General features: G+C 39.9%; 1 protein-coding gene and 1 long non-coding RNA gene across 4 annotated transcripts in view; both read right to left on the reverse strand.

The window, feature by feature from the left end:
- Nucleotides 1-19231: 19231 nt before the first annotated feature.
- On the reverse strand, nt 19232-53101 carry Klrf1 (killer cell lectin like receptor F1). 3 transcript variants are annotated; one of them, XM_037204091.1, is made up of 8 exons: nt 53026-53101; nt 28232-28333; nt 27518-27609; nt 26452-26550; nt 25391-25522; nt 22522-22664; nt 21508-21620; nt 19232-19836 (listed from the first exon to the last, which is right to left on the reverse strand). In XM_037204091.1, exons 2-8 carry the CDS (start codon nt 28261-28263, stop codon nt 19707-19709), a joined length of 741 nt encoding a protein of 246 aa, XP_037059986.1. In that variant the 5' UTR covers nt 28264-28333; nt 53026-53101; the 3' UTR covers nt 19232-19706. The 3 variants fall into 3 exon arrangements, with proteins under 3 accessions (XP_037059986.1, XP_037059987.1, XP_037059988.1); XM_037204092.1 differs by lacking the exon at nt 28232-28333 and having other exon boundaries at nt 53026-53091; XM_037204093.1 differs by lacking the exon at nt 21508-21620 and having other exon boundaries at nt 19741-19836.
- Nucleotides 53102-69957: 16856 nt separating this feature from the next.
- The window catches only part of LOC119087660, a 17992-nt gene continuing 15860 nt past the window's right edge, over nt 69958-72089 (reverse strand). The window contains exon 3 of the long non-coding RNA XR_005091169.1: nt 69958-70485. This is a non-coding gene — a long non-coding RNA (uncharacterized LOC119087660). The remainder of the gene's footprint in view (nt 70486-72089) is intronic.

Genomic DNA, 72089 nt, shown 5'->3' on the forward strand with positions numbered 1-72089 from the left:
TATATTATGTAATCTATATAAATAGAGAGAGACGGGGAAGGAACATCATTGTATAAATGAAGCACAAGGCTAGATGCTAAAAATAAGCAAGAAATTATAGTTTATAATCTTCACGGTACTTATACACTAGGGGAAAAATTTGTGAGCCAAATAATAGGCAATGACTTCTGTGACTAGGTCATGAGGTGATGATGTCCATTCAAGTAACTAAATTTACCAAAGAGGCTTCAATATTTTTAGAAAAAGTAGTTAGCTACAAAAACATACTTCCTGTGGGATGCTACAAAAGTTGTAATTTTACATACAACTGGAAAGGATACACAGTTCTGAACAGAGTAATAAAGATAGTTCATATATATGTACATATATATTTATATATCATGCCATGTTTTGCAGTATCTTTTCATATACAAGATATTATTTGTAGTTTTGAGTTACACGGTGAAGTGGGAATAGTGTTGTCCTTTTTTCTTGTAAGAAACAGACATAATAATATTGCAATCTGTAGCAGCAGCTTCTGACTTATTCTCTTTATGGCATCGATAATGTTGCATCTTCTGAATAAGTTCATTGTCTTTGTTTTATATGGATGACATGTGTTATCCCATTCTTGGAAAAAGCTTTGCCCAGGCCTGCTACTAAGTGAAGACCATTCATCCTCACAATGTGCTCCTAATACCCCCTCAGTGGAATTCCCACTGACCTCCTGCTGATTCCATGGTTAGAGCTATATCCAAAGACTCTCTTACAACCTGATCCCAAAAGTGTGGATAATTTGTATTAACCAACAGCAGGACCATAATTCCATCTCCAATTTGCTTAATTAACTTGTTGATCAGTTGTCATCTCAGATTCCCCATCAGTAGATAACCTGATTTGACAAGGTAATTTTCACTGTCACTTATTGCACTAAATGTTCCTGGTACTCTAAACTTGTTCAGCAGAAGTAAAGAAGTAAGGAATACTTGATGCAATTCAGTAGGAGAAAAATAAACATCGCAAACTCATAGCCAGACTAGATAACTGACTTTGTGCTTTAGGATAAATAGTTTTCCTATTCAATAGATGTTGATACCTGGGTTAAAATGTATATGTCTAAGGTCTTTCTGTAACAAAAATAAAACTTATTTCTGCACTTAGGTATATTTGGGAAGGGTAGGTACATGGCAGTTATGTATCGTGAGGTGAAATAATTCTCTTATAGATATGCTGCTTTATAACAAGGATAAAGCCTAATGTAAGAATAGTTAGATGATTTCACAAATACAAAAACATCATTGACTGTATTTATAGGAACCTAGAGGCAACAGGTCAGTCATCACTGTAGGATCTTGATGCAATCACGAATAAAGTAAACACAAAATACAATCTTAGGAGAGTGCTGTTATACATGCAGTCTGCTATTGACAGAATGGTGAGTGCGTGCGTGCGTGCGTGTGTGTGTGTGTGTGTGTGTGTGTGTGTGTGTTGTATAAAGAGATGTACACACACATACATACACTACTTACATACATTGTTATATGTTGCCAACAGTTAAGGAATAATCATCAACATTAAGACAGAAAATAAGGATGTAAAAAGTATCATTACAAATATAATATATTACAAATATAATATATTAAACTCAATGCTTTATTAAAAGCAAAGGACATAAATACAATTATTGGTCAGTTCTTCTGGGCTAGGAGAAAGGAAGTTACTAGGTAAGGCCATGCTTTAACAAAATAGATCATTGCAATATAAGGGCATACTTTACAGCTAGATGGAAATGTTTTAGATTTGTTCATGGTGTGAGGACCTAACATTGTAGACCATTTATTGTTACAAACAAAGGCCCAGACATTATATATTGTATTATCTTATGGCCTGTGCATGAACTACATGAGCTTTGGTATAAAGGAAATTATATGACAGACATGAAGCATCTCCAGAGAGAATAAAGCATCCAACATAATTACAGATCAAATCCTAATACACTGTTATTTTTTTAAAGTTTTTTTAAAAAAGTATTGTAAACCTAGCAAAAGAAAATACACTCCTGGTTCAGGTGTATTTCACTTGATTGTCTTGAGACCTTCAAATTAAACACATTTTCCCCAAATGTATTTTTTAACTGTATTTTTAAGAGGCAATATACATTCAGCATAATAAATATGGCATTGTTTACCTCTAATTTTGAGACAGTTCTTCACTTGGAGGTTAGAAACAGCATGCACATAGGCAACACTTAGCTTTAGCCCATCTTCTTGCCCCAACTCTCTGTTCTTCCTTTCTCTAGAAAAAGGGGCAGTTATTCCAGGCTCTTTATTTAATCGTTGTCTCTGTTGATAACACATTTCTCCATTCTTCATCTAGTATGTTCAATGCAGATTTAAAAGTACACTCTCGAATGGTGACCCCAGAGGGCCTGTCTTTGAGCCTGACTATCCTGGGTCCTTGGGCATACAGTGAGTGATGTATTAGCCCTCCTGCTTTAAATCCCTACAGTAGTCTCAGTATCAGCAACTCAAACAAGCCATTATGTGTCTAGTACATTAAGAAATAAGTGAGAAAAAAGTGTACACCCAATCCTCACCTCTGAAATAGAACTCTCCTCACATACAGAAGTTCTGTTAGTGACATTTCTTTTAGAAAGATTTCTTCTGGATCTTTTCTTGAATTTATAGTGATTTGTTCACTAGTTCAGCACAACAATGGAGACACCATGTCTCCAATAGGCAAATACCGTAGTGCTTAGCAAAATGTGCACACTCGCAGCTTCAGGGTTATTGAAGAATGGTTTCCATTGGATGACTTTAGACAGCAGATCTCTGATAGGAGGTCAGGGTTGGAGATAGCAATTCAGTAGTTAACAATTTACTAGTGGAAGTTAATGTCACGCAAACAAGCTCAGACAACTAGGCAGAGCCTCAGTGAGCAATATCATCACCTACTTGAGTGGCCTCTATCAAGGATTTCTTTCAATGTCATAAGGAAGTACAACAATTTGATGAAAAAAAATTACAGTAATAATGCCATCCCCAAACCTTCCAGATTAAAGACCCAAAACTAGTCTCCAAAATTGTATTAATCTGGAGGGGGAAAATGTTTAAAATTACATTGTACTATGCCTTGGAAAAAGCAATTCAACCTTCAAATCTTTCCATACTTAACATTCTTTTAAATCATTTTTAGTTGAAAAACAGAAACTTCAAACTGATCCTACATCATGCCTGGATGACTGGATTGGTTACCAACAAAATTGCTTCCATTTTTCTGAAAATACAACAACATGGGGAAAGAGCCAGAGCTTCTGTGCCTCTCACAAAGCAACTCTCGCAGTATTCAACATCACAAAAGAACTGGTAAGACAAGAGCAGTCATTTTTGGAGGTTACACCTGATCTCTAGAAGACACAATTACAATGGAAACTATAGCATCAAATTGTGTAATGATGCTCCATTACGCAGCACAGGGGAGACCACTTTTTAAAACCATTTTTTAAAAATCACTTATTTGTAGCTTGAGTTTTCCTGCCTTGCCCACAGTCAGGACAAATCTTTGTCACCCGCCAGTCCCACAGCTGCTCAGACCCAACCAAGTAAACACAGAGACTTACATTGCTTACAAACTGTATGGCTGTGGCAGACTTCTTGCTAACTGTTCTTATATCTTAAAATTAATCCATTTCCATAAATCTATACCTTGCCACATGGCTCGTAGCTTACCAGCATCTTCCCATGCGGCTTGTCATGGTGGCGGCTGGCAGTGTCTCCTTCTGCCTTCCTGTTCTTTCTTTTCTCCTCTCTGTTAGTCCCGCCTATACTTCCTGCCTAGCCACTAGCCAATCAGTATTTTATTTATTGACCAATCAGAGCAACACATTTGCCATACAGAACATCCCACAGTACTTATTTATTTTTATTTTTTTTTTTTTTTGTGTATGTTGGTGTTTTGCCTGCATGTATGTCTATGTGAGGATGTCAGATCCCTTGGAACTGAACTCACAGACAATTGTGAGCTGCCACATGGGTGCTGGGAACCAAACCTGGGTCCTCTGGAAGGGCACCCTCTTAACCCCAAAGCCATCACTTTCAAGACCAGTTTTTACATGAGCTAAATAGACTATAGAAACAGCACCTCTTGGGGTCACAGCACAGGTAGGTCAGGCCGCACCAACTCTCAAGATAAAACTATTCATAAATATTGAAATAACATTCCTCATTGACTTCAGCTGGGAGTGGGGATGCTTAGAAATAAGGTGCCTTAAGCATTATACCACATCCTATATAAAGCAGCTTATGTTTTACTACACATCAGAAAGACTAAGCTACTCATCAAAGAAATCCAGCCACACTATTAGCTAGTTTTGAAACAGAACAACAAAATTCAAGGAAGATCCAAAAGCCCTTTCCAGAGTTCAAACCGCAGAAACCATAATAAAGCTCAGGTGGCTCACAAGTGCCTATAACTCCAGTCCCACATTAAAAAATAAAACACATCTGAAACATGAAATTTGAATGAACCAGTATGCATTCAAGCATTTTACCACTAACCAAATTTCTCCCATAGTCAAAGGAACCAAAGCTACCAAACACACCAAGCTCACACAGAACACATTATTTCTGCCTTAAAAGTCTTCTAGCTGGGAAAATTGTTGTATAATAGACATATGATCCAGGTGAAAGCAATGTGATCCCTAAGGTCTTTCCCAAACAAATGTGTCTATACTTCTATAAAAAGTACAGTGAAGGAATTGAATGACATTCTGAGATGACAAAGCATTTGATGCATGTTCTGTAAATACCCCTTACTGAAGGACTTCCTGAAGAGATATGCAGGCCATTCTCAGTACTGGATTGGACTGAGTCGAGAAAAGGGGGCAGAATGGCAGTGGGCAGATGGAACCATGTACAACAGTAGGTAAGTTCCAGTTTACGTACCAAAGCCTTGGTGTGAATCCTTCCCTGGTACAGAGAATGCCATTCTCTTGGAAGCTTTCTTTGTGGGGAAGTCTAAGCAGACATCAAGGGGGAAAGTAGTCATCATTAACACAGTAATTTAATACTTTTAATATAGCAAGCACATTGATTCTTAGTCAGTATACATTTTGACTTGGACAGACATACCAAGAGTGAGTATGTTCAAGTCCATTTTGCAGGTGAAACCACTGACCTCCATAGATCTTGAATACAGAATATTCTATAACACAAAATATTTGACAATTAGTCCCACCCTTCCCACAATATTTAGGCTGTAGGATTTTGTTATGGTTGGATGACAATGAGGACATGACCACTCCAAGGTATGGTTGAGCAGAAGGATTTTATTGTAGTATGAGGGAGAGAACAGCCAGAGGCATCAGGAAGAGCACAGACTGAACATGGCCAACAGAATATATTGGGCAGCGAGAGAAAGAGGGGGGTGGAGAGCAAGAGAGGAAAAGGAGAAAGAGAAAAGAAAGAGTAAGGAGGCCAAGAGCAAGCCTACCAGGAGCCAAGAGGACACATAGTCAAAATGGCTGCATTATCTAAGAACCAGAAGCTGGAGGAAGGGAAAGGAAGCCCAGCCCCTGGGTTGGAGAGGTTTAGGGTAGGGGGCAGGATGAGAAGTACTGACATGAGCCACAGGTACTGACTGAGATATGTCCCAGGTTTTGGGGGGAGCTGAAAATGGTGGTGTTTTCGTGTACAAAAAGTGATATTTCAGGTCAGAAAAATAATGAATTCAGTTTGATTGGTAGCTAATGATTATTGTATTAATAGGTAATGAATATTTTTCTCTGACACTTCCAATTAGTGTTTATTAATTCTGTGGCCTTTTCTCTCTGTATTTTGTTCCAGGCCTAAAATCACTGGAAATGGACAGTATGCCTATCTACACAAAAATGGCATTAGCAGCTCGAGCAGCCATTTGCTTAAAAAGTGGATTTGTAGTAAACAAGTTGCCTATACCCCAAGAAATTAAGACCTTATAGATCTAAGACATTCTACATCAAATGTAGCTTTAATTCTCTCTGAAAAATTATATTAATATGATTGTGCATGAAGTTCATGCTTAGAATTTGTCATTCTTGTCTCATATCGGATTTCATTTCTAAATCCTCTTTTTATAAATCTCTCCAATTCTTGACATTTGAAATGATTTTATTGTATCCTATTTAAAAGTTACTTGGCCTGGGGACAGTTCAGTGGTAGAGCATATACTTGCTTAGTATATGCAAAGCCCTGAATCCTACCTCAGGATTAGACATATACACATTACAAATCTCATTATCAAATGAAAATTTTCTTATTTAATATATTAAATATGAATGAAATTTTTATCATATTTTAATATATTCAATGAGTATATTAATTCTTTGAATTGATTTGAATTTGAATAGATTTGAATTGAAACTAATCTCATGAATAATTACTTCCAGGAGCTCTCTAACTTGCCTTGATTTGGAGGGTTTTCTTCTTATTTTTATGACCAACATAAGCAGTTAGCTATCTACTTTTGCAATATTTGCAAATTTTATGAATTCCCAAGTATGTAGTGTAATTGATACACAAGAACTTCACAGAAAACAAAATCCTTGCACTGAGGTTACCTCATGAGAGGCCTGCTAGTCTGTGAGTAAACAGTCTGAATTAGTACCACCCTCTACCTGTGAATGCCCAGGGTCTGTTGCCTGATGGGCACTCTGAGTGGTAAAGCTCTGGCAAAGGTCATTAAGGGTGTGATCTGAATTTGGCTGTTCAAACTTCTCCAGTGTCTGAGGTTCGATGTCAAATGTCAGCCTCTGGAGAGGATAGCAGTTCCATGTGCACTATGCATCCTATGGGCACTAAGTGTATGCTCTTTGACTGGAATTTAAATTGTGATGGGATGTAACACAGAATAGGGCTTAGCACCTTTGCCTTCCTGCAGATCATCTCAGCCTCTGTCTCTCTACTCTCTTCACCTCCATTCTTACTTTCTTTTTGTTTCTGTGCTTGCGACATCCCTACTGCTATAAATATTCTTTTGATCATTCCATCTCAAAATGAATAGAGAAAATTACTGTTCACAGTTAAGTATGTCAAGTCAGTAAGAAACTAAAGTAATGAAATGTCCTTCCTAGCCAGAACCCACCATGGCACATGCAGTAAAAGTCAAGATTTTGTTCCTCGGATCTTTATACAATCCAATTATATTACATTATTACTCCACCATTTTCCTGAGTCAAGATAAACTAATAGTCTACAAACGGTAGTGGTGGAATCTTAGAACTAAACTTACAATTACTTCAGAAAATCAGAGACTACATAAGTGTGCAACTCAGTATTTGATTACCAAATACTACAAGACACACACAAATGTGTCAGGCATATGAAGAGGTTAGTGGCAGAGCAGAATGAAATAGCCAATGAAATTATCACGAGAAAAATATTTTCAGATGGATAAGTAAAGAAAGGAAGGAATTTTTAGGCAGACATGGCAGCTCGGGTCTATAATTCAACACTAGGGAGGTAAAGGCAGGAGGATCTCAGGTTCACAGTCAGTCTGCGCTATTAGAAAATATCCAGGGCAGGGAGGCAAAACAAAACAAAAAAGGACAAATATATTTCTACCAGAAAATTCTCACCAGAAGTGTGCCAACAGAGCGAAAGGCTCGTATGAGGTTTTACACCATCTGAAAGTTATGATAGTCTAGAAACCTTAGAACAAAGGAGAAAAATAGAGTTCAAGGTGGGAGCAGACACTATGGACAAAGTGACCACCAGAGTCAGACTTAGAGAATTATAATCCAGGCTGGGTGGGTCAGCCTTGAAGGTGTAGGACAATAGGAAGTTACTAAATAACTAGCATGGATTAGTGACCTCTTCAAATACTCTAATGACTGCTCTTGGTTTTCTGAATTTTGGCAGAGCAAGGAATTTTACATAGGCTTTTGTTGTTGTTGTTGTTATATAGAGGAAAGCATGACAAGGGCAGTAGCAGGCATGGCGGCAGGGAAAGTGGAGAGAAGTTGATGGTTTCAGGGAATCTTAGACATGAATGCAATCAGCACAGGGTAAGAGAGACAAGGAAACATTGGCAATAAGATCAAATCCCAAGTTTGTGTCTAGTTTACCAAATGCACACCAGTATTGTCCACTGATACAAAAAGGAGGGGTCATAAGACGAGCTGAGCTTCAGAGGGGTGCAGATATTCCTGGTAGAAACTCAGCCAGAAGCAAGAGGTGCAGCCATGGAAATAAGGAAGCAGTGTGGGATAGATACACGAGACAGCCATCAGGAGAGCTGCAGGGATGTGAAGAGCGAGCCTATGGGATGAGAGGAGAGGTGGGGCAGGACAATGAGCAAGCAATCATCACAATCATTTCCTCGGTGTGGGAAAAAAATTGAAAAAAACTTTCTTCTCACACATGAACTTACTCCTTTGTTTCCTTCTATTCTTTGTTCATTTCTCTAACATTATAGGTGGGGGTGGGAGTGCTTTTATTTTCTAAGCTAAATTTGTGCCTAGACTTACATGAGTTAACAATCTTATGGCTTCAGATAGAAGAGTCTGTCCTCACACATCTGGAAGTTGTAACTAACAGTGCTGCACAGTTAGGAGAGTGCTCTAACACACTATTGGATCTGGGATAATCCTCATGTTGAGTAATGTCTGAACACAGTAAGAAGGTGTGTAAGTGGCTTTTTTCTTTCCTTGGGTTATAGCTTGTAATTCATAAGACCATTTTGTTAGTGGCTTTGATGATGAAGCAATCATGTCAAGAATCCCTCTGTACAATTTATGGTTTTATCAGCACCTCACACTGTTTTACACTTATTGACACAGACTTTAAAATGTTGACTCCTGCTTGCTAATGAATACTAAAATAAAAACTTAAAAGAACAAATTGAGACTTTTGTTCATTTTTAAAATAAAATCACAAATACCCCACATAACTATTGAAGGAAATGGTGGAAATTTTTACCTGTGAATACTTATCGCTGAGAATCTGGGAAGGTGCATCTAAGGGTCATGCCTATTGATACTTTTGGGATGATGTTGTCAGGGTTGCAGAAATGGTTTCTTTTCCTTTGCTAATTTAAAAAAAAAAAATGAAAAGACAGGAAAAGCAAGGTCTCAGAAGCCAGCCAAGTTTTATTGAAAGGATAAGTGCATACATACACACACATGCATACACACAGGTACACCCAGCACATGCACACACACACCTACATGTGCCATGCATGCTCATACAAACAAATGGGAAAAAATAGAAAGTCCAAAAATCTGTGTATACTAGACTATTGATTTTGAAGTAATGTATCACAAACGTACTATGTAGAAAAGACACTCTCTTCAATGCTATTGGAAAAAACTGGATTAAACATTCAGAAAAAAAAATGGAACTAGACCTTTATCTCATGCCAAATATAAAAAGAACTAATGAATTAAGAGCTGAAACTGTAAAACCACTGGAAGAAAGCAGGAAAGCCTCCATCCCAGTGGCCTGAATAATGATTGTTTCTAGTATTGATTACAAAGGACAGTCACTGTCACAGCTTTTGTTGTTGTTTTGGTGTTGCTTTACTTTTTATTTTTTTGTCTCTCGTTTCTTCACTGTCATCGCCTTGAACATCACACTCCGTTTCCTCAGCCATTGAATGTGGATTTGCAACAATCACACTCCAAGGAACTCACAGACTTTCAGCCTCAGAATGGGTCTCCGTTAGTGGCCCCTCTTGCTTAGGAGCAACTGGGTTTTGAACTAGTAGCTACGGGCTGGCCCATCTCTCTTTCCTGTAGGTGGTTCAGTGTGGGAATATGTATGTAACCCCTAATCATGTGAGCCAGTCTCATAAATTCTCACTCAGAATTATGTATGTTTTCTTGTTACTTTTTCTTATAACAGACTTGAATAATACAAGTAGATAAGGGAAAAGTAACACAATATGCAATATGAATATTATTCATTGAAAAAAGAAGAGGAAGCTGAGGAAGGAAAGGAGGAACAGGAAAAGGAAGAATCTTGAATTTACAATAATATGGACAAATCTGGAGGCCACTGCATTAAGTGAAATAAGACAGGCATAAAATCAAATACATGATCATTCTTATAAGTGATAAATAAAATATCAGATTCACAAAAGCAGAAAGTAGGATGGTGGGTTCCAAGGACTGGAAGGAAATATTTGGAAATATCAAATGATATAAAATTTCTATTAGATAAGAGGAATATCTTTGAGGTAACTAGTGTTTAATATGGTGACTATAATTACTAACAATGTATTGCAGCTTAGAATCTCACTAAGAAAGTAGGAACATGTTCTTACCACAAAAATAATATGTTAACTAGCTCCAGCCATTCCACAATATATATATATATATGTGCATCTATTTCAATGCATCATGATCTGCATATCAAATACATAAAAGTTTTGTTTGTTTACTAAATTTAAATAAATAAAACGAGCCATGAAGTGCATGCCTATAATCCAGCACAAGGGAGGCTAAGGCAAGAAAATGATGAGTTTGAACCTAGCCTGGGCTACAAAGCAAGACCCTGCTTCAAAAATACTAAACATCCAACTAAATAGTGGGAAAAGCAAAACCATGTCAGAAAGGAGCCCACAGAATTCTAAGTATGGAGATTTACTGTCCCTCAGCAAGGGTGTTCACACACATGTTCATCTTGCTGAACTTGCTTATTGGCCTGTCCACAAATCAATTCTGAGCAAAGTAGCATTCAATCAGGTGTACCCATTCATGTTAGCACAACATCAGAGAAAACTGCCTGGAGTGGTCAGCATGCATCTCATTCATGTCTTCTCTTCATATCTACCCAATCTAATGTTGAGTGTTTTTTGTTGTTAAGGTATCAGATGCTATAAGAATACTTGATGTAGCAAAAAAAAAAAAGTACTATTTTACATTAGGTAAAATACTTAATGTAAGTAAAACTTAATGAAGTTAAAACAATTTTCAAAGAAGAGAGGGAAGTGCTACAAGCAACAGGAACAGAAAATATCACAACCATGGTTTCAGGGAGGGATCTAGGCCACTTTTTCTTTGTGAGGAGACACAGATTCAACTCCACCTACAAGGAGACTGTGAACAGGAAGTCATCAATGATGCTGTATACCCAAACCCTTATCTAGAGAAGGAACAATCTTTGATGATTACAACTATATACCAAACACACATTCCAAAACTCTAAAGCTTTGGGAGAAGGACTTCTTAACACTGTAAACTTCAATTGTCTCATTTACTCAGGAAGGTCCCCACTATGAGTCTTCTGGATTCACAGGACTCAGTAGAGGTCTATCCCAACAACCAGGATCACTACATACTTAAGAGTATTAATTTAGAAAACTGGGTGACCTAAAAATGTGTTTGTGTGTGTGTGTATGTGTGTGATTCATGTTATGTGGGCCATCAAAATACACAGATAAATAAAATAGAAAAAGCACTTGGGTTTTTATTAGGATTTTCAGATTGATTAAGTTCACAGTCCTTAGTGTCGAAGAGACAGCTCCAGGCTTAAGAGTATTTGCTGCTCTTATAGGGGACCAGAGTCCTGTTCCAGCACTAAGATCAGGTAGCTCACAATCACCTCTAACTTCAGCTCCAGTGACTCCCTTTTCTTGCAGGGGCACCTGCACTCATGTGTACATTTATACACACACACACACACACATAAAATAATGTTTTTTATTTTGAAAAACTTGTTTCTTAAAACCTCCTCATCAGACATTTAATACTATTTTATGGACAACACTAAATTTAATACAGAAGGTAGTTTAAGAATAGCCCTTAAAAAGACATTCAAGGAAATGCAGCCAAACTGTTTTATGTATTTATTTATTTTAATATTTAGTTACTTCAGTGATTAAATGCTTACCTCAAAACCAGTGTTTGAAAGACTTGACAACGAGGCTTCAATATAAGTCTTCTGTTATTCTCTTCTCTCATTATAATTTTTTTTCTGTCATCTCTTCCCACATTTCTCAAGTATCCATCTTAATAAATGGTGCATAGTTTCTCACACTGCTTGTTGGAATTAAGTGCGGCTTTATGGAATTTTTTGTATTTAATTGTAAGTGTGTGTGTGTGTGTGTGTGTGTGTGTGTGTGTGTGTATTTGCATTATATATGTACAGGAGCCTACAAAATGTAAGTGCTAAATAAAGCTAACTCTGAGTCCCGCTTGCCCAAGGGCAGATAACTCCTGGAATTCTGGGGCCTGTGTTTCTTGTGAGATAACAAATCATGTGTTTTCACCTCAATAAACAAGGTTGGTTGCCCCAACTGCACAGGGTTTTGGGATCACATGTAGGTGTGAGATACATAGACAGAAAGTATGTTAGGATATATGTTTACTCCTGATTGGGCGAAGGTGGGAAGTACCATAGCTTTGTGGGAGTTTGGTTTTATGAGCACCTGACTGTCTTAAATTCAGGGCCATGTCTGAGAATCCTGCGTATGGACCTAGCCAGAGTCCATTTTCGTGGCAAGTACTAAATAGAGTTTGCTTTAATTGGATAACTGTAGAACTGTTCTTTCTCCTCAAAATGCTCACGTTTAGCATTTGGAATTCCCTAGCGAGGTCAGACCATTCACCCAAATTCTGAAACTGGCCCCGGGCTCCTAGACCAGCCATCTAGGAGGCATGCTCCTTGGAATCCAAGGCTCCAGGACTGCGTATCAAAAAGGAAATAGCAACCAAGTTTTTCTTTTTCACGGATGCCCCCTTCTGGTAAGTCATAGGAACTTCTTAACTTTTTCTGTGACATCTGGTTTCTGGTTCTGTGGGTTTCCAACATGGGGACATGGGGGTGATAAGATCCAAATATTTCCCTGTCCAGAGCAAAGTGAGACATCACGTGGCCCTCTGGTTTTTTTTTTTTTTTTCTGGTTAGTTGGGAGTCCGGCCAGGGCCTCTGGTGTTCGTTTCCTGACCTGCCTTGAGATCCTGGCAATGCCCTGGCGAAGACCGGGGGCTGAGAATAACTTGGCAGGGCCAAGTAACTGGGCATCCACTGGCTGGGTTTCAATGCTGAGGCTGTACAACAGAGCTGAGGAGCCATAAGGACATTTCACAAGCCAAGGGTTTGGAGAGGCCCAGCTCAGGGCGTGAGAGATTCCGGGAGCCCAGAAGAACTCAGAAAAGTCAGGCCACTGGTTGGTTCCCAGTGTCTAGATTGTGTGGGGATGCTACTGAGGAAAAAGGGGGCTTCCTGTTTGTTAAGAAATTTCTTTGGTCAAACTGATGAATCTCTGAATGATTCCAATTGTTGATATCATTGTGTTGTGTTTTCTGCTGTCGTTTTTTGCTCTGCGTCTTGTATTTTACTGTCTTTATGTGTTCCAACAGCAGGGAAAGATTTGTCTGTCTGTTTTGTAAGTGTGGATGTGTCTGTGCTTTCTGATATGTCTATAAGTTTTGTATTGGAAGCACGTAGCTGAGTAGGAAATGGGTCAGGCTCAGCTGAATGTATGAGTTATAGTAGGTTTTGTTCCTGACTGGTCTCCTTTGAGTGAATGAGCTTCCACCCCTCCCACGACTTCTTCCATGGCTGGGGCTCAGAATTTATCTCTGAGCTTTCTGGTCACTGGGTTTAGTTCAGTAGGGGTTCAAATGGCTTTTGGATATGGATAATGTTAAAAATGTTTTATGTTGTTCTCACTTTATTGAAACCCTATAGGCTGAGTTTTCCTGTCCCACCAGCCAGCTCCCAAATAACCTCAGAGACTTATTATTAGTTATAAATGCTAGTCTGGTAGCTTAGGTTTGTTACTAATTGGCTCTCAAAACTTAAATTAACCCATATTTCTTACCTATGCTCTATCATATGGCAGTACCTTTTTTCAGTGCAGCATGTTCATCTCCTGCTTCCTCTGAATCTGGCTGGCAACTAACTCCTTGTGACTCTGTCCTTCTTGCCAGTGTCCTCCCAGTCTGGGTCTCCCATCTAACCTATTCCTTCCCAGCTATTGGCCAGTTGGATCTTTATTAAACCAATGAGAGTAATGCATATTCACAGTGTGCAAAAAGATTATTCCCAGCAAAAATCTGGCTCTGGAATTGGGTTGTGGTTCTTCCCTTTTCAGACTCAGGCATGCTTTAAAAGTCTCTGTGTCCAGGATCAGAGGATCCCTCTGATACTCTAGAGGACAGGGAGAAGAGCACAAAGCAGAATAACTAAAAAAGATGATTGGTTTCATTTAATTGCCTAAGACTTTTGCTAAGATGTAACCCTTATCTCAAGATTGGTAAGTTTACTGAGTATAGTTAAAAATCTGTAATATCTGTAACAAAAAAGTTAACTTGGTAATACAGCATTGATAGTTTAAAAAAAACTATGTGTAAGAAATCTTAAAGGAATCATAGGGCACGATGCCATTTGGGGACATAAGCAACTTGTGACTTCACCATCATCTTTAGGTAGCAACATGGCTGGCAACCATCTTTGCTAGGGCTGGAGAAGATGAATGTCATGTGATTTCACCACTATCTTGATTAGAGATGATCACATGATGTGAGCCAACCAAGGAAGCAACAATAGTTTCCAAGATATTTCATATTAGGATGGATTTTTGTATGACAATTCTTGTCTTGAAAACAAGGTTTATGAAAGATAGGACTTAAAAACAAAGCTTGTTTAATAAGGTATTAGAGCCAAGAATGCACCTCATGCTAACAGCCAAACTTTATAATGTAAGAATCACCCAAGTGGTACTGGTTTTAAAGATATGAAGGAATCATGCAGAGCAGCTGAGAGTTGGCACAGTGTGGCGGGGCTGGAATTCCTAAAGACATCCCAGTTGCTATGGGGACCAGGAAAGTAAAGTTGCCAGTCTCCCTATGGGCTGCATTCATGATTTAAAATTTAATTTTGATACTAAAAGGAACTTCAATTCAGAAACTGCCCCCCCCACTGAAGGCTCAAACTTAAGACAGATAAAGCTGCAAGTTCTAGTCTTATAAAAGCTGCTAACACACTGTAAATGGTTAAACATAATTAAGACATGCAAGTCAATGATCAGTTGCCTAATAAAGGATCAAATTCTTTAGTATGTTCATAACTATACTTGTAGTCATGCTAAGTATTAATGTAATTAATTACAGAAATAAGCCTTATTTAGCCTCTTGCCTATGTTTTCAAGATTAAACCTAAAGCAAGTAACTAAAAACAAGCAAATATTGCTTAGCTCAGATATACTTAATAGAAAATGATCCTCAAACTTGTCAGAGATCTGCTGAATATGACATTTTAAATGTTTAATGGAAAAAAAAAAAAACCTTACTATTGTAGTTGGAAGTTTTCCTGTGTCCTACCTGGTCCCATGGCCACTCAGACCCAAGTAAACACACAGAGGCTTATATTAGTTACAAACTGTATGGCCTAATGGCTCAGGATTTTCACTAGCTAGCTAGATCTTACAACTTAACTCAGCCTATTTCCATTAATCTATGCATTGCCATGTGGCTTCATGGCTTACAGGTACTTTCACATCTTTCTTCTCCTGGCAGCCGCTTGCAGCATCTCCCCACTCTCCTTTCTACTTCTCTCTCTCCAGTTTGAATGTACCACCTAACCTTATTCTGCCTCATCATTGGCCAAACAGTTTTATTTATCAGCCAATCAGAGCAACACATATTCACATACAAAAAGATATCCACAGCATACTATGACAGACAGACCTCAGGTCCTAGTGGTGACCATAAGGTCTCCAAAGAAGATGATGGTGCACCATGACTCCACCTGGATTGTGGTCACACTAACCACTGGAAAAAGATGCCCCAATTTCTAGATCACCACTAGGACCCTGCCCAAATTGTGAATAAAGATACTAGAGAGTTGATTGCCCTGCTTTGCCTAGACAAAGCAAGTCCTCCTAGTTCCTCCTCCACAGGAATGTCACCCAGATCTTCTAAACTTGGCAGCTGAAGACTGATCCTTCCCTGGGATCTCTGCCCCCCAAGAAAGCCATCAACAACACAAGAGCCTAGGGTGACCATCTAGATGATGGATAAGTCTCTGTCCTTTTAGTTGATACATAGGCCATTTAGGTTATACTTCCTGCTATAATTTATCCTACTCCAATCTATGATGGTACTGACAGCTAGGCTAACTGTAACTTTGTGAGTTCAACAGTAGTAGGCAACCAGCTCCTTTCCTAAGGCTGTAGCCACCTTATAAGTTCATTTCATATGTAAAAATTAGATGCTTTTTCTAGAGCTACTAGGTCTCCTGATGAGAAAGGCAAATAGGTTTGACTTGCGAACAGGCTTCATATTAAAGTATAATTGGGTTTCAGATGTTAATTTCACTGTTTCTTTTTTTTCTAATGGAACTTGCTTTGCAGTGACTGTTCTCAGTAATAACTACTCGTATCTCTGACAAATGATTAGGTGGGGGAAAAAAGGCTTGACATCTATGCAAGGGTATTAGAAAATAATTTAAGGTATGTAAATAATAGAAAATGTTTGAAATTTCTTTCCCTCATCTAAGCTATTGTTATACTGAGATTTCTCACAGCTATCTGATACCTGCTTTTTCTATAGTGTGGATTTTAGTACAGAGTGCAAACAATGGTAATAGTAATATATCTAAAACTTTTATCTCTTTTTTCAAACCAAAAATTTCATATAATCTTCAGGGAACTGGGTAAATCATAAGACTTTTATCCACCTCTCACAGGTCAAATGGACTCCAGGTAAGGACAGCCTAAATTTCTTCACCGAGAGGGGGGGGTGCTCTCTCTTTCTCTCTCTCCCTTGGTTTTGGGTTCCTCCCCTCCCTCAACTATCGGGATAATGGCCCTGTGTGGTGGTATTGTGCTCCCCAAGATATTGTGCACTCTAATAAACTTATCTGGGGTCAGAAACAGAACAGCCACAATATTAAACATAGAGGATAGGCAGTGGTAGCATTCCAGAGGCAGAAATCCATCTGTTCAAGGATACAGCTAAGCATGGTGACTCATGCCTTTAATCCCAGAAAGCAAGCCTTTAATCCCAGGGAGTGATGGTAGAAAGGAAAGATATATAAGGCGTGAAGACCAGAAACTAGCAGCTTTTGCCTGGTTAAGATTTTAGGCTTTGAGCAGCACAGTTCAGCTGAGATTCATTCTGGATGAGGACTCAGAGGCTTCCAGTCTGAGGAAACAGGATCAGCTGAGGAACTGGCGAGGTGAGGTGGCTGTGGCCTATTCTGTCCCTCTGATCATCCAGCGTTCAGCCCAATAACTGGCCTCAGGCTTGATTTTTATTAATAAGAACTTCTAAGATTCCTGCTACAGCCCTGTAAGTTCCAAATGTAAGATTTTCTATTAAGTTTAAACTTTAATTTCTGTCCCTAGTCTATATTTGCCTCAGCAGATTTCCACTTAGCTAACAGACACCATCTAGAAATCAACTACAGACTACAAACTGCTGAGCTTTGGACTTGCTGAAAGCTAATGTGACCAGTCCAGGGGATATAACTGCTCCCTGTATCTTTAGCTTGGTCAGCAAACCAGATGCTTCTGATGAATGTCCCATTGCCTGAACCCCCCACCCACAGATTTTGACTAGAATTCTAGCCTTGCTGGGTCCTGACAATGATGTCCTAATTTCAGTAGGAAATTGTCCTCAACAGGTTGGATTATTAGATCAAAGGAAACTGTCTGGCATATGGGGATAAAATAGCTACCTATAGTGCCTATTGGAATACCAGGAATGGTACCTGTTAAAATCAAATAGGCCCAGATAAAAAATGACTAGTTCCCATTCTTGTAGGAACTCTAATGTTAGCCATCACAGAGCCAGAGTCAAGGATTTAACTCAGGATACAACTCCAGGGGAATGTAAGTACTAAAATTAACTTATAAACCCCACTTGCCAAGGACAGACAATTGCCTGGAATTTGGGGGTGGGGGTGGGGGCTGTGGTTCTTATGAGATAACAAACCATGTGTTTTCACTTTAATAAACAAAGTTGCTTGCCCCTACTGCACAGCATGTTGGGATACACATAGGTGGGAGACATGTAGGCAGGAAGTACATCAGGATGTATGTGTACCCCTAGTTGGGCCCAGGTGGGAAGTACCATAGCTTTGTCAAGGTTTGCTTGTATAAACACACCAATAGGAAGATTGTTAAATTGAGACAAAAAAATTTTTTTTGATCAGGTTAAGAGCTAGAGATTCTGTAAGGAGTTAGAGGAAGTAAATAAAGCTTATTGTGAGTCCATCCTAAGTGCATGCTTTGAAGTAAGGGGGCAATGAGGTGAAGCCACAAAATGAAGGGACTGGGAAAACAGAAATCCCCCAGGCATTAAACAGCAGGCAGCATCGTCTGATGTGAGGTTTAGAGTAGCTGTATTGAGAGTGGGTGTCACAGTGTGTCTCAGTGCCATCCCAATACTGAGGATGGATTGTCATGGTATGTCTCAGTGCCATCCCAATACTAAGAATATAAGTGAACAAAAAAGGTTCTCCTTGAAAACCAGAACAATAACCTGAGTACAAAGATAATACAAATAAGTCAAAAGTAATCCAATTTGTAAAACTTAAGTGAAGCTTTGAATACTGAGGGAAAGAGGAGAGCAAAGTCGTGGCAGACTCCAAGGTCTCAGCTTAACTAGTACAGGCAGGCTTCTGAAATCTAATGGATCGGTAACTTTAGTAACATGGAAGATGGACAGCCCCTGAGATGTCCCATGGACAGTCATTTAATAAGGTCCAGTTTGGAGATAATAAATTGATGACATTATGAAGGGGATGAGTTCAATCATCAGCTGTGTATATTAGCTGATCCAGGCAAAACTCTGGGGAATCTCCATGTTTACGAGAGCAGAGGAGAAAACCCATGCAGGAAAAGCTGCAGTGACAGACAGAAGTGGGCCATAGACACCGGGCTAATATTTCAAGATGAAAGGATTGGTTAATATCAAGTCGAGCTGTAGAGAGCTCCAAAAATCTAGATAGTCAGCCGCTGGTGGCTTGATGAAAACATTTTACTGAAATAGGTAAAGCAGAAACCAGATTTTATAGGAACTTCAAATAGGAGGCAGAAAGTGGAAAACACATTTCCTGAAATTTTTTCAGGAAGTTTTTCTTAAAAGAGGTGGGAGAAGCTGAACAGAAACCAAAAGCCACATGTGGTTACAGGAACATTTTCTTGTAGCTCCTACAGGTTTGGTCATGATAGAAAGAGAGTGAGAAAAGAGATAGAAGAAAAGAAAGAAGGGGTCTCCTTAGAAAAATTTAAAAAGCTGAAATTCAAACTACAGACGAGGGGATTTGATTTAGACAGAAAAGAGAGGTGGCTTTATTCACAGTAAGCACAGGAAAAATAACAAGCAGCCAGCTGTGCAAACTAAGTGGTAAAAAGTTCCAGAAATCCTCTAACAGTCTCCTTTATTCTTAGAGTAAAATGAGATATTTTGCAAGAGGTTAGCAGATTGAAGAAAGGTTTCCTCTTAGGCAACTGCTGTGAAGAATGATGATGAGATATTGTGTCAGTGACAGGGATGACCTCAGGGCTCAGCTGAGACTGACTGGGTGTTCACATTTGTAGACACATATTTACACATTATTAGAATCACCGTGTACTCAAGGGACAGAGGCAGGAGGATAGCTGTGAATTTGAGGCCAGCCTGATCTGCATGAGTTCCAGAACATGCCAAGGCTACATAGTGAGAACTTGTCTGGGGAAAAAATACATATCTCCATAGTAGCTAATTCTTTTCTAGTAAGAGAAATACCTATGATCATTCAAACATTGTCCTCTGTAGATGAATCTTGACAAATCCAGTAATTGTGAATGAAACACTTTTCAGAAAAAACACCCTTCTTTGTTATCAGGGCACAGGCTTCATCTTCAACCTGGCCTGTGACTTGAAATCTGCAGAGGAAAAGGCCACACATTAGTGACTCACAGGAAGGCAGGGCTCCACCCCAGATACTCACCCTCTGCCACAGTCTATGAGTGTTTTATGTTTTCCTTCTCCTTCAAGGTAGACACTTCAGATATTGCAACATTCAGACAGCAAATGAACTTTTCAAAACTAGAGCCAGATACCCTGGAGTGCTGAGCTGCTGTGAAATAATCTTTTTGTACACTGTAAAGATGTCTTGCTCTCTTTGGTTTAATAAATAGCTAGACGGGAAGAGGTTAGGCAGGACTTGCAAAGAGGGAGAAAGTGCTGATGTAAAGAAGGGCAGAGTCATCAGGAAACATAAAGAGAAGCAAGATGGATATTGCCATAGTGAGGAAAGGTACTGAGCCACGTAGTAGAGCATAGATAAAAAGTATGGGTTAACAAGGTGCAAGAGCTAGTTAGTAACAAGCCTAAGCTATCAGCCAAGCATTTATAATTAATAATAAGTCTCTGTGTGGTTATTTGGGAGCTGGCCAGTGGGACAGAAAATTCTGTCTACACTGAGCAGCACAACAGAAGTAATAAGAAAGACCCGGCCTCAACATAGGAGAAACAACTAATAGTTGTCCTTTGTGCATGGATGGCCCACTGCAGCATGCATGCATGAACCATACACCCACACACACAAAAAAAAAAAAACCAAAAACAAAAAACAAAAACAACACTGTAAGTAAAAACATATTTTGCAAATAAATAGTAAATCAAATTATGAAACCTTTTCGTCTTCCAGACTCAAATCCCAAATGTCACACATTCAAAACACCTTCCCTCACTGCTATGAAATAAATTTCCTTGATTCTATTAGTAGTAACTAAAACATAAGCCAAGTCTTTGGTATATTATGAGCTTGCTAAAAATAGAAATACCAACTCCATTCAGGGAGGAGGGCAGAGTTAAGTGAAGAAACTTCCCCCATGCCTTTGTTCCACAGTGTTCAGACCAATCTTTCCTGTCTTAGATAAACACGTGACAACACAATTTCATAAGCATGGAAGCTAATCTTGGCTATCAACTTGACACATCTGGTAAGAGGGAACCCCAACTGAAGAGCTGCCTCCAGAAGAATGGCCTGTGCCCTGTTTATGGAGGAGTTTCCTGATGGCTGGAGGAGGGCCTAGCCCACTGTGAGTGGTGCCGTCCCTGGGTAGGTGGTCCTGGGTGCAGAAGAAAGGTAGCTGAGTAAGCCATAGAGGACAAACCATTTCCTCAATGGCCTCTGCTTCAGTTCCTTTCTCCAAATTCCTGTCCTGCATGATTGAACTCCTCCCTTGGCTTCTCTCAATGATGGATTTGGTTGGGAAGTGTAAGCCAAAAACACCCTATCCTCCCCAAGTTGCTTTTGGTTATAATGTTTATCACTACAAGAGAATGAAAACTAGGATATGTTGATTATAATTTTCCATTTCTAACTTCTGTATTATTAAATTCAATGGAGGTCTAAATAGGACCATATATTATTTTAGGAGCCTCTGGTTCTCTAAGACAATTTTTATGAACTTTTGTAAATTAAACAGGTATCAAACTTTTCCGTCCTACAATCACCTGACCACTTGAGGTTCCCAAGAGCTACCAGTAGGGGGTGGTCTATGGAGGTCTCATATTTCCCCAGTGTTATACAGACACCAAACACTCACAGATGTGGGTGTAATGGTGTGCCATCCAGCCAGGTCCATGTTTTCTGTGTGTCTGTAACATTCAATCCAATCCAAAAGTAAACTCCATCATGTATTTTACTCTGGATGAAATCCTGAGAAAAGAGACCCAGAGGAAATCATCTGGATATAAGCTATGAAGAGAGATACTGCTGGTTTCTTACATACAAACCTAAAAAGATTCTGATGCTCATATTTCTAGCCAGAGAGATTGCAAGAAGTCTTCTGTATATTTAGAAAAAGAAACTGTGTGGGAAGGTTTTCCAACTGTGTGACTTGTCTATACATTCCGTTTGATGGAATTGAGGATGATACAAATAGCAGTCTATGGAAGGGTACAGAGGAGACAAAAGCAGGAATGGGACTGCCTAGAGGTGACTTGAAATGGGTTAAGAGACATGTGAATCAAAACTAAACATCTGTTCTAACTAAAACATCTTCCTCATTACCAAGATTCTTGACAGACTGCCGGGAATTGGCAATGTTTTGCATTTTATTTATTTGGTTATAAGTTTTTGAGACAGGATCTCACGGTATAGTCCAGGCTAGACTCAAACTCATCTATCTCAATCCTATTGCCTCAGCCTCCCAAATTCTGGGATCGCAGATGAGCACTACCATAGCTGGTTAAATTGGGAATGTTTTGATGGGTCCTTCAAACTTCTGTCTTCCTCCATGCAGAAGCTCAGTATTGATAGTAAATTATCCTAAGAACCTGACTGTGCCACTTATGTGTAGAGTAACATAGCCGAATTATGCCCCTGGAGAAGTTGTATAATATCCCCTGTGGCTATAGGGAAAATTCTGTCTCACAAGTTTAATCTTAGAGGAGAGGTAATTAAGATTATAGTTGTAAATTGCATTGCCTAGTGCTTAGCACATGACTGACATTCAACAAATGACGGCAATTAACAGTAGAATAATTGTGTTATCATGAAGTGTACCCACATCTCCTGGTTTTTAGAAAGAACTGAGTTTCATGAGATTAGCTCTTACCAGTTCTGCCTTGTCTTGGATCACTAAGAGACGTGATTTCCTTACTGCACAGGATATTTTACTATCAATCCATGATGTAAAGTTCATGTAAAACTTGTAACATTTCCCTTGTTGCTGGAACCAGTCATCAGGGCATGATTTTCCTAGAAGAAAAAAAAATGGGAAGAAATAGAGAGGAGAAAGAAGTTTTAAAACCAAAAGCAATTGTTGCATTGTTTTTAAACTTCAAAAAAAAATTAGGTCAACAGAAATGGCTCAGTGGTTAAGAGCACTTGCTGCTTTTGCAGAGGACTCAGATGCACTACCCTCTACCTATGTAGCAGCTGTAATTCCAGTTCCAGGGGACCCGATGCTCTTTTCTGGCCTGTGTAGGCACTGAACATATGTGGTGCACAGACATGCAGACAAAAGACTCGTACACATAAAATAAGAATAAAGATTTTTTTTTTAAAAAAAAAAAAAAGTAACAACATTGCCTCACTTTTAGGGAACCAACTCCCTTCTCTCTTTCCATTAATAAAAAGTCCATAGAAGAGGCAAATGCTAACACATTCACAGTTTTTGGGTTTTTTTAAAAGGCTATACCGAACTTGTAAATTTCTGTATTGGTTTTATTTTTTTAATGTATTTTATAATTTGATTTAATTTTACATATCAGCCACAGATTCTTCTGTCCTCCCTCCTCCCACCCCCCAGACTCCTCCCAGCCCACCCACCCCCCCATTCCATCTCCTCCAGGGCAAGGACTCCCCTGGGGATTCAGCTCAGCCTGGTAGATTCAGTCCAGGCAGGTCCAGTCCCCTCCTCCCAGGCTGAGCAAAGTGTCCCTGCATAGGCCCCAGGTTCCAAACAGCCAGTTCATGCACTGAGGGCAGGTCCTGGTCCCACTGCCTGGATGCCTCCCAAACAGTTCAAGCTAATCAACTGTCTCACTTATTCAGAGGGAGCCTGATCCAGTTGGGGGCTCCTCAGCTCTTGGTTCATAGTTCATGTGTTTCCATTCGTTTTGCTATTTGTCCCTGTGCTTTTTCTAATCTTGGTCTCAATTCTTGCTCATACAATCCCTCCTCTTTCTCGCTAATTGGACTCCTGGAGCTCCACTTGGGGCCTGGCCATGGATCTCTGCATCCGCTTCCATCAGTCATTATTTATCGAAACTATATATATGTATGTATATATATATATATATATATATATATATATATATATATAGTCTTTTTCTAAATTCCAAAAACATATGAATGTATAAAATATTTTCCTTACAAAACACTTAAGACAGGTACAAAGTTATTAACTTCATATTCCTCATTGTATAAAAACAGTTAAACTTAATAAAATACAGAGAAACTAAAGTCTATATAACTGACTCCGGGTTATACACATGATTAGTGGTGGGCAGAGTGAAAATTAAAGCAACAGCAGTGTATCTGTGCAGACTGCAGAAGAGATCAGTGGTGGCCTCCAAGGCATACAGGGGTAAATTCTCTACAACTCACGCTCTGTCTTAAACGTAGCTGTTCTAAAACAGTGGCCAGAGGATGAAGTGTGTCTTCTACCATTTAACAACCAAGATCTGACAAATTCACCTAAATATATATATATATATTTACTTATTTAGTGTGTGTGTGTGTGTGTGTGTGTGTGTGTGTGTGTGTGTGTGTGTGTGTGTTGCGTGTATGCCTACTCCACAGCCCACATATGGAGGAATCAGTTCTCTCTTCCACGTGGGTCCCAGGGATGAAACTCGGGCTGTCAGGCTAGGTGGCCAGTGCCTTGCCTGCTGAGCCATGTGGTCAGTCAGGAAGAACAACTTTTAAAAGCAGAATTCATAAAAAACATTTTAATCTCTTTACAATAGACAATCACAGTCCATGAGGTTTTGAAGTAATGTCCAAGAGTGTTTAAAAACAGACATGTGAGCTAGAACTGAAAAGTACTAAGGAAGCGGTTATTCTCAAAATTCTCTTTCAGCACAGAAAGTATCTCTTCGTACACTGCAAGAACATTGTAATATAGTTTAGCCTCAGGGACCACTAGATTTATCTCCTTGAAAAGGAAAATTTGAGTATTAAATTAAACCAATATTCAGAAATTAGTATATATGTTTTAACTGAAATAATTATTTATGCCTTCAACTTAGTGGCAGATATATAAAACTGTATTTTACTTAAATTTTAGTTAGTTTTATTATCTAAGTAGGGAATATTTTTAAGTATTCACAAATATTTTCAAATACTTGATACATATCAAAGAGGATTAATGTGAAAATAGAATCTGCCAAAATTTTTTTGAAAATAAACTCTATACAAAAGAGACTGGGAAGTTATATATATATATATGTTTATATTGTTTTTGCTTGTGTTTTTGACACAAGATCTCCCTGTATAGCTCAGGGTGGCACAGGACATTGATGATGCTCCTGCCTCAGCCTCTTGAATGCTGAAGAAATCTGTAACTGTCATAAAGGGCTTTGGGGGCCAGCAACATGCCCCAATGGGTAAAAGTGCCTGCCACTAAACATTCCAATCTGAAAGAACAAAACAAAAAACCAACAATTCCATAGCTTATCTTTGGACCTCTACAAGTACATCTTGCCACATGCATCCACACACATACATACATACATGCACACACAAAATTTTAATTAAGATAAAAATGAAGGATTTTCTCCCTCCTCTGATCTCAGGAATCTAGGTGAAGAAGTTGGTAAGCTAGCCTCTTCTTTTCTTAGTTCCCAGGTGCATTCTAATAACTTTTCTTCCATGAGCTTGTCTTTTGTCAGCTTAATTTGCTTGGCCCCAATACCAAGAGCTGAAAGGATCAAGAAAAAGATTCCCTTCCTTAAGACGCAGTGACATGGACCACTTACCTGTGGAGTCTATTTTGTCCTGCTGTTGTTTCCCGGGAGAAATATCCATACAGCCGCAACATCTGCTTTCATTATTACCAAGTATTCCTTTGTTGTGCTTATCGCTTAAGGAATGTACACTCAGATGACTGACTGAAGAGTAAAAAAAAATCAGAATGCTAATTATATTTCTATATATACAAGCCTGCACTCCTTTATTTTAATAAAATTGTTATGGGATACACAAACTGCTAGTCAAGAAGGGATCTGATCAATAATATCTCCACCTTTTAATTTTACAAAGGAGATGAGAAGGTTTCTCCCTACCAAGACCTACATAGAGACACAAAATAATATTATCTAAATCAAATTTTAAAAGATAAAACTTTTCTTTATTCATATTAAAGATTAAGACAGTCAGTTAAATTTTCCTTATGTTTATTAAAATTTCCTAATGTGGTGGATTGGAATTGTATGTGAGCTTAAAGCTAGTCATAGGATCATTATACTGCTCAGTGTTTTCACCATGAACCAAAAAGAAAGCACTTCATAAACTCCAGGGTTCTTTGGAGACTTAAACATACTGTAAATCATTCGTTTACCGTAATTCCTAACACATGGTAACTGCAAATGGAAGAAATAACAAGCACAATTGTGTATGTTTATTTGTGTGCTGTTGACTTTAGCAATAGACCTTGGATTTAATTTGGACCTAACTTCTCAACCAGCTGATAAGTTTTATTCCGTTTCAAAACATCTAATTTTGTAATATACTTAAAGGATAAAGCTAACTTCGATAAAACCTTAGCTCTCTCACTAAAATCTACAACTTCATCTCCTAGAAGAGTTAGATCCAAATTCGAGTATTTAGCAATCAGTTAAAATTAAGGCAGGATAGATTTTCAAATTACATACACATAGGGTATCATTAGTGATCACAGTAGGATCATTTCATGTCAACGGAACTAAAATAATGATGGATAACATGCAAAGTGATTCTGTAGCTCTGGAGAGAGCCAGAGAAACTCTTCAGGAAACACTGTGGTCTCCATATCTGGGCAGGTAGTTTTCAAAACACTCACCATGGATGGCTAATCCTATCACCGTGGCCACCAAGAAAACCAGTGCAATGCTGGCCAGTCTCAGAGCCGTCTGATGCCATCTTGGACACTCTGGGTAATCTGTAATGATTAAATGTTCTTCTATAACACTTAAAATATACTCATAAATGTGTCATAACAATAGAAAATCCTGAGAGTGCACACTGTCTTAAGACAAGAAAGGAACCTATAATCTTTTAAGTGGTGAGGTAAATGGGTGTGGTGACTCAAATCTGTAAATCCAGCATTCAGGAGGTTCAGGCAGGAGCATGGCCATGTGTTCATGGCCAGCCTGGGATAACAGAGTGAGGCTGTCTCAGGTGAGCAAACAACAAAGAGTTTCCACCCAAAATTATCTGAGATGAATATAAACGTATCTTGAAAAATTAGACTGATTGAGTCCAAGAGATCAACATACTTTGTTTACCATCATTAAATAAGCTTCTTACGTTGGCAATTTCATTCTAAAGTCACACATCAGAGAGCAAAGTAAGTTGTTTAGCTTTCATTTGCACAGTGATTGACTTACTCAGATAAAATCACAGGAAACTGAGTCCCGGGAAGAAACACACAAGAAATGCCAAAATAACTGAGTGAAAGTAAAAAAATAAAAACACAATTGTCTGAGGAGGTACATGAGCAAAACTAATTTTAATCATCTTCTGAAAAACAAAATACATTTATATTGATTTATGAAACAAATCTCAGGTGTTAATCATTATAATTGTATATTTTACTTTAATAAATAAAAAATTCCCTTAATCTTCAACTCAGGAAAAAACTAACTCATTACACCCACTCTAAGTATATTTACAAATATATTTTATGTGCCAAGAATTAGGCTTCTATACAGTTATAGGTATAGATAACTACACACTTTTGTAGGTAGGTAAATAGTTGTAAATAGATCATTGCAAAATAGGTAACAAAATTCTTAAGATGAAGTTAATTTAACTTCTAATTATTAACACTGAAAGTAGAGTTAAATTTCCCCACTAACTTTCTAGGCATCTAGCCAGTCATCAAATATAGGATTCTAGATGCCTACCTTTGTATGTCCATTTGTGTTGGCAGTGATAGGAACGTTTTCTAGGCTTCTTTACAGTTACTCTTTCTGCGTCTTGCATCTGTCCAACCATCCTATAAATAGAATAATCCATTTTTGAAGGAAACAGAGACATCACCTAACAAAAAAAGTGCATATAAAATTGTAGTACTGAAACACAGCCTATCGCTGTAAAACCACAAAGGATATGGTCTCAGAAGTAGAGGGGAATCTGTGCTTTAACCACAAAGTTTCTTTTAGCATAGATTCTAGAGTTGCAGAAAATTGCTGAAAGCTCTCGCGTAGCCAATACTCAGCTTCCTCTGTTGATATCTTATTTATTTTCCTTCCTTATGGAGACAGACAGACAGATGTGGAGAAAATAGAAAGGAAAAGCAGATATGACATTTTTATGACAAATTAATGACTCAATATTGATGGTTATTCCTAATTAATCCCTTGTCCAGATTTTGCCTGTTCCCTGCATTTGAAGACCCTGGTGCCATACATAGCAAGGTAGAGTGTGTTTATTACTCCTACCTCTTTGGGACACTCTTGGATCTGTCAGTTTCTTATTCCTTCCTCATTTTTGACTATCTTGAAAGTTATGAAAAATGCTGATAACGTATTTCATAGAACATTCCCGACTTGAAATAGTCTGATATTTTTCTCACAGAGTTTTGGATGAAAATCAAAAAGGTGAATTGTCATTCTCACCATATCCTGTAGAGGGCGCCAATCACCAGCATAAATATCTCTGCATCTATTAATTAGACAGCACTTGTCAGGTGGGTTTCTTAAAATGTTCCTCTATCCACCCTGTTTGAGGAAATTATAAAAAGAAACTCTGTAAGCATTCACGTGATGGCTTTCATAAAGCTTAGATTTTAAAATGAGAAGGCTGATTCCAGAATCATACCTCAGACTGTCTAGCTTTATACAAAACTGTAAAACTATCTTTCAAAGCAGCTGTTCCTTTCTCTACTGCCAGCATGAATGAAGAGCCCCAGTACATCATCACTTGATTTCGAGAACTTTAATGTTAGCATTCTATAGGCATCTGCTGACATCTCACATCTCAATGCTCGTTTTATTTGTATTCCCCTTTTGCTAATGTTTATGTGCTAATTGCCCTCCTATACATCTCCTTTGATAGATCTATTTGGACTATAGGTTCAGATCTCACTTGGGCTGTGTCCTTACCTATCATAACACACATCATTTTATTGATTGTATTTTGCAAATTTGCACTACCAATTTGCAGAATGTGTTTTCAATATCTTTAAACTGTCTTGTACAGCAGTGGTTTTTTGATTCAAGTAAACACAACTTCCTTTTTTTTTTCATGGATTGAGTTTTAGGCATTGTATGCAAAACTTGTTTTCCAAATCAAGGTTATAAAAATCATCACTTGTATTTGCTTCTGAGAGTTTTATAATTCATTTCTATATTTGGTTCTTTGTTTAAAAATTAATTTTTGTTTAAAGTGCAGAATTTTATAAGTTCTTTAAATTTTTCATACATTGAAATCTAATTTTTCTAACACTACTTTTTGCTATGCTCAGATCATGAGGACCCCCAAGAGACCACCATGGAGACTGAATCCCATGTGTAAAAGCAAAGAGCCTTTATTTCAAGCTCAGAACTTGGTCTCTGTATCTGTCCAACACAGCAGTGTGAGCAGAGAGTTCTGAGCCCGAGCAAGATGGGGTTTTTATCATAGCAGAAGTTGGGATAAGGGGATTTCTAGGGTTCAGGACCCTGATTGGCTGACATTTTTTGTCTAGAGGTGCTTGGAATTTTTGGAATGTCAGGTACTTCCCCTTAGATCCAGGCCCTTCATGGATGAGGTCAGCTTATGGCTTATCCTGGATCCGGATATTGCCTGCCAGTAAGCCTATCACAAAAGCTGTGTCTGAGTCTCTAAGAATGTCATGGCAGCTGCGTGGTCTAGCTGTTTTGGGCCCCCAAACACTTATCATACATATATGTCTATGTGTGTGTTTGTGTGTGCACACACATAGGAGTGTGCATCATGTCTGGTTAGCTATTGAGAGGCTTTGTATTGTGGAAATTCTTTTGTACAATATGAATATGTATTACTCTTATTGGTTAATAAAGAGCTGACTTGCCAATAGGATGTTTAAGTCAGAGGAATGCTGGGAAGAAGAAAGGCAGAGTCTCTGGGGTCAGGAGGAGATGCAGAGAGAAGCAAGATGAACTTACTGTGTTAAAAAAAAAAAAAGGTACCACTATATGGCAGAGCATAAATAAGAAATATAGGTTAATTTAAATTGTAAGAGCTAGTTATTAATAAGCCTGAGGTATTTGTTATTTATTAAGTGGCACTGTTTGCTGCATGAGAGAAGCCACAAGGCACAACAAAACCCACTATAAGAGTTTATTAAGGGAAGAGAATAGAATGGGTGTGCATAGGCCTATGGAATGACTGTGCAGGAAGAAAAGGAAGGAATAAGTGGAACCCACTTTTATAGATCCCTCCAAACATGCACATATGAGCTTACATAGCTATGCTGTGCATGCACATAGATTACATGATCACGCTGCACACAGATTACATGATCACACAGTGCGTGGATTACATAGGGCATAAAGCCCTGGGACGACTAAGCATCTTGCCTGGCTACTTGACAGCAGATGTGTGGTCATGTAGCTTGGGGAGTGGCTAGGAATTCTAACAGCATTGGCCAAGCATTTATAATTAATACTAAGTCTCTGTGTGATTATTTGGGAGCTGGCTCACGGGACAGGAAAAGTCCATTGACATATGGTGCCCAACATTAGGCAACTTAGATCCACATGAAACCAGAGAAAGCTTAAGAAAAGGTTCCAAGCACACAAAAATAGAGCCAAACATGGCTTCATAGTCTCACAATCTCGTGTCAGCTGCAATACAAAGACACATCTTCCAGCAGCTGCCTGAAGAACGGAGCCAGCCACCAGCTACCATGAGCTACCATCATACACTAAGCTGAACAGTGCAGGCATCTGACATAGCCGTTTAAGATTCATCTGATGTGATCAAAGGACAATACAGATGCTCAGTAAAGACAGATCCAGACAAAGGAAACCTCTAAATGTGTTACAGTGGATTTAAAAATATAAATAGGCTTAGGAGAGAAAAGAAAAAGCATATATACAATCAAATTAAAGGATAGAATATATACAATCAAATTTAAAAAGAATAAAATAATTAAAAAAACATAATAAGCTACGTAAACATGGGAAATACACAGAGTCTGGATCCTGTATGTTATTGTGTTCTCTCTAATTTTTTGACTGCTAATGAACAAATGACATCTGCTAAGACACATCAGATTATAGAGGCTCCTAGATTAAAGCAACCTATATATCCTAAAAATATCTTGACTTCAAAATGGAAGTCAAAAGGCATGTTGCTTTGGATAAGAGGTTATGCTTTTATTTCCACAGGAAATGAGAGGCTATGAATTCATTCCAAGTTGATACAGATGAGGGGAATACTCCATGAAAATCCTGACTACAAATACAAAGAAATAAACCTAAAAAAACCTACAAGACAAATAGCATATATTTTACCTGCTTAAATACAAAACAAAAAAATCATCTTTAACTGACTTGTGCACACCACATATTCCACACTTGTAATGTATGTTACCTTTTAAGGTTTATGTATTTTCAGAACAAGGGGACCAAAAACCAATAAAAATGAAAGGCCCAGATGATCCAACACCTCAAAATGTCTGTTATAGTTTGTGAGTTCTGCATCCAGAACAATTTAATTAATCCTGATTTTCTCAAGGTTCCCCCAAAGATTCCAGTGCCCCAAGACAACAGGAAGAAATCTAGAAAAAACAATGCCCACATTCCCAAAAGATGGGTTATGGCTATTTGTTATCATTTAAGAGGGGTTGGTTACAAGCTGTTATTGGTCACAAAAAAAAAAAAACTAAAAAAAAGAATTAAATTCAAAGATCTCTTTCTAAAGGAAAAAAGAGGGATAGGGTATAAAAATGATGAAATAAAATGGTAGATTATTGAATCTACTTTAATCCAAAAACAACTATTAATCTCAAAATATTTTACTTGGTATGGATTTTGGTATATTGATACAAATTTAAAGTTAATTTTGTTATACTGTGTATATGCTTCTACTCTTGCTTGGGGTATTGTGCTTATGCAGCTCATTTAAAAATATAATGTATAATTAAAAATATAGATTAGTAGTTATTTATATATTATAATCAAACTTGTAGTCATATTAGGTATGTTTTCAATGTTAAACAGATATATTTAGATAGATGGTCTTCAAATACTTCAAAGGCCTACAGAGTATGGCATTTAGTATGTTTAATAACCTAAGGCTTTTCATGACAGTGAGATATATCTGCTCCTGACAGCACTGATCTATTTCAAAAAAAGTATAGTGGGCATCAAAGAACTTCCATATGGAGTTTGCTTTCTTAATGGCAAAAGTTAGCCATTTGGGTAAAGAAACTTTCCTTTCCTCAATTGCTGACAGTATACTGTCCAAACTAAACCAGTAGGATGCAAAAGAAAGTGACTGCCAAACTTTGCCAAGATAAGGTAGGACAATCTATCAAAATTCCCTGCTTCTCAAAAATGTCTGTCAGATATACTAGGCCTGTAGGCCAAAGTTGGATGTCTCAATATTACATAAGAATTTTGGTGACTGTCCAGGTAACCAGATATCCCTGTCAGTAGGTAACATTACACACTTCTGGGGTCTTTGATGGAGCTAAAGACTAAATAATTAGAATTAAAGTTTTACTTAGTTATGATAAAAGGTAAATTGGATATAAAACTTTAGACTCACAAAGATAAGATAGATAATAGACTATTTTCTCTAATTTTACCAAATACAAATGGACTGGATATTGTAACTATAATTCTTACTTGACTACTATTTTTATTATATATAGTTTTACTATGTTAAAGTCAAAACCTTCCTTTTTAATTAGACAAAAAGGGGGAAATTATGTGGAACAATCTTTTTGTACAATACAAATGTATTACTCTCATTGGTTAATAATAAACTGTCTTGCCAATAGGTAGGTAGAACTTTGGGGGCAGAGGAATACTGGAAAGAAAGATGGAGTCTCCAGGGTTGGGAGGAGACATGGAGAGAAGCAAGATGAACTTGCCATGTTGAAAAAAGGAGCCACCATGTGGCAGAGTATAAATAAAAAATATGGGTTACATTTACAATGAAAGAGTTAGTTAGTATTAGCTGAGCATTTATAATTAGTGTTAAGTCTCAGTGTGGTTATTTGGGAGCTGGCTGGCAGGACAGGAAAAGTCCACCTACAGCTTTGTGTTTTTCTCAAAAAATGAATCAGTTGTATTGGTGTGGCTTTATTGGGGGAAGCATATTTTGTTCTGTTTATTTATACATTTGTTTTTCTTTTTTTGGTTTTTGTTTTATTTTGTTCTTTGAAACAGGATCTTATGTAGCCCAAATTAGCCTTGAACTCTATATGTAAGCAAGGTTCACCTTGAACAAGATCTGATCTTCCTGCCTATACCTTTCAATGACAGGTATGCAAGATGACTCATGCATCAGTTTGTTCTGTAGGACCATGCTTATTTGACTACTTTAGATTAGGATCTTAAAATTATTCTTTATGAATCCTCCAAACTTTTTAAATTCCTTATCAAAATTGTGGTGATTATTCTAGTTATGTCTATATATTTAAAGTCAGTTTTTCAAAGTCCTTGAAATGATTTGAATGGGTTTATTTGAGATTGTAGACCATAGATAAAATTGGAGAAATTTGATATCTTAACAAGCATGAGTCTACCCACTCACAAACAAAGAATACCTCTGCATTTATTGAGCAATTTTATTTCCTTTGGAGTTTGTAGTTTCCCACATACAGATCATATATATTTATTTCTAAACTTCTTTAGTGTTTTGGTTCTATTGTAAATTGTACTTCTAAATGTTAAATTCTAATTATTCATTGTTAATATGTAAGAAACAACTAACTTCATTTTTTCTTTATTGAGAAATTTTTTTATTAATTTTATATACCAACCACAGATCCCCTTCTCTTCCCTCCTCCTGCCCCCACCCCAGCCTTCCCCTCCCAATCCACCCCCATTCCCTCCTCAAAAGGTAAGGCCTCCCATGGGGAGTCAGTAGAGCCTGGTACATTCAGATGAGGCAGATCCAAACCCCTCCCCCTATATCAAGGCTGTACAAGGTGTCCCACCATAGGGAATGGGCCCCCAAAAGCCAGCTCATGCACCAGGGATGGATCCTGATCCTACTGCCAGGGGCCCCTTCAGCAGATCAAGCTACACAACTGTCTTGCTTATGCAGAGGACCTAGTCCAGTCCCATGGAGGCTCCACAGCTGTTGGTCTGAAGTTCATGAGTTCCCACCTGCTTGGTTTGGTTGACTTTGTAGGTTTCCCGATCATGATCTTGAAAACCCTTGCTCATAGAATCCCTCTTCCCTGTCTTTGATGGGTGGTGGCGGGCAATAGAGGGTAGGGGATGGGGGATGAGATCATAGGGAATAGGATGGTTAAACTGGAACAGGAACAGAGTGGGAGAGCAATGAAAGAGATACCTTGATAGAGGGAGATATCATGGGGATAGGGAGAAACCTGGTGCTAAGGAAGTTCCCAGGAATCCACAAGATGACCCCAGCTTAAACTACTAGCAGTAGTGGAGAGGGTGTCTGAGCAGGCTTACCCCAGTAATCAGATTAGTGAATAACGTAACTGTCATCATAGAGTCTTCATTCAGTAACTGATGGAAGCAGATGCAGAGATCCACAGCCAAGCACCAGGCCGAGCTCCAGGAGTCCAGTTAAAGAGAGAGAGTCTCTGAACAATTAACTTCTTAATGTTAATCTTCAACCCTGCACATTCAGAGTTCCCCCTTCTAACTTTGGGGATTTTTTATGTTGGTTTTACAAGTGGTCTACCTGGACAGTCATGTCATCTGTTACATGAAACTGCTTTCTAAATATTGATTGAATAAAAGAATAAGTTAACATTTTCTTCTTTCTGACGATCTCATGATTAAAAAAAATAAATTCTTTGGTTCATTCTTTTCCAGTCTGTATACCTTTTGCTTTGTTCTCATCTGAAGCCAGAATTTCTGTTTCTTCACGAAGAGCTGGGACTTCCAGTCCAGTGTGAAAGCAGGTGGTAAGCATGGGTGTCTTTGCTTCTGATTCTAGAGGAAGATACATTTTTGTCTCTCACCTTGAAACCAATGTTAGCTGAAGGCGTAGGTAGGCAGATGTCTAGGGGTTCCATGCTAGCTTGTTTCACATAACAAGTTCCAAGCCAGCCTGGTCTTCATCGTGAGACACTGAATAAAGGAAGAAATGGAGAGGGTGGGACTGCACCAGCTTTTTATAGAAGCAAAACTATTATTTCTGCTCCAACAGAGGAGAAAATACATAGAGGCAAAATTGTGAACTAGAAGGCAGACCTAGTGGCATGACATATATCTGTAATCGCAGGTGGAAGGCTGAGACAAGAGGGTGCTCAGTTCAAAGCAGAGTGAGCTATATAGCAATACTTTGTCTCAAAAAAAATGTTTTAAGTAGAAAATGCATAGAATAATTGTTCTATACCCCAAATTCTAAACACATTTGGCCCTGTTAATCAACAGACCTGCTCAGATTTCTAAACTGTTTGCTGCATCAAAGAAAGTCAGGATGTTAGGACAACCACAGCCAGTTCCTTGTCAGCAGCATCAGTGAGGATGACATTTCTTAGACACACTCTGAAGGCTGTGGTTTATCTAGACTTTTATCATCTATTTCCTGTGCCCCCATAATTTGTTTGAAATTTTGCACAAGCCTTAATCATTCAGAGTAGCATGCACAAAAGTACATATGACACTGCATGCTTTAGAGGCAGGGGCAGCAGCAGAAGAGACAGCTTGGGATCCAAGGGGATTCTTCAACAGCATCTCCACTAGGAGAGACTATTTGTCAAGAGGCTGGAGGAGGTGGAAAAGCAGAGAACAGAGCAGAGCAACTGGAGAATAAAAATAAAGGCAGCTGTGAACCATGGGTGTGTGCACATGAGGAAGCTCACTTGATGCCTAGTGCAAGTTGTTTATACAAATGTGGTGCACATACATACAGGTCAGAAAAGTGCAACAGATTCCCTGGAACTGGAGTTACAGATAGTTGTGAGCCCTCATGTGGATGCTGGGAATCGAACCCCAGGTCTTCCTCGAACAAATATACAGACAAAATAACAAGTATAAATCACCTCAGCCATTTTTTCCCATTCACTATTAATAATCCTGATTGACCTTAAGAAAAATAAAGATGTAGTCTTCTGGGGAAATCTCAATTCTAAATCAAAGTATGCATTTTTTGAAGGTTATGGAAAGGAAGTCCTTCTCAGAAAACCAAGCCTGGTCTGTGAAATGAAAGATAGCATCTCTTGTCTATACATTATCTGATCTTTAGAGATAGCCCTCAGCCAAGGGATTTCCATAACTTGGATCATGCACCTGACCACACAGATAGAACATGTCTTTCATTTGATTGTGTTGATGAAAATGCAACACAACTGAAAATAAGCAATGGCTTTCTAGAATGAAAACACCTGTCTTTTCATATGTAGACTACCTTACCCTCAGAGGTAAGAGTCTATTAACATGACATTTTGAACTGGTGACCTTGGTATGCTGTAGAATGTGGCAATGTATTTTGAAGCAATTTAGACACACAATTTTAAGGATATTTGCCATCAATGAAATAAAGTACTGTGAATCCTGGCATTTGAGTGTGTGAGGAGATAATGAGATTAGCCAGATGTATCTACGTGAAACTGAAACCAATGATACACGTCTTTTTCTGAACTTGTAATGGTGTAAGCAGTCTTTCTCTGTCCCACCTGCCAGCTCCCAAATAACTACACAGAGACTTCTTATTAACTATGAGTGCTCAGCCTTAGCTTAGGCTTGTTTCTAACTAGTTCTTATAACTTAAATGAAGTCATATCTTTCAATCTACATTCTTTTACGTGGCTTCGTTACCTTGACTCTGCACTGCCCATCCTGCTTCCTCCTGGCTGGTGACCCCACTTTCTTCCTCTCTGAGTCCTCTCTCTCTCAAGAAGTCCTGCCTAAACTCCCCCTACCTAGCTTGGCCATTCAGCTCTGTATTTAACCAATCACAGTGACATATCTTTACACAGTGTAAAGTAATATTCTGCAACACAATGGCAGCTTCCAAAAATATGCATTCTTTAAAGAAAAAGGTAGATCCTTGGTCCCAATCTCAACGTCTAATCCAATATATTTAGGATAGTGTGTAGGAATACATATTTTAAACATCAACCCCTTCAGAGAAGATGGGCACATTTATCAAAACTACTAACTTAAGTTTGGAAAAAGAAGATAAGAAAAAATATGCCACATTAGCTTCTTATTTAGACAGTTGCCAAAAGAGGAGAAACTAGATCACACAGACCTGATTCCACCATGGTATTCTCCCTAGAACACAGTATTTCTTTATCAATTACTTTGGAGATTACTGAAAACAGCAACCTTGTGGATTTTTTTTTACAGTGTCATATTATGTGACCATAGCTATACTGAAACTTGCTATATAGACCAGCCTGGCCTCAGACTCACAGACATTCTCCTGTCTTTGCCTCCTGAGTCCTGGAAAAAACTGGATTTGGATGTTTTTCATAAATATGTTCTGATTGAAATGGTATTGACAGCTTTGGAGGAAAAAGGTATAATTTATTTTTTAACCTAGATGTCTTTGACTTTACTATCCAGGTCATAAATCCTCTTTTGTGCACTATGACAATAGTTACTGTTTTATCAACATTCAAAGTCAGTGTTTTGTGCAATGATTCTGGACAGAATTCATAGTTTTTATAAATAGGTTGTTATTTCAGCTAAATTAGCACTAGAACTCACCTGCTTTTATACTGTTTGCTTGCTTGTTGCCATTGTTAAACTATTCAGCTGGATTCTATCAGTTCTTGCTGCTTTGCCCAATATGATCTATCTTTAGGCAGCATAAAACTCTACTCAAAATCCTTTGTAACACATCAGGTGGCTGGTTGAATGTTTTATAAAATTCGTTAAGAAAGCTAGGATCAGAAAAGGAAAATAGAGATGGAGAGATGGTTTAGTGGTTAAAAGCACTGGCTGCTCTTCCCGAAGACCTGGGTTCAATTCCCAGCACAGCCATAGCAGTTTACAAGTACCTGTCACTCCAATTCCTGGGAATTTGATGTTCTCTTCTGGCTTCTGATACACAGACATATATGCAGGCAAAACAACCATACAATTAAAACAGAAGTAGTGAATGTAAAAGAAAAGGAACATAGACCACAAGAAGACCAATCACACAGGGCTAAAGCCATACTAAAATGACTGAGCAAAGGACTCTTCCCTCAATAGGAGCAGCTTTCCTCCTTCACAACCTCAGGACAGCTGCAGGCCTCTCCACAGAGTGATAGGAGCCAAAACAGCCAGGCCTCAAGAGCAGGAAGGTGCTTGCTGCCATAAAATTCAAGACACTCTTCCAAGTCTTTTATCTCTTGTCCCTAATTAACTCCATCATAACTTGCACAATCATGAAATGGTCCTCACTACGCACACACAAAGGTGAGAAATTTGTTCATGAAGTTCTGAGTTTGTCAACCCGATGTGACCCGATGACAAAAGGACAAACTTGCAGCCCAGCTTAGCATCCCGACCTTTGTCCAGCAGCTTTCCAAGAGTGTGACTTCCAGGCTCAGCCGTGATTATCTCTACATAAGCAATCCCTGTTTTAGAATGCTTCATTTTACCTAAGATAGGGAAGGCAAGTCTCCAGGAGTTTACTGAGTCTAGTCAGGTCACATCACAGAAGATAAAAGAGAGTAAACACATGCTGCTGGGCACTTGCACAGTCCAGCATCCCAACCCAGTGGTGGCACCCTCAGTGGTGGGTCTTCCCACCCCAGTTGCCATAATCAAGACAATCCAAATAATCCCCATGGGTAACTGACTTTAGGTTCTTTCAAGTTGGCAGTTAACCTAAGTCTTAGAGTATCCATTCCCTTTTTGTTGTCGTTGTTGTTGCATCTGGACCCGAGGCTAGTGGACAGGCTACCTTCATTCAGAGGAACTTCCTCCCTCAGCGTGGTGACCCATATACCAATTGTTGCCAGAAGCAGCCCCATTTTCTAAGTATCTCCGAACCCAATCGAGTTTATAACAAAAATTAGAGAACATGCAGACATATAACTAGCACCCGTGTTAAGAATACCAACATATAAGAAACATAAAACCCACTTGCAAAAGCTAACAAATTATCAAGACCTTTCAGAAAGGAAGATACCCAAATGACTGGTACAGATATAAAAAGCTGATTGTCTTCATTTATGATCAAATAAAGAATATGAAATTTAGACCACACATAATAGAATTAGATATATACAGACCAGCAATTTTTAACAGAACTGAACACATAAATATCAGTGAGACTGTGAATCAACAAAAACAATGGTCCATCATGAGCTTGAGACAGAAAGGGATGCACAATTATTTGAAAAAGTAGTTGAATACTAGCTGAAAAAGTCATGCCAAAACATTCTCATTTAACAAATTCTACTCTTGGGTCTTTTTTTCTAGGAAACAAGTAAAATGGCAGAGGTTACATACATAGAAATGTCCACTGCACTTCACAAAAACTCTAAGCAGTCGTAACAATAATTCATTCACGTGTCCATTAAAAGAAGGGGGCTGCAAAGCTACTTCAGAAATTAATACTAATGGTCAACTCAGCTCCCTGTGAAAAGGCTTTGTCTCACAAGCTGTGAGACTGTGTAAAAGAAGAGTCACTTCATAGACAGAAAACTGATACAGATAATAAGTAGATGGATACATGATAGCTAGAGAATTAATAAATGATAGATGATAGATGATAGATAGATAGATAGATAGATAGATAGATAGATAGATAGATAGATAAATAAATAGATAGATAGGTAGGTAGGTAGATGATACATACATACATACATACATATACAGACACATAGATACATAGGTCCAATACAGACAGAATAAACTCTATGGTGACTGAATGAGAATACAAGGCCCCCATAGGTCTGTATATTTGAATACTTGGTCTGCAGTTGGTGGAACCGTTTAAGTAATATCGGGGGAGGGGCCCTTGTTGGAAGAGGTATGTCATCGAGGGCAGCTTTGAGGTTTTAAAAGCCCCTGTCATTCCCAGTTAACTCTTTCTCTGCCTCCTACTTGTAAATCAAATGTAAGCTCTCAGCTACTGCTGTGGCACCTGCATGCCTCCTGTTATGCTCTTCATCATAACGATAGTGGTCTCATCCTCTGAAACTGTAAGCAAGCCTCCAGTTGGATGCTTTCTTTTATAAGTTGCATTGATCATGGTGTCCCTTCAGAGCAATAGAAAAGACACACTCTGCAACCATAAGCCCCCAAATAAACCCTTCCTTCTGTAAGTTGTCTTAGTTCTGGTGTCTTATTACAGTAATAGAAAGGAACTAAGACAGTGACACTCCCTGTAACCCCAGAAATAAGCACAGGGAGGCAGGAAGATGTTAAGTTTGAAGTTAGTCTGTGCTAATGGGAGATAGAAGAAGAAAGAGGAGGAAAGGGAGAGGAAGAAACAGGAGGAGGAGGAAAAGAAGAGGAAGAGGGAGGAGAAGGAGAAGAAGAGGAGGAGGAAGAAGAGGAAGAAGAGGAAGAAGGCAACAAAGACAATTATATGGAAATCAGAAGAATAAGTATGTGATGGGCATAGTGGGAACACAAGCCTATACTATGGTGATATTTTATTTGTACTGAAATGTGATTTTATTTGTATGTTAATAAATAAAGTTGCCTGGGGGTCAGAGCTAATAGCAAGCCATAGCAGAAACTAGGCAGTGGGAGCACATGCCTCTAATCCTAGCATTCCAGAGGCAGAAATCCATCTGTTCAAGGATATACCCAAGCATGGTGGCACATGCCTTTAATCCCAGGGAGTAAGCCTTTAATCCCAGGGAATGATGGTAGAAGGCAGAAAGATATATAAGGTGTGAGGACCAGAAACTAGAAGCATTTGGCTGGTTAAGCATTTGGCTGGTTAAGCTTCTAGGTTTTGAGCAGCACAGTTCAGCTGAGAGCCATTTGGATATGAGGACACAGAGGCTTCCAGTCTGAGGAAACAAGATCAGCTGAGAAGTTGGCCTGGTGAGGTTAGCTGTGGCTTGTTCTGTCTCTCTGACCTTCCAGTATTCACCCCAATAACTGGTCTCAGGTTTGATTTTATTAATAAGAACTTTTTAAGATTCATGCTACATCTGGCGCCCAACGTTCGTGGTACAAATTCATGAAAACTACACTCGGCCGGTTGTGGTGGTGCACACCAGTAGCATTTGCTGAAGGAGGCAGAGGCAGGAGGATCTCGAGGTTGAGGCCGGCCTAGGAGGCTTGCTAAGGAGAAGCTGTAGCCGGGGCCCAGACACAAGCGGTGGCAGTGGGACCATGGAGGCAGTGACTGCTGCTCTGAGTTGTTGGCTGCTTCTCATCCTGTTGGCATTGCTGCTACCTGGGACGAAGGGTTTACTGCTGCTTCTTCAGAGAAGAATTGCCAGGATCATCGTGTTACAAGAAAGCATCAGCAAAGGTCAGTTTGGAAAAGTTTGGCAAGACAAATGGTGGGGAGAAATTGCTGTGAAGATTTTCTCTTCTAGGGAAGAATGTTCATGGTTCCAAGAGACAGACATTTATCAGACTATGATTGCTCCAAACCATAGAGGAACAACAACAACAACAACAACAAAAAAAAAAGTCTGCAGGGAACCATGACCGCACCTAACAGTGACTTTGAAATCTTCAAAAAGATGACAGGATCCCACAATGACGATTCCACATGAACTATGGTAAAACCATTAAACTGACAAACACCATGGAAAGATCGACTTTGGACTACAAACTGTTCAGGATGATTTTGAGATGAATAGCTGAGAGATGATCCAGTTTCAAAGACTACTTAAATAAGGACTTGAGATAAACCCTGAACTTTGGCATTATGCACAGACTGGATAACAAAGGACATAGTTACCTTCCCTAGAATTTGATGATTAACCCAAAATTTTTCTTTTCAGAATAAAGATACCTTCGCCCATACCCATAAGAAAGCAATTCAACGAATACGACGTCCACATTCCCAAAGAGGTGGTGTGGGGTGGGTGGTTTTTTTGGTCTTTTAATGGGTTTTGGGTCTGAGATAATTTTCATGGTTTAGGAGGGTTGGTTACAAGTTGTTGTTAAGGATTAGAAAAAGGGCTAAGCAAAGGATATTAGATTTAAGGTTATTGTTTAAAAAGAAAAAGAAAAAGACAATTACTAGTTTTAAATACTTTACATTGGATTGGATTGGATTTTTTTATATTATATGCAAATTATATATATTGAAATTGATATTGTTAGAAAATGCTATATGTATATTTCTAATTTTGTTCAAGATAGTGTACTTATACCATTCATTTAACAATGTAATGCAAATTGCTGAATCTTGAATGTTATTATTACCAACTATTAGGATATAAAGAAATGAAAGTTAGTAGTTAGACATTACAATAGAACTTGTAGTCATATTAGGTATGTTTTCAAGATTGAGCAGATATATTTTAGATAGACAGGTCATCTTCAAACCCTTCAGAGATCTACAGAATATGGCATTTAAAATGTTTTTTTTTTTTTTTTTTGGTTTTTCGAGACAGGGTTTCTCTGTGTAGCTTTGCGCCTTTCCTGGAGCTCACTTGGTAGCCCAGGCTGGCCTCGAACTCACAGAGATCCACCTGGCTCTGCCTCCCGAGTGCTGGGATTAAAGGCGTGCGCCACCAACGCCCGGCAAAATGTTTTAATAACTTAGAAAATTTTTCTTTTTGTTATGACTATGAGACAAGTCGGCTCCTGGCAGTACCAATCTACTTCAAAGAAAATATGGGCATTGAAGAAACTGCATATGGAGTTAACTTTCACTGTGGCAAAAGTTAGCCACTGGACATCAAAGTATCCTCGAATCGACTGCTGACAAATAGGACAAAATGGACAGACAGGACACGAAACAAAGGACTACTGATTCTTGCCAAAACAAGTGTGGTTGTGGCTTTATCAAAAGGCATCTTCTGAGGCCAGGACAATATGGCACCATCCCTGAAGTGGCCTTCGCAATCTGGAAAAGGTACCGTGCCCTTTTCTTCGAAGGCAGCTGAACAGGCAGTGGGCTGATGGCTTCTGTTGTGCAATGGAACAGCAGCTGAAACAGTTATTCTTGAAGAGCAACTAAGCTGTGGGAGCCCGTTCTCGGGTTCCTCGTGGCTTTACCCAGCAGGTCCGAATAGAGGATGATCAGGACCAAGGGTCTGAGTGCAGGTGTCTGAGATGGTCTGCACTTGGCTGTGCTGGGGGAGGAGGTCTTTTGCTCCACCCCTTGGCGTCTCTATAAAAACCCTGGGCCAGAGACAGTCGGGGCCCTTTGGAATAGGTTCCAGGCCCTCTCGAGGCTATCCTTTATTTTCTATCTGTTTATCTCTGCAAGATTCTCCGCTATAAATCCTTCTATCTAATATTTCCTGCTGCTCGCACTCAAGAAAACTCTGGGAAGCTGTGGGGGTGGTGGGTAAATGCCCCACACTAAGCTCACGCCTCTCAATAGTAGACTGGCATTTAATAGAGGGATGTGGAAAAGAACAGGATGCTGGGATGAAGCCATATATATACAACCAAGAAGAATGGACAGCTGAATTCAAAAACCGTCAACAATTTCCAGAATTTAAAATCCTGAATCATGACATGACACTAGTGGAATTCAGGTGTTTCTGGTACATGGACTTCTCTCACCCAATGTGAGGTCGAACTATTGACCTTGTGTACATCCTACTTCACAAATGAGTCTATCAGATACGCTAATCCTATAGGCTGAAGATGATACCCCAACACTGCGGAGAAACCTCAGGTGACTGTCCAGGCAGCTGACTGTTTCTGTCAACTCACAAATTTTTTGGGAGTCACTTGCATGCACTTCCTGTTTTTATTTTTTATTAGGTAATATTATTTCCTTCTTGGGTCTCTGAGGGAGTTGAAGATTAGTTAGTTATAGTTGAAGATTAGTTACTTATATTTGAAGATTAGTTAGGATAGAAAGTGAATTACGTACATTTTGGACTTACCAAAATAGGATAGATAATGGAATTATTTTCTCTGAATTTGTCAAATACAAATGGACTAGACATTGTTTAGGTATTTATTACTTGTATATATGGTATATAGTTATTGTACTTTTGTATATAGTTTTTATTATGTTAGTTATAACCTTTTTTCTTTTTTCTTTTTATTAAAATAGAAAGAGGGAAATAGGTGACATTTTAATTGTACTGAAATGTGATTTTATTTGTATGTTAATAAATAAAGTTGCCTGGGGGTCAGAGCTAATAGCAAGCCATAGCAGAAACTAGGCAGTGGTGGTAGTGGTGGTGGTGGTGGTGGTGGTGGTGGTGGTGGTGGTGGTGCACGCCTTTAATCCCAGCTCTTGGGAGGCAGAGCTAGGCAGATCTCTATGTGTTCAAGGATACAGCCAGCATGGAGACACACGCTTTAATCTCAATACCAACCATAGAAGACCTGGAGGTCTGTATAGATGGGCAGTGACGAGGAGGTCATGTGGTTGAGTTTACAACCAATGAGAAGGCAGAATAGAAAGTGTATAAAAAAGACAAACAGACAGGAAGTAGGTCTCTTGCTGAAGAGGACTACAGCAGCAGTGAAGGGTAAGGTTTTTAGCTCTGACCTTTTGGGCTTTCATCTCTGCATTGGCTCTGTGTTTCTTATTTAACAAGACCGTTCAACTACACTATACGACTAATAATATAAAACTTTTTAGCAGCTACAAAACCTGTCTTTATTTTTTTATTTATAAGTGACAATGTATACAGGAGGTTTTCATTTTTAATGAAATATATTTTCATTATATATATTCATTTAATGAATATATATATATATATATATATATATATATATATATATATATATTTTGGTTTTTTCGAGACAGGGTTTCTCTGTGTAGCTTTGCGCCTTTCCTGGAGCTCACTTGGTAGCCCAGGCTGGCCTCGAACTCACAGAGATCCGCCTGGCTCTGCCTCCCGAGTGCTGGGATTAAAGGCGTGCGCCACCAACGCCCGGCTATGAATATATTTTTAATGTTTATGTTACAAATAGTAGCAATATTGGGAAAATAGATGCTGATGTAAGATGAAGATATGCCAACATAATGGAAGACTAGTATTTCTTAGCAAATGTGGGGTAGGGATCAACTGATCGTTACCTGAAAGAATAAAATATTTATAAAAATAACCGCCTCGTACAAGAACTTTAACCACACTCTCAGGGATGTGATTTTTCTTAAAGCAAGAGTGGAATTGACTGTTAGGATTCTGTGGGCAGTGACTTTACACTTAGCTCTGTGAGAGTACAGAAACACACACCCCTCCTTTAGCATTCCTGTTGATGTTCTGGTTTTGAATCACACACATGCCCACTCTGATATTTTCCAGTTTGCTAGTGACTTTGTCTGCAATGTAAACTCGCATGAAATGTTATTTCCCCAACTCTCTAAAATTTTAACTTTTTAATTTGTCATCTGAACCTGCATCATGCATCATATTTGAACTATATTTATGGATAAGCATTAGCATCGGCAGTCAGGTATAGCAAGTTCACAATGACCTTGAAGTCACACAGACACAGATGCTAATGCAAGATGAGCAGAGCGGTGAGCGCGAATAGACCTGAGTAACGGTCCATCAGTGAATAGCTCTATTTCTACTGTTGCTATTTTCTTACACTCTTGTGACTGCAGTGATTCTGAAGACGAAATTTTGGAGAAGCAGCATCCGGATGAGAACGTGTTAAAGATGCTTTAACATTCTTAATGGTTTTCACTGCTCCAGTGTGATAGAGTCAAGACAGAGTGATTGCCACTCGATACAAAATTTGAAAAGTTGATTTGAATTGTTTAGCCGCAGAATTTCTTAGACAGCTGAGACTTTTACCCAAAGTCTGCCTTGCTTTAAGCTGATGTATTATGCTGCCTCCTAGTGGCAACAACTTATAATCACACTTTTACTTTTCATCATTAAAGTGCTTCATGATCATCCATCAGTTACTGGATGTAGGTTCTATGATGATAATCAGGTTAGTCACCAATCTGATTACAGAGGAAGGCCAGTTCAGGCACCATCTCCATTATTGCTAGGAGTCTTATCTGGATTCATCCTTGTGGATTCCTGGAAATTTTCCTATCATTAGGTTTCTCCCTATCCCCATAAAGGCTCTCTCTATCAAGATACCTCTTTCATTGCTCTCCCTCTCTGTTCCTCCCTAAGTTCGACCATCCCCATCCCTCATGTTCCCATCCCCCATCCCCTCTCCTCTACCCTCCCCCTCTGAGTTTATCCAGGAGATCTTATCTATTTCCCTTCCTAGGGCTATCCTGTCACTCTTAGGGCCCTCCTTGTTACCTAATAATGGATGGAAGCAGATGCAGAGATCCATGTGCAGCTAAGCACTGGTCCATCCAAGCTCTTGGAGTCCAGTTGAAGAGAGGGAGGAAGGATTGTACGAACAGGGGTGGTCAAGATCATGATGGGGAAACCCACAGAGACAGCTGACCTGAGCTAGTGGGAGCTCACAGACCCTGAACTCCACAGCTAGGCCACCTGAGTGTGGGTGACAGTTATGTGGCTTGATCCGTTTGTGGGGCCCCTGGCAGTGGGACCAGGATTTATCCCTAGTGCTGTTTGGAACTGGCTGTTTGGAGCCAATTCCCTAGGTTGGGATACCTGGGATACCTTGCTCAGCCTTCATGTAGTGGGGAGGGGCTTGGTCCTGCCTCAACTTAGTATGCCAGACTTTGTTGACTCCCCAAAGGAAGCCTTACCCTCTCTGAGGAGTGGATGGGGGGGGGCATGGAGTGAGACGGGGAGGGGGGTGAGTGGGAGAAGGGGAGAGGGGGGGAACTATGGTTGGTATGTAAAATGAAAAAAATAAATAAAGGGGGAAAAAGTGCTTCATGTTTTGAAACACCACTAAATAAATGTCTTATGTGGCATTTCTCTAAAACAGAAGCAATACTTCTTTATAAAACTTGACTTTTTCAGTGCCTTTAAAAATACTTTGTTTAATTCTTATAAATTTGGTAGGCTGCTGTAACAGGTTCAGATACTAATACTAGAAATTTCATTAAAAACTGTTCCTTATTCTTGAGAATATCTAGATGTCCTAGGCCAGGACTCTCCCCTAGAATCCACCATAAACTTACATAATGATTTTATCTCATCATTTTGCTAGTATTTATGCCTGAAATGCTTAAAAAGTGGTCTTACCATTTTTTTTCTCTCTCCACATATTAACTTTGAAGTAATTATTACAATATGGTAACATTTTCACACAAAGCTTGTTAGGGCTTTGGGATCATAGAATGTTCATCTGTGAAAAATATCATATAACCCAAGTGTTGCATAGGAATTACCAGGGTCCACCCTCAGCTCAGGTTCAGGTCCTGTGTCGGGGGAGGGATGTCAGCACAAGGAAAACTTCTGACCACCAAGTGGATTGCACTCAAGTGGTCCCAATAGCCCAGGCCATCTTTATTAATACTTAAATAGAGTGAAAACAAACAAACAAAAAAACAAAACAGGGTTACATGAACAGCTTTATTATTGGCTTCTATTTTTTACTTTAAGAAATACATTGGAGGCAGGTAGGCCCACGGTGGCAGCCAGCAGGGACATACAGGCCCGGTGGCGGCGGTCAGCAGAGGTAGACGGGCCCAGCAGCAGTGACAAGCAGAGGCAGGTCGGCCTGCAGCGGCAGCCAGCAGAGACATACAGGCCCAGCAGAGGCCCACAGAGGTAGACAGGCCTGGCAGCAGTGACAAGCAGAGAGACAGAGACGCCTCTAACTCCAACACCTGGGGAAGAAGCTATCTCTGTGTGACAGAACCAGAACGAATCTGAACAATCCATCTGAGGACAACCCAGGGCCCAGCTGTTGATCCTGCAAAACCCAACAACTTAGAGGTGTTGGTGAGACTACCCCGCTCAGCTGAAATCCATCTGGGAGAGGATTCAGATCCCTACAGTTTGAAGTCTGAAGAAACAAGATCAGCTGAGGAGTTGACGAATGAACAAAACATGACCTGGGAACACAGAAGAAGGCGCTGCCCAGTCACCAAACCAGATCACCAGAATCATAAGTATATACTTCACCGACTGAGATCAGCTGCCCCTGAAGAAACAGCCCAATAGCATCAATTTAACCAAGAACTCCTACTGAACCAAGACTAAAAATTAGAACAAGGGAGGCACTCTCAGATACAGACACCACCTGCACTGAGCAGAGGAAGAGATGAGTAGACACCAGTGCAAAAATACAGGCAAGAACATAAAGACCTATATGGCAACATCAGAACCTAGTGATTCTACAACTGCAAGACCTGAACATACCAAGACAGAAGAAACAGAAGAAATCAACCCTAAAAACGACTTTAAGAAGATGATAGAGGCCCTTAAAGAAGAAATAAAACATTCCCTTAAAGAGGAAATAAAAAAATTCCCTTAAAGAGGTAATGAAAAACTCCATTAAAGAGGAAATAAAAAACTCCCTTAAAGAAATGGAAGAAAAAAACGAACAAAAAATGGGAAGAAATCAAAGAAAGCCAAGAAAAAGCAATTAAACAGATGAAAGAAACATTCCAAGATCTGAAAAATGAATTTGAGACAATAAAGAAAACACATGCCGAGGGAATGCTGGAAATAGAAATCCGGACTAAACGAACAGGAACTACAGAAACAAGCGTAACCAACCAATTGCAAGAGATGGAACAGAGAATCTCTGACACTGAAGACACAATAGAGAAAATAGATTCATCAGTCAAAGCAAACACTAAAGACAAAAAAGTCATAACACAAAACGTCCAGGAAATTTGGGACAACATGAAAAGACCAAACCTAAGAATAATAGGGATAGAAGAAGGAGAAGAATACCAACTCAAAGGCACAGAAAATATATTCAACAAAATCATAGAAGAAAACTTTCCTAACCTAAAGAAAGAAATACCTATGAAGATACAAGAAGCTTACAGAACACTGAATAGGCTGGATCAAAAAAAAAAAAAAAAATCCCCTCACCACATAATAATCAAAACACTAAACACACAGAACAAAGAAAAAATATTAAGAGCCGCAAAGGAAAAAGACCAAATAACATATAAAGGTAAACCCATCAGAATAACACCAGACTTCTCAATAGAGACTATGAAAGCTAGAAGATCATGGACAAATCTTATGCAGACGTTAAGAGACCACGGATGCCAACCCAGACTATTATACCCAGCAAAATTCTCAATCACCATGGGCGGAGTAAACAAAATATTGCAGGATAAAACCAGATTTAATCAATACCTGTCCACAAACCCAGCCCTACAGAAAGCACTAGAAGGAAAAATCCAACCCAAAGAAGCTAAACACATCCATGAAAAATCAAGCAATAGATAATCCCACACCAACATACACCAAAGAAGGACAACACAACACAACCACAAAAAATAACAGGAATTAACAATCACTGGTCATTAATATCCATCAATATCAATGGTCTCAACTCACCTATAAAAAGACACAGGCTAACAGAATGAATAAGAAAACAGGACCCATCCATCTGCTGCATACAAGAAACACACCTTAACATCAAAGACAGACACTACCTCCGAGTAAAGGGCTGGGAAAAGGCTTTCCAAGCAAATGGACCTAAGAAACAAACTGGTGTAGCTATCCTAATATCTAATAAAACAGACTTCAAACTAAAATCAATCAAAAGAGATCAGGATGGACATTACATATTTATCACAGGAAAAATCCACCAAGATGAAGTCTCAATTCTAAACATTTATGCTCCAAATACAAAAGCACCCACATTCATAAAAGAAACACTACTAAAGTTTAAAACGCACATCAAACCCCACACATTAGTAGTGGGAGATTTTAACACACCACTCTCACCAAAAGACAGATCTACCAGACTGAAACTTAAAGAAATAAAGGACCTAACAGATGTTATGACTCAAATGGACCTAATAGATATCTACAGAACATTCCATCCTAACTCAAAAGAATATACCTTCTTCTCAGCACCCCATGGAACCTTCTCAAAAATTGACCACATGCGTAGCCACAAAACAAATCTCAACAGATACAAAAAAATTGGAATAACCTCCTGTATCTTATCAGACTACCATGCCTTAAAGTTAGACCTCAACAACAACAAAAATTATAGAAAACCCACAAACTCATGGAAACTGAATAATGCCCACCTGAAACATCAATGGGTCAAGGAAGAAATAAAGAAAGAAATTAAAGAGTTCCTAGAATTCAATGAAAATGAAAGTACAACATACCCAAACTTATTGGACACTATGAAAGCAGTGCTAAGAGGAAAATTCATAGCTCTAAATGCACACATAAAGATGAAGCAATCCCATACCAATGAATTAACAGCACAACTGAAAGCTCTAGAACAAAAAGAAACAAACTCACCCAGCTGAAATAGACGCCAGGAAATAATCAAATTGAGGGCTGAAATCAACGAAATAGAAAACAAGAGAACAATACAAAAAATCAATGAAACAAAGAGTTTGTTCTTTGAAAAAATCAACAAGATAGACAAACCCCTAGCCAAATTATCCAAAAGGCAAAGAGAGAGCACCCAAATTCACAAAATCAGAAATGAAAAGGGAGATATAACAACAGACAACGAGGAAATCCAGAGAATCATCAGATCATACTTCAAAAACCTGTACTCCACAAAAATGGAAAACCAGGAAGAAATGGACAATGTTCTGGATAAATACCACATACCAAAATTAAATCAAGACCAGATAAACCATTTAAATAGACCAATAACCCCTAAAGAAATAGAAACAGTCATCAAAACTCTCCCAACCAAAAAAAGCCCAGGACCAGATGGTTTCAGTGCAGAATTCTACCAGACTTTCAAAGAAGAACTAATACCAATCCTCTTCAAAGTGTTCCACACAATAGAAACAGAAGGAACACTACCAAACTCTTTTTATGAGGCTACAATTACCCTGATACCCAAACCACACAAAGATGCAACAAAGAGAACTACAGACCAATCTCCCTCATGAACATTGATGCAAAAATACTCAACAAAACATTGGCAAACCGAATCCAAGAATACATCAAAACAATCATCCATCACGACCAAGTAGGATTCATCCCAGGGATGCAATGATGGTTCAACATACGAAAATCAGTCAATGTAATACACCATATAAACAAACTGAAAGAAAAAAACCACATGATCATCTCCTTAGATGCTGAAAAAGCCTTTGACAAAATCCAACACCCCTTCATGATAAAGGTCTTAGAAAGATCAGGAATACAAGGAACATTTCTAAACATAATAAAAAGCAATTTATAGCAAGCCAACAGCAAACAAATTAAATGGAGAGAAACTCAAAGCGATACCACTAAATTCAGGAACAAGACAAGGCTGTCCACTCTCCCCATATTTATTCAATATAGTACTAGAAGTTCTAGCTAGAGCAAGAAGACAACAAAAGGAGATCAAAGGGATACAAATTGGCAAGAAAGAAATCAAGCTTTCACTATTTGCAGATGCTATGATAGTATACATAAGTGACCCCAAAAACTCTACCAGGGAACTCCTACAGCTGATAAACTCCTTCAGTAAAGTGGCAGGATACAAGATCAACTCAAAAAAATCAGTAGCCCTCCTATACACAAATGATAAAAGGGCTGAGAAAGAAGTCAGAGAAACATCACCCTTTACAATAGCTACAAATAATATAAAATACCTTGGGATAACACTAACTAAACAAGTGAAGAACCTTTTTGACAAGAACTTTAAATCTCTAAAGGAATAAATTGAAGAAGATATCAGAAAATGGAAGGATCTCCCATGCTCATGGATAGGTAGGATTAACATAGTAAAAATGGCAATCTTACCAAAAGCAATCTACAGATTCAATGCAATCCCCATCAAAATCCCAACACAATTCTTCACAGACTTGGAAAGAAAAATACCCAACTTCATATGGAAAAACAAAAGACCCAGGATAGCTAAAAGAATTCTATACGATAAAGCAACCTTTGGAGGCACCACTATCCCTGACCTCAAACTCTACTATAGAGCTATAGTATTAAAAACAGCTTGGTACTGGTATAAAAACCGACATACGGACCAATGGAATTGAATTGAAGACCCTGACATTAATCCATGCACATATGAACACCTGGTTTTTGACAAAGGAGCCAAAACTATATAATGGAAAAAAGAAAGTATCTTCAACAAATAGTGCTGGCATAACTGGATCTCAATATGTAAAAGATTACAAATAGATCCATATCTGTCACCATGCACAAAACTCAAGTCCAAGTGGATCAAAGACCTGAACATAAATCCAGTTACACTAAACTTAATAGAAAAGAAAGTAGGAAGCACTCTTGAACGCATTGGCACCGGAGACCATTTCCTAAATGAAACACCAACAGCACAGACCCTGAGCACAACAATTAATAAATGGGACCTCTCGAAACTGAGAAGCTTTTGCAGGGCAAAAGACACAGTCAATAAGACAAAAAGACAGCCAACAGAATGGGAAAAGATTTTCACCAACCCCACATCTGACAGAGGATTGATCTCCACAGTATATAAAGAACTTGGGAGGGGGAGGGGGGCGAGAGAGGGAGAACAGGGGAATCTGTGGCTATTATGTGGAACTGAATGGTGTTGTAAAAGAAAAAAAATAATAATAATAAAAAGAAAAAAAATTAAATACTGGTTATTCCTTGACCATTTAAAAAACTCAGTACAAAATCTTGCATGTTTTAAATAAACACAAATAAATACATACACGAATATTTTCTAATGCTTCCAAGCTTATTAGAGAAGCAGAGGCACACTATGTTGTCTTTCATGCGAGACTAGAGAATCGACTGTATTTTTAGCCATTCTGAGTGAAGAAACTTTTCTTTCGGAGGCAGTAGTAGCTGTACCCACTTTGGCAGTGTCCTCTCCAGGTGGATTACAGGCAATACATGATGGAACTTAAGAAACAACTTAAGAATGAAGGGTGGGTGTGTAATTAGAATCTGTGTTCATTGTAAATGGAACGATTTCCTGAGCTGTCAGAAGTGCTTTATCTTTGGTAGGTTATTTTCTTATCTTCCTGTTTTGATTGGAGGTTTAGCATATATACTTCACAGACTATGTATGACTCGTGAAAGGCACCGTCTGTTTTTACTAAAAGTGTAGCCTTTTCCTTACAGAAAGCAGAGGGTGAGCTGACCCCACGTGACTGAAGAGGGCCTTAAGTTTCTGTCTCCAGATTGAGCAGTGAGGACTGGGAAGAGGGGGTACGGTGTTACCTGAGGAGCAGAGGTGCCCACGGGTTCCAACCAATGCCGTCCTTAGTTGTTCTGCGTTTTGTTCTGGTTGTTAGTGGTGCTGTTGAATGAGACTTGGTTATTTCATAGGAAAGAAAAAAAAATTTGCTTGGGGAGGGGCGAGCAGCAGATAAGTTTCTTCAACTTTCTGCACTGTTGTTCATTTTGAGTAGGACTCTGAGCAGTGTTAGCTTTGACAGGTGAAGATGACCCTTGCGGCTCTTTTAAGGTTCATTTTTAGTTATAGTTGGGGTGAGGAGGAAGGAGGAGAAAAAAGAGGGAGGGAGGGAGGGAGGGAGGGAGGGAGGGAGGGAGGGAGGGAGGGATGGAGGGAGGGAGGGAGGACAGGATAGGAGAGGGGAGCGGAGGGGAGGAGCCTCCTGTGTATGAGCCTGTGGATGCACCAGTGCTCAGCAGAGGGCACTGAAACCGTGGTTAACTGGGCAGACAGATGGTTGCAATCTGACCAAAGAGGGTGCAAAACTGGGAACAAAACTGTCTTCTAGAAGGGAAGCAAGCTCTCTTAACTGCTGAGCCATCTCTCCAGCCCCTCACTCCTCTTGGTGTTCTTTGCTCTGGAGAAGAAGAGGGAGGGACAGGGCGGAGGACGAGAAGGAAGAAGAAGAAGAGGAAGAAGAAGGAGGAGGAGGAGGAAAAAGAAGAAGAAGAAGGATTGAGGGAACTCAAACCCCCATCTGTGCTTTAAGCTGCAGGTTGATAATATCGCAAATGTGCACAGATGAAGCAGCTCCAGCATCTCGGTGGCGTGTGGGGGTGGCTTTCAGGCTGCTCACTGCAAAGACTAGTCAGGCCACTCTCACGCTCCCTGCACTGTGCATCTGATGCTACGTTCTCAGGGTGAGTAGTCGCCCCAGCTGTCAACATAAACCTGCTTGCAATTTCACATGTGTGTGTGTACGTGTGTGTGTGTGTGTGTGTGTGTGTGTGTGTGTGTGTGTGTGTGTGCGCGCGTGTGTGTACACGGAGAGGTTAGAAAAAGCTTTTGAGAGTTGGTTCTCTCCTTCCACCATGTGTGAATCTTAGGAATCAAACTCGAGTCATTGGGCCCTGGGAGCAGAGAGAGTCCTTTGGGTCATCTCAACTGCCTTCATTTCAGGGGTTTTGCTTGGGTCTATAATTGTCTATAGACCAGATAATTCTTAACACAAGAAGCCGTTTTGACCGTGCATCTTGCCTCCCCCGCCCCCACTTTCTTATATTGGCAAAACTTTCAAGTCAAAATTGAGGAAGGCACCCATATTTTCCTTGAAGAACACATAGTGTCATTTTCACAGCCCCAATGATTTGGTAGTCTTATGGATTTTCATAGCCACACTGTTACTTTGGGGAAACGTGTTCACTAGTGTCTGTCCTTCCCTGATTTGTCTCCTCCATCCATTGGTTAAAAACTCTTAAAACCCACCACCAGCTATGTACTTTCTACAACAAGGTCACAGCTCCTAAAGGTCCCATAACCTTCCCCCAAACACCACGACCACCTAGGGACCAAGTGTTCAGATACGTGAGCCTATAGGGGACATTTCTCGCTCAAACCACTGCACAGTCCATCACTGAAGGGAAGTCAAGGCAGCAGGCATTTGAAGCAGCTGGTCACATGACATCCATGGTGGAGAGAAAGAACAAGGAAATGATGAACACACCCTAACGCTGAGCTCAACTTCTCCAGTTCACCCACATGCCAACCTAATCTAGATAATCCCCCACAAAAACTCCTTTTGGAAGTGATTCTAGAGTGTGTTAAATTGCCAACTAAAACCAACCGTGGGGGGGCAGGGTTTAAGAGATGGGTGCGATAACTTTTGCATTTGTCCTTCTCTGAGTGAAATCACTGAGTCTGCTCTCCTTGTGCCTGATTTACGAGTTCCCTAATTTGTTTAATCAGCACTCATGGAATTCACTACCGCCCTTAGGTATGGGCAAGCACATGTTGTGCAGTTTGGGACTCCAGCATTGGAATTAGTGGGTCATGTTGTAACAGGAGGCCTGGGCCTCATACTGTAACTGAACTCGGAGGTTCTAACATACTTCAAAGAAGAGTAATGATGGAAATATAAGGGGTCTAATCAGGATGCTCACTTAGGGAACACAGAAATTAAGGCTGTCTTTTAAAAACCTGACATCAGCTTGGGTTTACACAGAGGAAGACCTGGCTCAGGGGCCAGAGGGCTTGCTAAGTGCTCTTAGACCTGACAGTGCTGTGCTTTATCACCAGCTCAGTTCTGTCTCTTCCAGGTGGTTTGAAGAAGTCCCATTGCTTGAGAGAACCACCTGGTTCCCTAAGTCTACTTCTACTTAAATCCAAAGCCCTATTGGGATCCCAAAATTGAGCTTGGGGTCAGTGGATCTCTTTGCTTATTCTTCTTCCTGGCACATTGATTAAATTTCTTGTCTCTGACCCCTGCATCTGAGTGACAGTGAAGCTTGGCTGCTCCCCCAGAAAGGAAAAGAGTCAGAGGATGCGGAAAGGCTGACAGTCCACCAATGTCATCAGTTTGGAGAGTTGTCCTTGGCAAAGTTCTGAAACCATTCCCTTCCCAGCCCTTGAAATGTACTGACCTCTGCCCACCTCGGTGGTTACCACGTAGACTGCCCAGTATTTCCTTAGATTCACAGGTTCTAGAAAATTTAATGACCTTTGTAAGCCCCTCCTGAACCTGCGGAGTCTGAGTCCATTGTGAAACATTTCTGGCCAGAAACATATGTCTGAAACATAATTCTGGCCAGAAACAAAGGAAAGAAAGGTAAAATATGCCTGCTAACCTGCTCTGTGTCCCCTTCCTACCCACCCATGCCCTCAGATGCCCTCCATACCAAAATACTATGTGGAAAGAGTCTTTTTTTTCATATTGAGAAGTTGTTTTTGTTGTTGTTGTTTGGATGAAGTCACTTTCTTTGTCTCAACACCTTCTCTCTACTCAACTCCCTGGTAGTGGGACAAAGAAAGCATATCCCAGCATAGCTCTAGGTAATTGTTGGCAGGGCAGATGCAGAAATGAGCTGAGGAACACATATCCTTTCCTCCTCCAAGTCCTGACCCACAGTGCAGAGACCTGGGGAAAAGAAGGGGTATGGGGTCAGTCCTGACCCACGGGCCGCACCACCAGTGCAGAAACCTGGGGGAAAGAAGAGGGCGGGTTCAGTTGGACATAAAGGACTATCCAGACCTGGAATCAGGTCACTCCCTTCCCCCTGTAGATAAGGAAAAATAAAACAGAGCTCTGCAGCACTTATTCCAACTGCCACTCCGTGTGTTTCCTTTTCTGTTGGTTTCACAGAAACTTCCTCTTTCACGAAAAACAGAAGCGAAAGACAGATGTTAATCTCTGGGTGTTTTTCTCAGAATGTCCTATCTACACCATGAGTGACTCACCCTGTGATGGACTCCACACACCACATTCACAGTTTTATCAAACCCATCAAGCTAACAGCAGATCAACACACACTAATGGGAGAAAAGCTCTGAGATAAGAGGAATCAATTTCAAGAAAAGCCAGTTTTGCCACTGGAATGTGTTGGGGCGGCACTGCTCAGTGACTTTTGTAATTCTTTAAGACTGAAGCTACTGTTTTGTTGTTGTTGTTTTCCCAAAAGTAGCCTGTCTTTGCAGATGATGCTCCTGCACAAATGTTGCCTGTCATGTAAGAAGAGGTTGTGGGTCAAGTTTGGGTAGAGTGACTGAGGATGGGGAAATTCTAGTGTTTGCAACCTTGGGGGGGTGGGGAGGATGGCCCTGACAGTAATGCAGCCTCACAGCTCCAAAGTGGGAACTTAGATGTAGGGAGGACGGAAATGATACCAAAGAAAGGAAGTAGGATTACATGTGACATTCCTCACAGTTTTGTGAAAGACACGTTCCACTGAGGTTCTTCTCACAGTGCTTGCATGTAGCCACCAGAGGGCGATCAATTTTGTTTGTCCACCTGTGATTAAAAGGTAAAGAAACACCCCCACCCCCTCCCCCACCCCCACCACCCCACCACCCCCACCACCCCACCCCCACCCCTCCACGCCCCCACCCCCACCCCCACCCTGGCAGCTTGGCTAGGAGAGCAGACTCAGGAGGTCCTACCCCTTGCTGAGAAGCTAATGGCAGCGATCCAGGAGAGGGAGAGTCAGTTTTCCTCAGAAGCACAGCTCTGAAGAGGATGTGAAACTGGCAAGGGATAGGAGATGGGAACAGGAAAGCTGGAGGTGGAATGTGGGGAAGACTATGACCAAAATACATTGTGCTGCTGCTGTTGCTGCTGCCGCCGCCGCCGCCACCGCTGCAGTCACAACCTATGATCCAAATGAGACTCCAATACCTCACTGAAGATGCCCATGGTACTGACTTCCTTAGAAGGGGGGATTTTATTTTGCAGTTATGTTATTTCCTTCTGTGACAAAATAAAAAGTAACAAATAACAATACATTATAAAGAAATAAAACAATGACATATAACTGACTCCATCTTAATTGTAGTTGGTTTTAGTATAACCCAACATGACTAAGAAAAACCACCAAGACTGGGTGGGGATGGGAACTTGAGGAATCAGGTTGAGTGGGTGGATGGAGGTGGAGAGTGATGACTGGAAGGGGGCGGGGCATTTCTAGGTTAGGGGGAAAACTGATGCAAGGGAAACTCCCAGGAATCTACAAGAATGACCCCAGCTAAGATTCCTAGCAATAGGGGACACTTAGCCTGAACTGGTCTTCTCCTGTGATCAGGTTGGTGACTATTCCAATTGTCATCAGAGAGCCTTCATCCAGTAACTGATGGACACAGATGCAAAGACCCACAGCCAAACATTAGGCTGAGCTCGGGGAATCCCGCTGAAGAGAGGGAGGGAGGATCGCACTAGTCAGAAGGGTCAAGGACATCACAAGAAAACCCACACCTGGGCTGATAGGAACTCACAGACCTGAACCGACAACCAGGGAGCCTTCATGGAACAGACCCAAGCCCTCTACATATATGTGACAGTTGTGTAGCTTGGTCTTCTGTAGGACTCCTAACAGTGGGAACAGGGGGTGTCCCTAATACTTTGGCTGGTTCTTGGGACCCTACTCTTCACACTGGGTCTCCTTACTCAGCCTTAATACAAGGGGAGGTGCTTAGTCTTACCACAATTTGATATGCCATACTTTGTTGATATCCACGGGATGCCTGCACCTTTCTGAACAGAAACAGAGGAGTGGATGGGGGTGGGGGTGGGGAGTGGGGAGAGGGGAGAGAAAATGGGGGAGAGGAAGGAGAGCAAACTTTGGTCAGGATGTAAAATAAATAAGGAGAGAGAGAGAGAGACAGAGAGAGACAGAGAGAGAGAGAGAGAGAGAGAGAGAAAGAAGGAGGAGGAGGAGGAGGAGGAGGAGGAGGAGGAGGAGGAGAAGCCAATCAGTGACAAGGCTTGAAAAAAAGATGTATGTGACTTGAGCCTTAGAAGCTATCCTGAGCACATTTTTAAGCAGGAGAAATATACTGAGTAACAAGAAAAGATGTGAGAAGTTGCAGTTTATGCATAAAGCTCGAGAAAAGTTGAACTCACAAATGTGAAACTGTGAGACCAAAATGAGCCATCTTAGAAATAAGACCAAAATGCTTTCACCCTAAAATTAAACCTTGCTTTTGCATTCCGGCATGCTCGTCTTTGGTGGTCTCTCTGGGGATCACGATCTGGGCACAACAAAACCAAAAAAAGAACAAATCACTAGAGCTAAATGTTCCAGACACTGCAGCTAACAGGCTGTTTGTTTTTGAAAAAGGTCCTGCCCACACACGCCTACCAAAGCATAGAGAGCTTCTGTTAGCAGAAAACCAAGCTCTTTCTGGTCAGCTGCACTTAGTAAATCTGTCTATGCTCCTCTACCGCCCTGCAGCCTGTTCCGGCCTGTTTGTGGTCAGGCCACTCCTCGCTGTGGCAGCTGGTTCTTATCACCCGAATCCTGTTTCCCTGAACAGGAATTCCCCATGCTATGGAGAATAGACATGGCTGGTTCTTTCTGCTTCTGGAAATAAAACAGGTTGTTCTCCGCACATACAGCTTGGAGGGTGAGGACTCCCCTGGGAGGAAATTCAAAGGGTCAAAGGAGCGAATGTCAGCCAACAACGCAAGAAGCCTGTAGCTTACTTTTGAGTACCTGTAACCGTGTTAGAATAATAAATTCACAGAAATCTAGTTCCAGTGTTGTTTGTTTTTGTCTTTCATTATAGTTTCATTTTCTGAGAGGCTCAAATAGTTTCAAAATAACTTTTGTTAAGGTTTGAATATTAAATGTCTCCCAGAAAATTCCCCAGGCTTTTAATCCCATGGCTCTACTAAATAGGGGAATAATGAATTTTGATGTCTTGTGTCACAGAGGTCTATCATCAAAAATAGTAGATGGATTTGCTTCCAAATGCACTGTCAGAAAAAAAAAAAAAGAGTTATGTGTGGTTTGCCTGAGCTACAGAGTGAATTCAAGGCCTGTCTGACAATTCAGTGAGACCTTCCTCAAAATGCCAAACATAAAGAGTGCTGAGGATATTGCTCTGTGGTGGAGTGCTTAGATTTACATGGCTCTGGGAACTGCACCAGTTTCCAGGAAACGAAACCCATGATGTTTCATTCCATGTAGTTCAATAGTTGTAATCATTCCAAAAGTCACAGCCAGGGAGTTTCCACAAGTCATTTCCCAAGCATCCAGAGATGAGGTTAGGTGACATGAAATAAAACTCCCTGAAATCCAGGGTGATCTTACAAGCAAGACTAGAGTGTTGTCTATCGTGGAGAGAACTAGGATGAAAGCGATCTTTGTTTAGGTACCCTGTGGCAAGGGAGGCAAGGCCTGGGTGGGGATCGTGCAAAGGCTTCATGGACTGCAGCCAAGGCCCTCAGGCTTCACAGACTGCAGGCAGGAACAAATGGAAAAATTGATTCAGTTCCTGGATTTGTTTAAAGCCTTGGTTTGGGTTTAATAAACAATTCTAGGAAAAAGCCTGCTGCAGCTGCCAAGGTCAAAGACATGGGTGTGTTCCTGTGCTCTTTATTCAGCCCACACAGGAAAGCAGGGGTGCAGACTAGAGGGCTCCATATAAAAGCATAAAAAAATCTATGTTATTTCCTCCTTTCACTACTTTCATAATGAATGGACTATGAAAGCAAAGGGCATGAAAACAAAGACTATGTTATCTTTCTGATGCTGCTGGTACCAGTGCCTAACTGCATGCTTAGCACACAATAGCTGTCCAGCCAAACTCTAGTGGAATGGCTGAGTGCTTTCTCACTGAGGCCCACCATACTAGCTAACTAATGTCAGTATACCTAGGACTCTGTACATGTGGACTGTTGGTGATTGTAGCTTTCTCCCAAGAATCCCAGCTGACTTTATAAAAAGAGACCATCAATTTAAATCATCTGAAATCTGAAAATCTTAAAAAGGAAAAGTTAGGTAGAAGACACAATTCTTCTCATCCATCATGAGAGAGCTCAGCAAATAGATTTTTTTAAATTTATTCATTTATTTATATCCTAAGTACAGTTTCCCCTCCCTCCTCTCTTCCCAGTCTTTCTCCCCACCTCCCCTCTGCCCCCCCCCCACCATTTACTCCTCTACCTTTTCTATTCAGAAAAGGGCAAGCCTCCCATGGAAATGGACAAAACATGGTATATCAAGTTAAAGCTAAGAACCCTCTCCTTGTATTAAGGCTGAGCAAAGCAACCCAGTTTGAGGAATAGGGTCCCAAAAGCCAGCAAAAAGGTCGGAGATGGCCCTTTCTCTCACTGTTAGGAGTCCTACAAGAAGACCAAGCTACACAACTGTCATTTATATGCAAAGGGCCTAGGTCAGTCCCATGAAGACTTCCTGGTTGTTGGTTCAGTCTCTGTGAGCTCCTAGGAGCCCAGGTTAGTTGTTTCTGTGAGTGTTCTTATGACATCATTCACTCCTCTGGCTCCTACAATCCTTCCTCCCTCTCTGCAGCAGGATTCCTTAAGCTCAGCCTAATGTTTGACTGTGGGTCTCTGCATCTTTTCTGCCAGCTGTAGGATAAAGCCTCTCTGATGATAGCTGGGCTAGGCACCGATCTATAAGTACAGCAGAATATCATTACACATCATTCATTACACTGACGTTTTAGATTCTCTAGACCTACCTGTTTAAGTCTATCCTAGGTCTCTGGACCATCCAGCCTCTGGGTCCTGGCGCTCTAGGAAGTGTAAGAGGTGGGCTCCCTCTTGTGGTATAGGTCTCAGGCTGGACCAGTCATTGGTTGGCCACTCCCACAATCTCAGTGTCACCCTTACCCCAACATACCCCATAGGTAGAACAGACTGTGGGTCACAGGTTATGTGGCTGGGTTGGGGTCCCAGTCCCTCTACTGGAAGTCTTGCCTAGTCACAGGAGATGGCCATTTCAGGCTAAGTATCCCCTATTGCTAGGAGTCTTAGCTGGGGTCATCCTTGTAGATTCCTGGGAGTTTCCCTTGCTTTATAGCTAATATTCCCTTTTAAAGTGAGTACATGCTATGTTTGTTTTTCTGGGTCTAGGTTACCTCACTCAGGATGATTTTATTTTTTTTTTTAGTTTCATCCATTTGCCTTTTTATAGGTGGAGTTTTTGGTTGGGACCACCAGTTCCCCAATAAATGCACAGAGAATTAATATTAATTATAAATACTCTGCCAATCGCTCAGGCTTATAACCTAAATTACCCTTATAACCTAAATTAACCCATTTCTATTAGTTTACATTGTGCCATGTGGCATTACCTCTCTTTCATCTTGCACTTTCTGTTTCCTCTCTATGTCTCAATGGCAACTCCGCTGACTCTGCTCTCCTTCCTCCCAGCATTATTTCTGCTCTGAAAATCCTGGCTAGCCATTGGCCAATCAGAGCAATACATATTTATAGTGTACAAAGATTGTTCCACAGCACCTTTGAATTTCATGATGTCATTGTTTTTAACAGCTGAGTAATACTCCATTGAGTAAATGTACCACATTTTCTTTATCCATATTTCAATTGAGGGATATCTAAGTTGTTCCATGATTCTGACTATTACTAATAAAGCTTCTATTAACGTAGTTGAGCAAGAGTCCTTGTGGCATGACTGAGCATCCTTTGGGTATATGCCCAAATTGGTGTAGCTGGATTGTGAAATAGATTGATTCCAAATTTTCTTAGAAATGTCTGTATTGATTTCCAAAGTGGCTGTATAAATTTGCACTCCCGTCAGCAATGGAAGGGTCTTCCCTTTGCACCACATCCTCTCCAGCATGAGCTATCTCTTCTGTTTGTGATCTTAGTCATTCTGACAGGTGCAAGGTGGAATCTCAGACTTGTTTTGATTTGTATTTCTCTGATGATTAAGTATATTGAAGATTTCCTCAAGTGTCTCTCTGCCATGTGAGATTCTTCTGTTGAGAATTCTGTGTAGAATTGTACCCCATTTTTAATTGGATTATTTAGTTTGTTTTTTTGAAGTCTTATTTTCTTGAGTTACTTATATATTTCAGAAATCATCTCTGTCAGATATGGGGATGGTGAAGATCTTTTCCCATTCTGTGGACTGCTGTTTTGTCCTATTGACAGAGTCTGCTGTTGAATGTCTTTCTGTACACTGTGAATATATGCTGTTCCCATTGGTTAATAAATAAGCTGCTTTGCCATAGGCCAAAGCAATGTAGAGGCAGGCAGGAAATCTAAGGAGAGAGACAAGAAAGAGAATGGCAGAGTGGAGAGAGACACCAGCCTACCACCCAAGGACCAACATGCCAGCAGACTGGTAAGCCATGGAACACATGGCAAAACATAGATTAATAAAAATGGGTTAATTTAAGATATAAGAGCTAGCTAGCAAGAGGCCTGCCATAAACCATACAGTTTGAAAATAATAGTAAGCCTCTGAGTGATTATTTTATACGTGGCTGTGGGACCATAGGGCCAGGTGGGACCATAGAAAACTTTCAAATACATTTGGTGCCCAGACGTGGTAACAAGAATTTCCACCAAAAAACCTGAGAAAACTTAAGAAAAAAGATTCTATAACAGAGCCAAGAATAGCTTCCTGCTTCATGTCTCATTCGGTCTGAGATATACAGACACCAAGGTACAGAGATGCCGCAGCATTTGGGCTTAAGTATAGCATGATGGATTCTCACTGCAGTACACAGAGGTGTCTCCAAGCCATGCAGTTCACTGCATGTTGGATTTAGCTTTTGCTAGTACAGACAAAAAAAAAAAAAAAGGGGGGTTTCTGAGCTAAACACTCCTTGATAGAGGCATAGACCCACTGCCTCCCAGAGTCAGTGGAGAGCATGGCTCCCAGAACTGGTGGTGAATTACCTCCACCATGTTGGGAAACTGAGGTGGGCGGAGCCAGCAACCAAGGCTGTTGTTTCAGTCCTAACCATGCTGCAGTTTAAAGCAACAGATTCACAAAAAGACAGCTTCAGATGGAATAAACCCCTAAATGGTTCACATTATGTCTAAAAATGCACATAGGCTTGAAAGAGGGAGAAAAAGGAGGATAGATAGTAATATAAAGAAATAGATAGTTTAAAAAATAAAGTCTTTAAAGAGACAATAAAAGTAATATAAAAATAAGCCACATAAAGATGGAGGTCACACAGAGTCTGGATTATATTGTCTTTGGGATTTTTAACTGGAGAGAGACATTTAAATGTAAAGGCTGTTGAGATAATCCAATATGTATATTTTAAAGGTATCTTTACTCCAAAATTTGTGTCTAAGGATGTGTTGCTTTGGAAAAGAGGTTCTGCTTTTGTTTCCACAGAAGATGAGAACCTATGGATTGTTCCCAGGCTAATATGGTTTGATCAGCTAAGACCCCCTAAAATGTCTCTGATGATCCAAAATCAGCTTCAAAACAACTGGCTGAGACTTTGCATCCTCACAGAATTCTACAGCCAAGATTTAACTATAATTCTTAATTTTCTCAGGATCCCCATAAGATTATCAGTGCCCCCAATCAGCAGGAAGCAGCAGGAAAAAGTACACTCAAATTCCCAAAACATTGTTTATAAATGTTTATTTTTATCTAAAGGGGATTGATTAGAAATGCAATCTCTTTCTAAAGAAAAAGAGGGAGATATGACATAGATATGATAGAATAAAAGGGTAGATTATTGAGCAACAACTTATTTAATGTGTTTTACATTGCTATGGATTTTAGTTTATTGATATAAATTTAAAGTTAATTTTATTATACTATATATATTTTTATTCTTATTTAAGGTATTATGTTTATGCAGCTCATTTAAAATTGTAATGTATAATTAAGAAATACAGATTAATAATTGGTCATCTATGATAATCACACTTACAGTCATGTTAAGTTTTCTAGATATGCAGAGATATATTTCAGATAGATAGGTAATCTTCAACACTTCAGAGATCTACAGAATATGGCATTTAAGATGTTTTAATAACATAGTTTTTTTATGACAATGAGGCATGTCTGCTCCTGGCAGCACAAATCTACTTCAGAGAAGATGATGGGCATTGAAGAAATACCATATGGAGTTTACTTTCATTGTGGCAAAAGTTAGCCACTGGGCAAAAAAATGCCTTTGCTTCAACTGCTGATAGTATGCTTGTATGGATAAGCAGAACACAAAAGAAAGGACTGCTGATCCTTGCAAAGACAAAGTAGGAAGGCTCTTTAGAAAATCCTACTTCACAGATGAGTCTGTCAGATATGCTAGGCCTTTAGGCTGAAGATGGATGCCCCAATGTTGTAGAGGAACCTTGAGTGACTGTCCAGGCAAGTAGATGTCTCTGTCATTTCTAGAACTTTGGAAGTCACTTATTTGCACCTCCTCCTTGCTCTGAGTCCAGTGCTCATTTTGCTTTCTCTTGCCCCCACGCTGTCTCTATGGAGCTCAATGGACTGCAATGGCTGCCATTGCTTGTGTTCTTACATATATATTTAGTCACATGGATTTGGAGTGATTATAGATTTAGGTGCCAATTTCCAGATTTGTCTTTGTAGGATGGGTTTTTCCTTCCTTAGTTTCTGCATCTTTTTTAGTCTTCTGGATCCTGTGGCCTGTGGTTAAACAGAGGGTCTCTACCTATGGTGGGGGCTAGACTTCTGTTGGCCTGGATGGCCTCTGGTCCAGCAGAGGGTTGCTGTCCAAGTCTGGTGCTGAAGTTCTGACTATGTATGTGTGTGGTCTCTGATCTGGCCAGGATTCAGAAGTTGGCCTGGCTTCTGGTGGGATAGGAGACTTCTGCCTTGTTTTCAGAGAGTTGACCCGGTCTCTGATGGGGATGGGAGGCTTCCTCCAGAGGTGTAGGCTGGGATCAGGTGGCAAGGAGAAAAGGGACAATCGAGGTTATGCTGGGTGGGGCAGGCAGGGGTTGGGTGGAGTGGTGACTCACCTGGTTTTTGGGATGCTGGCTTGTCCTCTGATGGGTTAGAAGTCTTCTGCCAGACATGTGGGCCAGGATATGGTGATGAGCAGAAGAGGAGTAGTTGAAGTTATGCTAAGAAAGCACAGGCATGATGGGGGGGCAGTATTATCTGGGGTTCAAAATGCTGTCCTGGCCTCTGGGGCAGAGGAGGCTTTCACCAGAGGTATGGGCCAGGACATACATAACACGAATCTTAAAAGGTCTTATAAATTAAAAAAAAAATGGAGCCAGATATTGGGGTGAAAGATGAAAGGTCAAAGAAATAGAACAAGCCAGCTACATTCTTACCTCTACAAAATCCTCAGCCTCAAGAGAGAGAGTTCCTGTTTCCTCACATCTTATATACCCTTTTCTGCCCAGACATCACTTCCTGGGATTAAAGGCATGTGTGCTTCCCAGTACTGGGATTAAAGGCATGTGTGCCACCACTGCCTGGCTCTGTTTCCAGTGTGGCCTTGAGCTCACAGAGACCAAGACAGATCTCTGCCTCCCAAGTGATAGGATTAAGGGTGTGTGAGACCACTGCCTGACCTCTATGTCTAATCTAGTGGCTGGGTCTGTCTTTGATTCCCAGAAAAGTTTTATTGAGGTACACAATATATCACCACAGATATGATGACTGGGAAAGGAGGGGCAATTGGGATTATGTTGGGACCAGTAAATAGATTACTCAACAATAACAGCCCTTCTCCACTTCTATACAGGTGAGGGCCTCAACTTCCAGCTATGAGGATAGCCTGGAGAGAATGGAGCGGAGAGCTTTTGTTTGGGTTTGGGTTTTGTTCTTATTCAAATACCAATAAGTCATTCCAAAGCACTCTTAAAAGCTGTTTCTATGCAAAGTATTTAGATGTTTAAAATAAACAAAAGGCAAAAGATCAGAGTGAACAGGAGCCTCAGAAGATAAGAAAAGGCAATCTTGTATCCTAGACAGGATCTAGGGGTAGAAGACAGTAGGTCAAGTGAAGGAGGCTTGACGAGAGTGTTGTCTTGGTTACTAATGACATCATATGTACTCATTAGTTGAACAATATACCCTGCTAATATGAGATTAATAGTAGAAGAAAGTGGCTATGGGTATATGGGAACATTATGCCTTCCTCAAAATTTTGTTGTTACTCAAACACTGGTCTAAAATAAAAGGGGGATGGCATGTTAGAGTAGAGGGAAATGCAGCCAAGGCCTGTTCAAAGAGGAGAGACTTCATCTTCAAGCTCTAGCATGTTTCTCTATTTGCAGCTTCAGTATCACAGGGCCAGCAGACAAGGATAGCTGAGCTGTCCTCAACTGAAAGTGTATATTCTGAAGGATATCATCATACACTTATATGCAAATGAATGAGCTTTTAGGACTCAGGTCTAACACGAGATTTTTACCCTGAGAAAAATCACAACCTTTTTAGAGAATTAAATTTATTCAACCAAATTGCATCTCTGCAATTTAACTGTCATTTTGAATTTGTGATTCACAGAGATTTCAGCCCTGACACACATTTGCCTTGCATGCTCTTTTTTAAAGTCATGGTTGACACCTCCATGACTTGTGTTCTGTAATTCTGAAAAATGTGAATCACATGATTGGCCTCAAGGTCATTGACCAGCACAAACTGTTCTTGGGCCAGCGTGAACCAAGGCTACATGGAGGTGGAACATAAAATTAACTATCACAAGTCTACTTTGTCAAGTAAGTACCTTGTGACGCTTATTAAAGGGTATTTAGTCTCTAAAGTTAATAATCAAGCCACAACTGTGCTGTACCTTCCCCAGAAAAGAAAGCAAAAGATCCTAGATTCTCTTTGTAGCCCATAACCTATATGCTATGGTATAAAATTAATAAAATTTCAATATTAAAGTAAAATAAATACATCTTATTTTTCATGATAAAATAAGGAGAAAACAAAAGACTGATATTTACTCAATATACATTACATGTGTTTACAGACAATACTCACAATACCAAGTCTGTTTCTGTAACTGGGAACGTGGTCATAGCCACTATTTACAACTCCCTTCTTTTACTGTTAAGTATAGAGAAAGATGCATGCATAACTTAAGCAGTCCTGTAAAAATGTAGTCCATCACTGACCCATCATTGTCTCCAGCCTCTCCTGAAATATGGTTGAATAACTTGCCAGAACTGTGTAAAATCCCCTCTAAGAGGTAAGTTCCTCTAATGCCTCAGACTTCATCTTTCCTATTGAATGGAATTCCTGGGGAAGTTTAATTCTTTGTATATTTTGTTTCAGTGGTATGGTACCTGATGGAAAGGTCACCTAGTGTTTTTCTTCAGAATATCTCCTTTCTTGGCAGGAAACATAGAACACAAGGAAGATTCTAATTAAACAACAAAACTGGAAAGATTCCAATTAAAATATCCTAACCATATTTATCACAACTCACCCACACTGTTAGGTCATGCTTCTTAAAATATAAACAAAGTTCCCTGCCATAAGGTCACACATTGCGATGTGTGGAAGTCTGCACAGAGTGATACCGGGAAAGCCACATGAATGCTTCTATGTGGGATCAAAATTGGGCAGGGGAGGGGGGAGATTGCATTCTGGCACCTAGAACTAACTATTAGGTGCTATACAAGCCAGCTACAGAAGGTCAAATCAAGCACAAGACAGAAGCAGGGGTGACTACTGTACCTTCATTTGGATTCTTCTGAGGTGTAGAATGGTAACTTATCAATGGAGTAAATGAGGTGGAGGTAGAACTCAGCATGATAAATGTTGACTCCAAGCTAGACCTGGTATCACAGGCCTCTATCCCCACCTCAGAGGCCAAACCAGGAGAATCAGAGTTCAAGGCCTGCCTGAATTACAGAGTGAGCACAAGGCTAGCCTGTGCAACTTAGTAAAGCCCTTCCTGAATATAAAAGGTAAAACAGAGCCTGGGATATAGGTCTCTGGCAGTATATTCATCTAGTATATACAAGGCCCTAGATTCAATCCCTAGCACTTCCAAAAAAAAAAAAAAAAAAGGAAGGAAGGAAGAATGAGAGAGAGAGAGAGAGAGAGAGAGAGAGAGAGAGAGAGAGAAAGAAAGAAAGGAAATACTGGCTCTATACCACACCAGTCTCTGAAATGGATTCTTGGAAACTATGGAAAAAATAGATTGTCTTGACCATAGTTCATATGAGATAATCTTATTGAAAATATTTTTTCACAGCAAACCCTGTCTATGATCCAAATTCACTGCAAAAAATACTGTGTTGCTTAACAAAATTAAATTTACTGAGTAGTTAATTATGAGCCATACTCTCAGCACAATACTCAAGACAGATCTTGTTGCCTACTGCCTCTTGTAAGCTACAAGTTACTGCTTGCTTATGTTGGCTTGTATTTTGCAGACCTTGAAAAATAACAGAGTGAGATTTGTGATGATGTTGAACACATTCTCATATACCTGTAGCCATTTTTATGTCATGTGGATAAAAATCTATTCAAGTCCTCTATCCACCTATAAGCCAAGTTACTTATCCCTTGCTACCTCATCCTGGCATAGAGTATTGTGATAGTTAGCTGGTCTTGGCTGTTAACCTGACTGGATTAAGAGTTATCCAGGACTGATGAAACACGCCTTTGTTTGTGTGAGTGTTTCCACAGCAGAGTGTTTTGAAGGACAGTAACTGGGACAAAAGAATACGCCTTCAGTGTGTACATAAATTCTACCAGGTGACTGCATGGAAAAACAAAAACAAAAGGAAATAGCTACACCTACAAGCTTCTTTATGAACAAGTGCATGCATTGCTGCTGCTGCTGCTGCTGATGATGATGATGATGATAGTGATGATGATGATGGTGGGGTGGTCAGGGTGATGGTGATCATGATGAACTCTAGTTTCTTCCATCTTACAATTTGATTCAGCACCACTGACTCTAAGTAGTTTTCCAGTCCTTCAGTACCATACTGAGGCAGCTGAGTTTCTTGGATTGGGCATTACCTAGTTTTCTGCCTCTTCAGCATGCAGATCCTCCACTCATATGTTGCATATTTTGTTTGTGCTCTGACAAATAAAGCTTTCCTGGAGATTGGAGCATGGAGCTAGCCTTTAGTTAACCATAGAGAATAGGCAGTGGTGGCACACATCTTTAATCCCAGCACTTGGAAGAAGGAAGCGGGGAGATCAGAAGTTCCAGGCCACCTTGGGCTACAGGAGATTGAACCAATCTAAAAGAGAAACTGAGCCAGGTGGTAGTGGTGCACTCCTCTAATCCCAGCACATGGGAGGCTCATGCCTCTAATCCCAGCATCAGGAGGTAGAGATTCAGTCAGAGGATTTGTAGAGGTAAGATGTGACTGTGGCTGCTGAGATTCTCTAATCTCCAGGCAAACTTTATTTGGCAGAAAACAAACAAGCTATCACACAACACTCATGTTGGATTACCCAGCTGATTCTGAGTCAACCAACACAATAAATCCCTTACTAGGATCCTTTTCCCGGGTGATTCTAGCTGTGTAAAGCTGAGAGTTGAAGTTAGCCATCACAGTCTCCTTTATAATATATATTTTATTGCCTCTGTTTTTCTAGAAAATCTTGCCTAACACAAGTGTCTAGTGCCACAGGTACCTTTGTTTCTCAAATAAATATATGCTCTTCTTCTGGTCTGAAGCATGCAACAAAAGAAGCCGAATCATTTGGCTACTGGACATTCCAACAGCTAAACAAACCAAGATGAGGAAATCAGGAACCTAGTATTAACTCAGTCTTTATAAAATACAACAAATATATAATCTACTTAGAATTAACAACTGCCATAGGGAGATGGATGAAACTGGGGCCACACTCAGAAAGACAAGTCCCTAATGTTCATCTGTGGGATCTAGAGGGAAACAAAAGACTGTAAACGTGAACACAGGAAGGGGTCCGTCAGGGAAGCATAAGGGGTTTTGGTGGCATGGTGTAAGGGAGGGTGGCAATCCTCAGTGGACACTGCTCCTCACAGCTGGCTGAATGGCCTGAATGGACGTCAATTTGGGTGGATGTCAACTCAGGTGAAGATGATGGTCTTGATTTCCACTGGAGAGAAAAAAAAATTCAGCATGAGTCAACACCAAGCAAAGTTGGAATAAATTTTTTAAAAATATGAGCTTAAGCATGGGTGTTGGGGTGAAGGTAGGGCTTAATAACAACAGTAATACATTCCCTATGGTGGAGCATGGCCTGACAAAAAAGGCACACTAAGTGTCTCTACAGTACTTGCACATTTTTTTTAAAAAGGTTGGTGTGTGTGTGTGTGTGTGTGTGTGTGTCTGCGTGTTTCGAGACAGGGTTTCTCAGTATAGTTTTGGTATGTATTTATATTTTAAGTGAATGCATATTTTGCTTACATGTATGTCTATGCATCATGTGCATGAAATTCTAGTGGAAGCCAGGGGAGGTCATCAGATCCTCTGGAACTGGAGCTACAGATGGTTGTGAGCTTCCATGTGGGTGCTGGGAACTGAACCTGGGTCCTCTGCAAGAGTAGCTAGCACTCTTAACCTCTGAACCGTCTCTCCATCTTACATGATTTTGGAGCTTACATTGCTCAAAGGATTTAAACAATTGAAATGCTTTTATCTCAGGAGATTTCTTTAGTAAATAAGATCATAACGTGTTTTCCGGGATGAATTGTGTCAGGTGTACACACTAAGAAGTCATCAGGAAGTTCTCCGCCTATGCTTTGACTATAAACATGTCTAATCTTGCTTGTGATTTTCTCAGAAACTGTTTATGGATGAAAGAGAAGGTTAAATCCCAAGGTGACATATGCTTTCCTTCAAATGTGTTCCTACCACTTTTACATGCTTATTTGAAAACATATCTATTGAGAAAAGACTGTTGTCTGTATGGGTGTAATAGTGACTGCATGTTTTTGTTAGTTGTGCTGAAATTCTTGGCTCTTAGACACTGAGAGATTTCAGAGTCCAGGGTGAGTGGTCATTGGCTGTGTCCCCTCCCTTTCCCCTGTCTTTCTAGCTGGACTCACAGTGGAGGGGGTGGCAAATATTACTATCTATATGCATGACAGTGTCACAGTAAAACCCAATATCTTTCAGTATACTAATAAAAACAAATAAACTCGATGTCCTTATTTTTTTTAAAAGAGCAAAGTTGGACTTCTATCAGATACTTACATACAAAATTAACTCAAAATATAGCACATACATGTAGGATTTTAAGTTTTAGTAGTTTTAGAAGGAAACAGTCTTAGATACTAAAAGAAAAACTAGACACCATCAAATTTTATACTACTCTATCTGAAAAGATGCCATTGAGAAAGTGCAAAGGTAAGCCACCAGGTGGAAGAAACTATTTGAAAATCGTGTATCTGGTAAGAAATTTATGTGTAGGATATATAAATGCCTTGTACAAATGATAATTTAAAAGATAACCCATTTTTAATGTATTTACAGGTCTGTACAAAGGCCGGAAGATAGTAACAGGTTCCCTGCACCAGAGTTACAGCAAGATGTGAGCCATACCATGTGGGTGCTGGGAACTGAACTCAGGTCATCTGCAAGAAAAAGAGCTCTTAAACACTGAGGCACTCCAGCCAAATGTTCCACTATTTAAACTATTTAAATGAAAAAAAGAGCCAGCCATCATGGCATGTGCCTGTGAACCCAGCACTCAGGTGT

Source organism: Peromyscus leucopus, chromosome 3 (assembly GCF_004664715.2).
Source record: "Peromyscus leucopus breed LL Stock chromosome 3, UCI_PerLeu_2.1, whole genome shotgun sequence".
Classification (NCBI taxonomy): domain Eukaryota; kingdom Metazoa; phylum Chordata; class Mammalia; order Rodentia; family Cricetidae; genus Peromyscus; species Peromyscus leucopus.

Excerpts from the sequence above, each read along its gene's own strand:
- Klrf1 (XM_037204091.1), bottom strand. The coding sequence starts at position 28,263 with ATGCTGGTGATTGGCGCCCTCTACAGGATATG. Across the intron at positions 25,523-26,451 it reads GATAGGATTAGCCATCCATG|TCAGTCATCTGAGTGTACAT; the intron begins GTGAGTGTTTTG and ends TTTACTCTTCAG. Across the intron at positions 19,837-21,507 it reads ACACCATTACACCCACATCT|ATTTCAAGTCACAGGCCAGG; the intron begins GTGAGTGTTTGG and ends TTTCCTCTGCAG.